The 72089-nt window shown below is 33.9% G+C and overlaps 1 protein-coding gene across 1 annotated transcript; it reads left to right on the forward strand.

Moving 5' to 3' along the window:
- Window positions 1-19260: 19260 nt before the first annotated feature.
- Window positions 19261-51385, forward strand: LOC127874047 (uncharacterized). Its single transcript, XM_052418159.1, has 3 exons — window positions 19261-19582; window positions 44955-45823; window positions 49665-51385. Exons 2-3 carry the CDS (start codon window positions 45662-45664, stop codon window positions 50607-50609), a joined length of 1107 nt encoding a protein of 368 aa, XP_052274119.1. The 5' UTR covers window positions 19261-19582; window positions 44955-45661; the 3' UTR covers window positions 50610-51385.
- Window positions 51386-72089: the final 20704 nt, after the last annotated feature.

Genomic DNA, 72089 nt, shown 5'->3' on the forward strand with positions numbered 1-72089 from the left:
AAAAGAATTAAAAAATGGATTTTCTTTACCTGCACGCAAGTTTATTTTACTAATCAGGGTCTTGATTATGAAGATGCATAAATCTACACCTTTTATATGTAAAATACTTTAATTTGAATCGGGCAAAGTGTGTGTCCCTAAAAAGCATAAAGAGCCAACTGTTTGTTAACTTAAATGACATAATGGTTTACATGTCAAAGTATAGAAATAAAATCGATTCATTAAAGGCCGTTATATTATTTTTTCCGCGAATCAGATAACGCGTTTGTGATTAATACTCTGGTTGCTATTAAGGCTTAACATTTTTGCATATGTCTGCAAACAGAGTTGCGGTTGTGAATAAAATAAGGAAATAATACATCATTATTAATATTTTTTTGTTCATTTGTAAGAAATAACAGTTTATCTTTGCTTAAAGTGCTTTTTGAGATGATAACTTAGGTCAAAACAAAATTCATTTCGTATGCAATAAGTTGACGAACACAGTGTTATTTTCACTCAGTTATTTTGTTATAAAACAATTGTTAGAAAATTGTTTTATTACATTAAACTCAATTGGCAAACAGAGAACATAATCGACATAACGATGGCACCCATTTAAAATGCCGAACTTACAAAAGCACAACTTTCCAGGAGGGCTATTTTTTTTCATTTTCATAAATTATGCAAAATGCCGAAGTTGAAAAATTATTCGGCTTCGCATTTTACAATAATATTCAGCTTCACATTTTCGAGTGTTCAGCTCTGCATTTTTGCATATTATTATTTCCACAATCACAGTTCGGCATTTTATCATATGGCCGGCTTGGCATGTTCTGATTGGTAAGGCGGTTCGCCGTTTTCTTGGTTCGCCGTTTTCTTGGCATGTGCGCACTGATTTACCGCCCTACACAGTGCAACAATCACGAAATGTCAAAAAAAGTAGGTTGGTCATTTTGAATGAGGACCATCGATAAGTGTAACCGAAACAAAGACCCGAAAGTGGAGATAAACGATTCTTATGGCGACAAGCAACCGTCTCGTTCTTGAAACAACATACAAATATAAAAGGAAAAAATAGATTTAACTGATAAATACAGTTTTAAATATATATAAATATGTACAAACATGAAACTCTTGAAATGTCAATCAACGGCAGCAACATATCTGTCCTGACACCTTTTGGTTTAAGACTAAACGTTGCTTCCGTGTGCTGTATTTTACACAGTAAATTTTCGACCTTAACACATTATATATATTTTTTATGCACACGAATGAATTTCCGGTTGGTATAGGAAAACTAATTTTAACAGCTGGCACTGTCATCGAATGCCTGGTTTCGTTTGACACTTTGCTGAGAAAACGACGTTATTGTGTCTGTTCTGTCGTGCACTACATGCCTCAACTTTGGACTCACGCCTGTTTCACATGTTTATCATAAACCGTTTTAACAAACCTGTTTTCAATACACACCATGAAAACATAAGTTAATGTAATTATAGTTGATTTACACTAACTCGATAATGACGTCTAATCGTATACAGTTTTGTGTTCACAAAAATGAAAGTCTATTATTTGCATCCACGCGTGTAAGTGTGAATTTCACCAATCAAGGAAACAAACAAAATATCCATGATATATTTCAAATTTGTTTATTTAGCTTTACATGTGTTTGAATTCAATCAAATGCATTGACTGTTAAAACATATCTATGCGTATGTGGTATATTCAGACACAATTTTGTTTATCACTCAGGGTTATATATATTCAACCTTTGTAAGCTCCTTCCGATCAAGTGTGTTCGTAGTAACTTAAAACCGAGACGATTGTGTTTCCGACGCTGCCCGGAGCAAATCTCGAGTTTGCTCGTTAATATTAGGGTCTCGTCGCGGGAAACTCACGTGGAATATTTTGTTACACAAATAAATCAATAAAAACGAGCACTTTGTATATATGTTACCACAGCACATCAAGCGTTGACATGTTTGCCCTTGCTGTAATTGGTATGGGGTAACTTTATTTTAGGAAATATTTTACGAAACATTCGTTGATTTTGAGTATCATGTGGCTTTGATAATGTTTGTAAATCTAACATATCTTTTCCGGGTACACAATGTTTGTTTTGTTACGTATGTCTTACTCTTTCTTCTTTTGGTGATTGACACTAGTAATGGAAATTATGTTTGTGTATCGCTTTCACACACACTTGAGCTTGATTTGTTGTGTAATACCGTTGGTTTATCCCTGTAAAAGTCAAAGTCGACTTCTGAATTATGTATATAAATATACAAGTGTAGTGGATATGGTGTCCGCCCAGCGATCGGGTGGACATGGGTGCGATCCCCATTGTGGGAGCGTTCTTTAGATTTCCTCCATTGGCACTGAGTACTGGTTTTAGTCCAAGGAAACGAACTCAAGAGCGTTTAAAATAAGCCTTAGGATTTCTATGCAATCGAGCTAAAATAAATAGGTTTAAACTAGACAAAGTAAATAATATGCTTCTTGTTGACGTGTATTGTCATTTTGTATGAAGCTATGAAATAAGATATTTACATTTATTCAATAAAGATTTTGTGGTAAATTAGCGGGGTTTGCCCGCTGGCGGCTTTATAGATGCGCAAACAAAATTTCGCATATTAATATATACTTCACAAAAACATTTACCTTAAAAATTGTCTTCACTTAATAAGATTTATAGTCGCAGTTGTGAATTTAAGACAGTTACAGTTTCCGCAGTAAATGGACTAAAAAATTTGGAAACTCTCGAAGGTAAGATAAAAAAAAACAACTTTTGATTTCTTTTTTATATGCAACATTTTAAGGTCCTCTTAATCAATAGATAATTATAATACACGTCTTTATTTGGAGATCAAATGAAGAAATTAATATACATATTGACACTACTGAACATTTTTTCCTACATTAATTATAATTGTAAGTAAAAGATACAACTTGTTATGAAATCTTTTGCTTACGGATTGATCTCAAAAGTTCGTAATATTAAATGTGCAATTTTTATTGACACATATTTAACTTAAGTAAGGGCCATTGAAAAGTTTATTATATCGTTTATAAAAGGTAAATGCTCTTATTGCAAAATCTTTAATTTTTCCAATTTACTTACCCTATGTAAGTTCACGCTAAAATTCACTAAGCTGCTCGATTAGTATTACGCTGATCACAAGGTATCGGGTACCTGGGTTGATACTGAGCATGCTTTATTAGCCTTCTTGCATACATGTGAACACATATATCTGTTGGTTCGTAGAAAAGTTCAAATAGTGTTGTTAAAAAAGCAAATGATGGATAAACGTTACACTAAGCAGCCACTGCAAATGTTTCTGCGATTGAAAAGCCAGTAAATGAAGATCTGTAATCTAAATGTGTTTTAAAGTGGTTAATAATTGTCTCTTTAGAACTATGTCTGTTTAGTTAGCAGTCATTATATTAAATATTTCTTGACAATTCGTACAATGTTTTACGTCTTGTAAAGTCTGTGACAGGTGTCCTTAGCTTTAAATTTGTATTCGATCGAACACGTGTTAAGGAGGCTTTTCAGGCTTGTTGTTAAACCTATTTAAGATGGTCTTTTGAGTTATATGCGAGTCCGTTTACATGAAAACAATGTGATTTTTGAGAAAGATAAATTCAAATTCCAGGCATACACGTTAAGACTAAATGGCTTGTAAAACAACGCGTCCTAATATTTAATTCTTAATCAGAATGTTTGTTTTTCAACTATGTTATTGACCATTTTTGTAATAGTTAAATCTCATTTAACAAACAATGTATTCCTTTCCGCGACCAAAAAACTAGGTACACGTTCTACACGAAACATTTAAATAATACAATGCAAAAATTAAACGATGGTATCATATTGTCATTTTCGGTTGAAATAAGTTTTAAATCCGTGGTGTTTCCTTTCACACCGTGACATCGTTTTTCTGACATTTATTACCGAGTCATATGCATTTAAGACCATCTTACGAATACTATTTCGGAGATCAGTAGTACCATCAACCGAACTTTTTCGCGAATGGCGGGAATATGTTACATCGGATATGATCTTAATTTGCACGTATATACGATACAGATGAAATGATGAACTTGTGAATGATTGAAACCCCACTGCCGACATCTGGGGTTTTCGATATCGTTTTTGAAAGGCTTTTACGTATAGCAACATCGTTTTGAAATGAAATCTCTTTATGGTATCTATAAATGAAAAATATATCAACTTTTTATTCAAAGCGTTAAGATCTTTCGATTTGGCCTGTCATTCAGTAGATATTCTAACATGTAAATGAATTATAAAATACACTTATTTAAATCGGATGGCATATGAAAGAGTAAAGGCAGCGATGTCCCCGAAAGGTTACAGTTATCATATTTAAAACGCATTAGCCTTTAAACAGTTCAGTTTAGAAAATTGTAGGGGGTATTAAAGAGACTATTCGCCGCAATTTTATATATTCAGATACACTCCTTTAATTGATTTCCATATAAAATACTTTCAATTGTAGATCATTATTGAAATGCACATACTTTCCGATACCAACTAAACTGGTAAATATTATATTTAACTAAGAAAAATATATTATATTCTAAACAAGAATTGCATTCGCTTCGTCGTAGCCATTGTTTGTGCATAAAACAAAATATTCAAAAGGTACAACATATTTGGACACCTGCAAAAATGCCATTAGTTGATTTGTAAGTATGACATTGGTAGTATTTTCATTAAATATCACAAATTAATATCGGAATAAATATATGTCTTTATTGCATTTTACCATGTAAAAATCTACATATATAATGTTGTATTATTCGGTCAACTTGAGTATAACCCAATTAAAGATACACTATTAGTTCGACACGCTTACTTGTATCTGAACATTGTGTTGACTATACACATTTTTAGAGCAACTGTCAAAAGTTATGTTACAGTCTGTGAAATAAACTATCAACACATTTACAAAATTGAAACAACGTGTGACACTAAATTTGCTGTGTCAAGACCTTATACATTGTATTTCGTCATCAACTGAATTCTAATTCTTCTCACTTATTTCATATTGTTATTTGACAACTTTCCCATGCCAAGATTTTGCGTGTTGATTAACTTTTGAATGTTCATTATCCTAACATTTTGTTAAGCGTTTAATTTGTGTTAACATAATGATGATTTTGTTAGATATTGCTTCGTTGTCCATGCTAAAAATGTCACTGTCATATCGAATATTGTTAAAATGTGGAACAACGTTACGTGATTGTGAATATACGTATACACATTATTATAATTATGTATCATTGAAAGATGTTTACGGTTGAATAAAAGTTGAACGGATATTAATAAAAATCGCTATATTGATCTGCTTAATCAAATCACACACAATTTTGCTTCCAAAGGGGCCGAATTTAAATTCCAGGGAAAGCAATAATTTGTATTAATCTTTTTTTCTTATTTTTTACGATTATTTAAGACTATTCCATGGTGAAAACATTTAGTGACTTTAAAATCAAAAAACAAAATTATATTTCAACTAGTCCATTTAATAAATGCTGTTTTAGAGATCATATCACCCATCAGCCGATCTTCGCATATGGCGCGAATGAGCAAGCATCCTTTTTTACTTGTACGTGTGATGAAATGAAATGATAATTTGAAACGTATTATTGACACATTACCCCATACATCTGTTGATTTTCATATATATTTTTAAAAGCGCAAATGTATACAAGCATTTTTTGAAATTCAATCTCTTAGCGGTATTTAAATACCTCAAATACATCAAATATATTACTTTTTTATCACGAGGTGTTAGGCATCCTTTGCGTGACCTGCTTTAAGGTGATACGCATATACCCGAAGAAGGCAATGACGACTCCATTTAGTTTGTGCTATAATATACTTCGGATTAACTTTGTTAATTTCGAATGCACTAACCGTTTAAAGGAACAGTTAAGAAATATGTAATGGTGAAGGAACGAAAAATACACCGCTGTGGAAAAATCTGCGATCTTGAAGTTGATTGTTATACTATTAAAGAAATGATTGAATTGCATTTATTACATTCACAATATACAATGTATTAAGATTACCCCCCGTTCACACATAGACGCCGCTTCTACTACGATCTAAGTGTGGCCGAAAACGTGGCCGATCGTGACAAATCGCAGGAGAAACGTAGTAGAGTATTCATAATCGCAGTATGATCGCGGTAGAGTCTTCATGATCGGAGAGCTCTACGCTCTCGCCACGCTTATTTTGAACATGCTCAAAATGAGCGTAACAGGATCGTGGCCAACAAGAATCGGTGTAGAGTCGTAAAAAGAGCGTAGTAGAAGCGCCGTAATCGTACAGGCAGCGCGGAAGCATCGTGGAGAGATCTTCATGATCGTAGTAAAAGCGCAGTAAAAGCTCTGAGTAGCGTCGTAGTATGATCTTGAATGTCGCGGCAGTAAACGCAGTTAGCGTTTGACGTAGGGGCATCGTAGAACGGTCGAAATGAAGGCCATAATTTTCCAAAGTGCTCGATTAAGACTCCGTCGGTCTCGAACCTTTTTTTTTCGTGTGAACGGGGGGTTAACGAGTGAACAATGTCGGCAAAAGTTGTGTACTTTCAAAGTTATGAACTGTATTTAAATATGGTTAAACGCATTAATCTTTTGCAAATACCTGTTGTTGTTTAATACTAGCATTGCATGCGATAATGTAATAATCGAAATTAACAAAACCTGATAAACAAACTTTACAGTTACCACTTCAGTATTCAATTCATCGGTGAGTACGACACTTTAATTATGGTATTAACCCTTAAAGCGCTGGAGCTGAATTTTAAAGGCCTTTGCAAACAGTTTGGATCCAGATGAGACGCCACAGAACGTGGCGTCTCATCTGGATCCAAACTGTTTGCTATTCTGATAGTATTCTTTGAAAAAAAATCAAAGAAAATGCTAATTTTAGAAATTCAGCAGAAGACATTTTAGCAGACGACAAATTTCCCAGCATGCAAAGGGTTAGAATCATCTTAAGCTTACATGTGTTTTTTTACCATATTGTTCAAATAATTAAAACCATTATAAAGTTATCAGATGTTCGTCATCATGGCTAGACATTTCATCTGCTGCTTTAAATTGTAAGTGTTCACAATTTCAAGTGTTTAATTTGAATAGATGAGTGACAATGACTATGCAGTTTCATTTTATCGTCGCAATCTCTAACTGCGGAATGTATACAAGAAATCAACCAACCGTAAACAATTGTTAATTGGTATGATACGTCGTATTGCTTTGACGGATTGAAACCGGTATACGATTGAGGGAGAATGTTATTTTTTAAACAGTAGTAAGCTAATAAATCAAGGTCGAATCAACATCAAGTATGCGTTTAATTGCACTCTTGACACCACCTCCATTGCCCGCCCCGATCTTCAATGTGATCGATAACTCTTGACGATTACATCGTCTGACGCTTATTAACCCATTATTGCCTAGTGGACTCTCCCATCCTTCAAAACTGGATCAATTTATTTCCAAAATTAGGGATGTCTAGTATACTTATTTATATATTAAGAATATTTCTTACAGAAATTCCTTTAAGCAAACAGCGCAGACCCTGATGAGACGTCTCATCTGGGTCTACGCTGTTTCCCAAGGCCTTTTTTCTAGACGCTAGACATAAATGGGTTAAGTTTATTGTTGTATATATTTGTTATTTCCTTTCGATTTTTTAATTCACATTTGATAACGTATCCAATGTAAGAGCTAAACTAATGTTAAACGTCGCTTGGCTATGTGTCTGTGTATATAACACAACCACCATGTTGTATAAATGATGCTCAAGTTGCATTAAGTTGCCTAATATGGTGATTTGAGAGCAATATGACCAAATGTTAATGTTCAGTTTAACATATCATTAGTAACTCAATAGTATGCAAGCTGCGTATAAAAAGCCCCAAGGAATGAAGTAAAGGTGTTGTCCATCTAAACGTCATGATTCCATCTCACATAGCACGGCATCGGATGTTAAATGCAAGATTGCAGAGAAATACCCCGAATTTTTACAATCTACGATGAGTGCTTACAAAATATATGCTTTCACATTTAACTCACATGTATCACTTGTTTGCCGAGATGCTTAGACGTGACATGCTCTTTATGTTTATTGTGTCAATGTATATCCAAAAAGCATAAATTTGGTCAACAACGACAGAGTTTTGCTGAACATCTGTTTTAAATTCAAAGCACGATTAACTTGTTAAATCAATTTATTATTGATATCAAAGGGAATTTCAAGCATTTGTTGCGTGTATTGATGCACTGTTTTAGTCCGGTATTTGGGACCCTTAAACGTAGATTTTTCTGAACTTAAGTACTCATTTGATGTCTCAAGTGTTTAATTGAATGCTTATGTTTAGGTAAACGGTTTAATTTCCATTCTCTTTGCGTTGTATCCCAACACATAAACATGGTGTTTCATATATTTTAGCCATATATAGATCAACAAGTAATCAGTTTTTCGTTGCAATTTGTAACAAAGTTCTAAGCGAGGTTTAACTTTTGTCCGAAAATCACGATTAAAAAATTCCTACTGATATCGTCGGCCAGGGATTTTTAAAAGGTCATCTCTACGTAAAAAAAATGTGAATTGTAACAAGTAGAAACATTGTTGGTATTTTCATAAGCATGCAAATGACACCTTTGGGAAGTCCCGGCTTAAGTGATACGGGCGGTTGATATGCAGTGTAAGGTATTTTAAACCAAAAAAGCTAATTCCCTCATGTCAACAATTATATCTGTTTACACGCATTTTGGTTTTATTGGCAGCAAAGAAACTCCCCAATTTAGTCCCATTTTGGTGAAAATATGACTGAAATAATACTGTTATGTCATTTATGCACAAGGTGAAATTTTAAAAGATATTCAAAATATATTTTTCATATGCTTGCACTCTGTGAAAATTCGAAATAATGTTCTTTTTTACTAATTGTATCTGTTGTATTGTCTTAAAATACATATATAATGATAACTTTAAGAATTTTCAAGTTTATATCAGTGACACATTACATAAGAAGTTGATCGTTTTGTATGCGTTGCTTGCTGAATAGTAATCAAAACAAAAAACAAACTTTTGTTATTATTAAACGACGTAACTGCTGGTAATGAATCTAGTGACTATCATATAGCTTTTATTTCAATGTAATTGCAATACTAAATAGAACAAAGAAAGGTGCTAAACGAATTTCGAGCATTCTTTCGGTGTGTTTGTATTTATTTGTGTCCATCCATATTTAAGTTCAAAGGTCTTAATAATAACCTTGTTCACCAAATAATTACGCTGCTAAATTCATTTGTAAAGCACGCATTTTTCGTCCGGATGGTCGTGAATGAAACATCAAACGCTGAGTATAGTCTGGTTACTCTGTTACAGCATGAACAGGACAGAAAGCAAAATCATTCATCCGACTTTTCTCCAGAACTTGTATTTTTAATTGGTCGTCGGCGTATGTATCGAATCCCAAAACCTTTAAAATTATTAATAGTTTTTGATGAAGAGCGCAAACGTCTAAAGTTGTGTACATAAATATTATCGTTTGATTTTATTTAACTAATGGAGCATATTCTTGTTGTTTTCACTGGAACGGAATTTTGAAGAACTTTGCAAACAGTCTGGATCCAGAACGTGGCGTCTCATCAGGACCCAAACTGTTTGCTATTCTGATAGTATTCTTTGAAAAAAATCGAAGAAAATGCTAATTTGAAAAATTCAGCAGACGACATTTTAGCAGACGACAAATTTCCCAGCATGCAAAGGGTTAAGACCTTCACAATATGGCAGTAGACTCAGTTGTTCGAAGCTAGTCATAATTGGACCAAACATTAAACATATTTCCCTTATACGTATCGAAAATAATCCTTGTTTGGTTCTTATAGGAACAAATGCTCACATGTATCAGTCATTTCAATTCCTATATCATAATATATAGATATATATAAATAAACATATATATATATATATATATATATATATATATATAAATATAATAATATATATATATATATATATATATATATATATATATATATATATATATATATATATATATATTATGTATCGTGCAGTTCAAGATATTACATTAGATTGTAGGGGTAGTTGTTATGTACAATAGTTGTAGTTTTTGCACCTGTTTTACTACCACGTACTTTGAGAAAAAACAATTTCGAATGAAAATGTTCCAATCAAGTTTGACGGTGCATGATAGACAAGTTAATAATGGAATGCAATTGCAATATTTACGGTATCAATGATCTGCTTCCCGTTGTGTGTGAACTATAAAAGGGTCTAAATGATTAGCGTTTTTTGGTTAGCCTGGAAACGAAGTTCTGCTTGTGTGAACAACGACTTACAAGATATCGTTGAATGGAGAAGGAATAAGTTATAGCTTTTCAAGCGAGTTGTAAAGAATTGTAAGGCAATCGAAATCATTCATTTAAAATTGCCAACTGATTCTGTTGATCATTGCAAAAAATGCGATTGTGTGGCATTCAATTGTATCGGTGCACGCACATCAGTTTCCCTGCAAAATGGATTTGAAATTAAATATATTTATCCTGTCACATGCCTTTAAATCAGCCTGATAACCAGGTTACCTAATAACCCAAAAGATATTAGGCTAGTAGACCACGTGACCTCGAATATCCGTCAGTCGCTCTCTGCGCATGCCTTTACTATGTACTTTTAATAAAATATACTTTTTTTCTATTAATAAAATACCAAGTACATGTAAAGTACCGTTTGTTTAAGTAGTATTATTTAGACAGCATAATTTCGTCTTTATGTTTTGCATTTATAACGAGTAACTCGATTTCTGTGTCGATTAACACGATGGAAGCTAGCCTTAGCGCTTTGCATGACGTGACGTCACAATGTTTTTGTTCGCGCGTGGTGTTTCCCAAAATACTCGAAAACTAGATCTTTTAGAAACATTTCAACAAATCTTGTAAATGTGACATGATATATAGAATAATAAGTTGGTGACGTGGATGGAGAATGGTTATCATGGCACGTCCGATAAGTTCCTCCGACTTGCCAGATAACCATTCTCCATTCCCGTCACCAGCCTATTATTCTCTATATCTGTGATTCGATGTCAATTCCATAAATTCCAGAATGTTATCAGCTGCTTGTACAGTTTTGGCGACTCATATGAATTTGAAAACCAATCAAACGCCATCATGTCCATATCAATAGCTGCATTAAAGTGATATTATGGGCATGTTTCACTGTTGAATTGAGCCGAAAAGAATAAACAGGTCAAAAGAGTTAGTAAAAATGTGGTTACTGACCAATTATCTGCAACTCATCTTGCTACTATTTTGTTTATATTTTTTTATATTCGAATTCTTATGTGACCCTCCCAGTCCTGTAAGCCGAAATGATCAGTAAAAATCAATTGTGTCTTTGTGTCGTATGTACGAATCTGCACTAAAACTAAATTTAGGCACACATCGTACATGCATGATCAGTTGTCAAACGAAAGAACGGTTTATATTCAAATGCATTATTTTTCTCTTTCCGGGATATTGTTTTAGTATGTTGATGCTGCATTAACAAACATAAGTGTATATGAAGTGAAAACACCAAAAATAAACAACGGTTGCGATAGACACCTATAAACTGTTAGATGCCCATACTATCACTTTAATATCGTCACTTGTATTTAAATCGCATAAAGCGTCTCATTGAATCCTTTGAATAATAGAAAATGAGATACCTTATACATTAATCGAACATATTAAAAGTTTGTAAAAATAAATTATAATATATACAATAAAACGTAAATATAAATGTTTTAAAAATAAATATAGATTAAAACGGATTTTATGAATAACTCACGTTATATATGGCTTTTTAGTAGTTTTGACTACTAATGTTAAGTTTTGCTTTTAATGATTAGTTTAATATGATTCCCATAAACAATACTCGAATCTGGTTGTTGTTTTGCAATGCAAACGCTAGCATCTTGCACTCACCTCTCCTCCGAAAATTATTAAGAATAATTCACAATTACCTTCACTTTTAAATGTGATTGTGCACTTAAGACAAATATGTATTCATTTCTTTGACTGATTCAATTCACAATACCAGCATACATATTGTTCGCTTTCTTAAGATTCAAAGTACAAGTTACAATTGCCTTACCTTTCAATAATAAACAATGTGATGAACATTGAATTAAAATTATTATACTATTTGTCTGTTAATTTCAATATATAAAATAGTATAAGGTTTTATTAAGAAAAATCGACATTTACAAATTCTAACCTATTTCAAATATGTATGGTTATTTCATCTCTAAATGTAACAAATAATTAAATAAACCACATTTTCAGGAACGAGTTGTTTGATATAATTAACAGTCGCAGTTTGCTGTCTCTAGACAACACGTTTTAAAAGGGTTATTTAAAGTTAATATATGCCCAATAAATTAACATAACATCATACTATTGGCCCGATGTTAAAAATTATTGCTGAATATGTCACGAAATCGTTTCTCACTTAGAATAGAAAAAAGAGAAGACTGTTGCCGTTGATTTTTTTATAATACACACAATTGCTAAACAAAGGAACGATTCAACATTTTTTTCTTGTCACACAACACTTGTTATTCGGTACTATGTGAAAACACGGTTTCTGTTTTGCTTATTAACATGAGGTGCAAAGAAAAACAACCTAAATATATGAGGTTATGTATTGTTATTAAATACAATTGAACTAACATCTTTTTCACTATGCTAATATATATGACAAGAGAATATGACACTAAATTGTATAAGTACATAGGATTTAGTTGAGTTCCGAATACATTATTTTGACAATAAGGTGAACCTGTTTTTTTTTGCCTTCCATTTCTGCTTGTTAACGGTAAATCGTCCAGGAATATTAGTTTATTGATCAGATGAGATCATGTACAATAATTTAATTCCAAACACACGCTTTGACAGGGCTCAACATTAACCTAAAATCCAACTTGCTCTGCGGGGCAAGTACTGTAAACATAATATTTTGTAATAAAGATCAAAATGATACACCACAACACTTTTTTATTTTTGCACATTATACAAAATGATAACCGCACTTAAAGTCTAATTAATGTCTAAATTTAATGCTCTTTGTTCTTTTTTTGCACTTGCCAGTGCATAATGGGGAATTTGTTCATATTCAATAATTTATTAGACGATCTTTCAAAAATAAAAAAGGAAGAAAAACAAATTTTTTTGGGGGGGTAGGGGGGTAGGAGGGGTGAGAGGGGGTATAATGTGGGGTGTGGTAATTTATTAGATGATGTTTAAAAAAAAATTGGTCGGGGGAGGTTGGTTGGTTGGGGGTGAAGGGGGTATAATGTGGGACGTGGGGTAATTGTTTAGATGTTTAAAAAAAATTGGAGGGGGATGGAGGCTTGGGGGGTTGAGGGGGAGATTTCCTGGGTCGGGGCGTGGGGTATTGTCTAGGTGGAATCCATTGTGGTATTCAGGTAAGTGTTGTTTTGTCAAAGTAATAATAAAATGTGAACATAAATAAAGAAGTTATGGCAATTTAAGCAAAATGTTCAATTATCTTAGTGTAAAAGGGGCCATAATTATGCCAAAATGCTTGATACATTTTGTCTGCTCGTGTTTACAGGTTGGGGCCATGTTGGTTAACAAGTATGCAACATATAAAAGCAATATGTCAACAGGATATAGGAAATATTTGGGGTAGTACGCAAACTTTATTATAGATTTATCAATAATATGCATACTAAGAATAGAGGGGCAATAATTAAGACACAATGCTTGATAGATTTGTCTGCTCTTGTTTATAGGTTGGGGTCATGTTGGTAAACAAGTATGCAAAATATAAAAGCAATATGTCAAGGGACAATGAAAATAAATGGGGTAGTACGAAAACTTTAACATTTGCACGTTAACGCTAACGTAGAAGCTAACGCCGACGCCGGGGTGAGTAGGATAGCTCCACTATATATGTTTTATATATAATAGCTAAACATATTTTGCCCGGACCCATTTTTTACTTGCCAGGGGCAATAGGACAACTGTTAATGTTGAGCCCTGACGCTCGGCAAACTATTCTTGGTTGACAAACATCTTTAGTCTAAACCGTTTTACAACTTACCATTAATCGTTCTTGCATAAACTGACATATCGGATGGTTGATTATGTATGCACTTCCTAAAGAATGCAGACCAAAACATTTAGTTTTAATTGTTAGTATTGTGAGTATGTAATGCCAGATTAAACTATGTACAATAATCAATTACACACCAACGCCGGATCAAATAAACTTGATTGACAAACATGCACTGTTAAAAAATTGAAAATCGTTTTAACTTACTACTCACCATCCATTATCGTTCTTGTTTTAACCGATTAATCTGATCGAGAGTAATGCACGCACTTAATAAAACATGCAGTGAAATTGCATGTTGTTTGAATTATGTGTAATGTGATAAGTTTATTCCTGGCGCACAAAACTTAAATTACTAACCCAGGCTTAGTTAATTATACGTGGTTGACAAACATTAACTGGTCAATATTTTAAACCGTTCATTTACACTTTCCACTATCGGCGATGTTTCAACCAATAAATATGATGTTTGATAATGAACACACTTAATCAATCGTCCTGACCTATAGCATTGTATTTTAATGGTGTGCAAGTAATAAATATACTTTTTAAACAAGTCAGGATGCATCTTCGCATGGTGTTTGTACCCGATAAAAAAATGCTTAAGGAGGATAGTATGGATAAGACAGCATTGTTAATTGTTATTATAATCATTGGTTTCCAATATGGTATTATTGCGATGCAGCTTTGCATTCTATTCTACAAATGGCTTTAAAAGATACACATTATTAAACATTACTCTGCTTTAAATGTCTGACCAAAGCAAATAAAATGATGACATGCCTTTGATATACGCCGTGGTGTAAATGACCTCTGAGAACGGGGTGAATGCCTCACGTAAAGTGTTTAATTTTACACTTGTCACTAGATAAGAAATTAACCAAAATCAACTCTGACAGTACAGGCGTTTAGTGATATACCTTTTTCGAAAGGTTTGATGACTACAAGTACTGTATGAGCAAACATTCCCATTTGGTGGACATTCATAAAGTCTTATCTAAAGGGTCAAGTTGTTTCATCAAACTTGGTCTTGCTGACACAGTTTACGTTCTTAAGGTCATGTTTTGGCTTTGCTCTACAAACACGTTTGATTCGAGAGCGTCGTTTTGATTATATTTAAAGTATGTAATGCGTCATTTATTATTTATCCCGAATATGACCTCATCAAATTCGTTAGTATGACCCATAGATGTTGTACTTCCAGTTTTGCTGTTCCGTTCAATTTTCAATTTATCAAAACCCAAACATTTCATGAAAGAGGTATTCCAATAAGAGATAAAAACAGACGACCAAACAATAGTCATAAGAAATAACAAATAAAACAAAAACATAATACAGTCAAAACGTGTACGAGGACAATTAGAAGTGGCCTTAATGGATTGGAACATTGTGTAGGCGACGTAAAGGCTGTACTGGTTTTCACATGCATTAACCAATGAATTTATTAAGAGATACTAATACGTTCGATTATATTGAATGCATTCAATTGACAACGAAGGGCACTATTATGTTATCACAAACTATATGAGATCGTAACACGGTGTTATATTAAAGTGCTTATTGTTAAAGCGCGCAATACAAAGCGCTCGCTTTTAAGCAAAAAAAAGGCAACTTTACTGCAACATTAATACTGTAAAATATCAGTAAGCAAATCAATGATTTTGTTTAATGTTTAATTTCAGGATGGATAATACGGATGTGCGGTCCATTTCGGTGCAGGAATTTGCCTCAATTAGAATATTTCCCTGTTGAGTAATACAATCACTTGAAACCGTCCATCGATACATTTTAATCGCTAAAAAAACCTTCCTTATTTCACGAGCCATTTGCTATTTTACAGCAATAAATATGTAGAGTGTTACATGAAAGACACACAAAAATTCCCAGAAAGTGGGACTCATGACGTTATCACATGCAGGCGACAATTCATTGGATGATATCATGACGTAATCACATGCAGGCGACAATTCATTGGATGATATCAGGATGGGTTTTGCATCTTATAAATATTCACGACAGGGAGTGCATTCTTTATCATTCAGGAACGCACGAGTGTTCTCTCACTTCATGTGATGATTTCGTTAGGATAAATCGAAAACAGACTTAACTGCAATCGAGTGAAAGGTAAACATTTCAAATCACAAAAAGCTCATTTGTACCAATAATTGCATTTAACAACTTTGAGTAATTTATTGAAATAAATACGCTGTATCCATATAATTATAACGGAAGTAAATCAATCAATGAATCGCTCTTAAAATGCAATTAATTAATAAAACAACACTTGAAATTTAATTGTAATAAATATACAGAGGATATACTTCGCGTTCAGACGAACAAATGTATGATAAATAAATGAATGAGTTCGACAATTTTATGAACGTCGATTTAAATTTAACAAACAAATTTCCACAATCACAATTACTTAACGGGAGCAAACAACATGTGGGTATTGAGAAAGCACATATTAACATTTTGGTAAATATAAAACAGAAAATAAATATATCGCTATTGTTAAGATAATGAAAAGACTTTTTATTGACAAACCCGATGTGGTTGCCCTGGCCTTTTGCCAAGTGCCTATCACTTAGACAATCATATACAGATGAAGATATAAAAATCAAGCGATCTTATACTCCATTGCTTGTTTGTGATGCGGTGAATTTTCTGGAAACTAATTCAAATTCATATTTCTGTATATTATAACGAATCGGAATTATTCCTGTGTAAATGATTCGTTTTATGTGTGCAAACATTTTCATCGACGCGTATGTTTAACTCATTAACCAACTGTTGATTGTTCTATATGTTTCACGTGTCTTGTCAAATCAATTGAAAAGTAGAATATTACACAAAATGGTAAATTACTTCGCATTCAGCTTGCAATCCACCACAATTAATTGCAGCTTTATGCTCATTCGACTTGCGATTGACCATAACTGACCAACACCGATTTATATAAACCCGATTTTCGAAACACGAGAACTTACGAAAATAGGTTCGTTTGTTTGCATTCAATCCAAAAATATGATCATACTGAACAATCTTCATCAAATTGTCTTTTAAATAAGGATAAGATCCTAATCTGCGCTTTATTTTTATTTTTCATCCATGATTATTTATATAAATAAATAAATAAATAATATAAATTACCATTATGCAAGTACATGCGACCCCTATTAAGCAATTTGATGTTTGAAATGAAAGTTATGTCAAGAATTCAGAGCCTTTTACCAAACGGCCTAGTAAAAACACGTTGCAAATTTATTCCAGTCACGTTTACTGGCATAAAAGGATGCTTTGAAATGGGAATTTAAATTTGGATCAAGTTTATGCGAAATGATTGCATCTATTCAGGGCGGATTGATAACTTGTAAATAAACTGCCGTGTTGGTACATAAGCCGAAATTTTCTACATACAAATGTGAACGATTGATTATCAAATTTTGATATATGTGAGAAACGATTTATATACCCGATAATTGGCATGTCGATGGTTAGACCGTGCTGAAAATGTGAAGAATGTTTCGGTGCAGTCTAGTTAATCTTTAGTTTATAAACGTAATATAACTGTTTATTCAACGTTTAACTGTATACGTTTATACTTTATTAAAGTGTGTCATTTCGTCAAGTCCGAGAAGACACACGTGGTTTGCAGTTTTGTTGTGTTCCATAAAGTAGATAATCTAAATTAATCTTCATTTTATTGCATAGGTTATAGTTTGTTGAAACAAACTTAAAAAGAGTCCTCGTGTTTGAAATGTTTTTATAAAGAAACGTATTATGACGTTACGTTCAATTATCGAAAGTTTCCAACATACGACGTTTATCACTCGTTTTTTCTTTTTTTTCATCTAGTTGTTAGAGTATTTCATTTGTTTTAAATAACCTTTTTTAACTAGCACTTAAACATATCATGTTTGTGTCGACCATTATCATGGCACATTCACATGTCTACAGAAAATACTTTAATAATGTTAAACTTTACAACGTTATTGTTCAATATGTGTGGATATCAATCTGCGCAATGTCAACTGTAACCAAATAAATGTCGCCACGCACGTGCAATATAGTGCTCAGCCTGAATAAGATGGTTTGCTTTGGTTTAAAACAAACATGAACACTGACCCTATCATGCATAAGCAAATTTATTTTTCATCTGAACATATATCTGTGTTTTATTTACGAATTAAATATTTGCCTAAGGACGATAATAGTTCATATTTGCAACCCTGAAAGTGATGCGAATTCTTAATAAGTCAATCATTTTATTCTTATTATGTCCGTGACATATATTGTTGAACGTAATTATCGAATCAATCATTTAGTGTTCTCCGGAAGCAACGGCAGCCGGCGATTTCACCGTTTACTAACAATCTTGCCGCCGACACCTTTTCCCCCAAAATATAAATTCAAAACATGGCAAAAAACGCCCGTTTTAGTTCTTAGTCCCTTTTTACTTTGATAATATAACTGGGTACTCAATTTTAATGGAAAACTCTATTAAGAATGCTATTTTCTTGTTAAAATAACAATTCATATACTTGAGTTGTATCATTAAAAATAAGCGTTATAAGTTGTAAATAACTACTAACTTAACAACTAAAAAGGAGAATAGTTTTGCATTTTCCAGCTTATTTGTCGTCATTTGAGTTTATAATTTCTATCATTTGACGTCAAGCGGACACTCCAAACACATTCATGTTTAAGTGTAAGCAGTAATACTTGTGTTAAATATGTATTTGTAAACAAAAGCGAACTTCCTTTCATTGAAAGGAAGCGTAAACAACTTAACAGTAATTTATGTCAAGTATGTATCATTAGTTACACTCGAAATGTGTTCATTATTTGTATTTGTCCGTCTAGAACATTGCGGATATTCGCACGAAAACACTTCACAAAATGAAGACATATCTTATTCATGAATACTTGCGTAAGTTGCCTTTAAGCTATTTAAATGTATTAAATGTGGTTTGTATCAAAGTATAACTGACCGAATGCACACGGTTGTATAGTTTATCAACTAAGATAAAATATATGAGTATAACACATTAAGTGAATAAGCACTATTAAAGTTAAACTAAAATTAAACTCCTACCGTACAATTTCTGTTTACATCGAGCCCTACCAAATACACTCTGTCATCTACGGTATTTTACAGTTTCAATTTGGTAGTCGTGCATATCGGAGTAACGTTGTGTACGTTTAAAGTTTTTTCTTTCAATTTCAGTGGAATTAAAATTAAAACAGAACGGTCACGAACAAGGTCAAAATAATTAAATTAATTCTTCTTCAAAAGTTTGGTGCACTTCGATCTTAATGTTTTTGTGAACGGATAAGATAGTTTGCAGTTTAAAAAGAGTTCATATGTTTGGATTTATTACTTGTTAGATATCGGATTATACCAAACTGGTGAGTGTATACTACAATTAATTTGCGCATTTAATTTTTTTAAATAAATTTATGAGGATACGATAGTCAAAAATATAGGAATGTGTGTTATAATATATAGAGCTATAAAAAGTATGGCGAAGTTCTTTCGATTTAGTACGCTGAACGAAAATGTGTTTTACTTAAGTTCTTGTTTTTTATCATTCTTGTATTATATAGCTGTCAAAGCATTATTTTCAAGATTGAAAATATACGACATAAAAGCATTTACAACTATAAGCAAATAATGGCTCACGTTATGTTATAGCTTCAAGCAAAATGCTTACAGAACTACATGTTAAGGGGCAATTTGGAAACAATTAAACAATTACAATTCTTATAGTAGCAATTTACAAATGTGATTTTCATTAAACATAACTGTTATAAACATAACGTGCAATGAACGTACGATGGTTTAACTTTGACTAGTCGATCCCTTTAACGTATGTTTCATAAAATATAAAAACATTTATATGTGCAAAACATCGTGTCTGCATAGTTTTATTATGAGTTTTTGCTTAAATGAAAAGAAGTTAATAACACACAATTTTAATGCTTAATACCTGAATCCGTTAATACTACATAACAAGCTTATTAAGGAATATGACATTTACATCCTTTAGATGAACAAACGTTATTTACTTAACGTAAATACGTTTGATATCGCGGAACCTTTATTTCTAAATAAACAATTTAAGATGAAATACATTTTAAGCGTTTAAACCGAACCCAAACGTGTGTTTAAATTTGGCAGATGACAAGTGGGATATAGGAGAACATTTCGTTTGTGTATCGCTGTTTTAAACTCTTCTTAATGTCCTCTGTCAGAAAACTGCACTAATTCTACAAAGCCAACAGGTGATTATAGGTGCATATTTAAATTGCAAATTACAACATCAGTGTCTTATGAAGCGTTTTTATTGAGAATTTTAGATTTCGTATTTCAGTTTAAGGTTGTTAATCGTGTTAATAGAGTTGTGCTTTGCGGTCAACAATCGCTTAAACGGCAAATTTGACTCTGACTGCGTTTTAGCCACTTTTATATCGGACCCACAAACATTGAATATTGGGTATCGATAGCACTTATTTAAGTGCGCTCGCTCATATTCGAACTGTCAGTTGCTGCATTTGTCAAACGGTATTTATGAACATGGTGTAAGCCTTTCATGCTATGGTTAAAAGTGAAGCTGAAAAATTAAAGTGCAATACTTAAAAAGTTATTTGAACATGATGATTATCATTTTAAGCATATGTTATACACAACATATTTCCCCAGTGATAGCAATACTAGAAGAAAATACTATAATATTACATTATCCTATACAGTTGTTACTTAAATAATTATTTTATTTGATTAGATCGATAATATAAAACCAAATTAACGTGTGGTGTTTCGAAAACCATCAATAATATCTTTAAAATTATGGAACTGCCTTTTCTTATACGGGTTTTTTATACAGTATATTTTGATGTCGTTAATTCAAATTTATAGTTAAACAAAACCGACTTGAAGTAAGTATAGTGAAAAATGTCGGACAGCAAACTTTAAAATATATGTTGTTGTTTTAACTATAAAACTTGTTAAACGGTGTAACAGAAATTTATATTGCACGGTTTCTGTGTTAATTGGAATCATTTTAGAAGAAGTTAACCCATTTATGCCTAGCGTCTAGAAAAAAGGGCTTGGCAAACAGCGTAGACCCAGATGAGACGCCGCAGGAAATTCTGTTAGAAATATTTAAAATATAGAAATAAATATACTAGACATCCCTAATTTTGGAAATAAATTGATCCAATTTAGAAGGATGGGAGAGTCCACTAGGCATAAATGGGTTTTAAAAAAAACAACTCCGGCGAATGAAACGCGTTCAACGCGTTCCCTGATATCGCATAACTTCTTATGCTCCCCAAAAATTAGACTTTAGTGCGTGACAATCGTTTCAACAAGAGGCGAACTTAAGAGTCGCGCAAGTATTTGTAAAAGAATGTTAATTGAACGAAATATTTATGTCCATTATGCATAAATTTAACAGCCCTTCAGGCCGCACGCACAATGGTTGTTTTATTGAGCGAAGATAGCACGATTCGCTGATTTTGAGATTTTTGCGGTGGCAAGTTGTTTGCGATTTCAATATCACAGCAAACCGGTGTAAATCTTGTTACTAAAACACACACTGCGTCTCAGTTTATAATGATGGTCTGGGATGTGGGAATTAAGATTTAAACTGTAACACTCAACATAAAGGATAAGGTACAATCACAAAATTCACGAACACTCTAATTCGTAAAATGTCGTTTTACAAAACAAATTGTGAGGTGGCAATCGTGCTTAGCATAATTGATAATTTATTGATCTTCCCATCAACTAATTCCATAGTTTTACAGGTCGCCGTGGTGTAATGGATATGGTGTCCGCCTAGCGACCAGGAGGTCACGGGTTCGATCCCCACCGTGGGAGCGTTCATTATATCTCCCCCAAAGACACCAAGTACTGGTTCTAGGCCCAGGAAACGGACCCGAGCTTTAAGCCTTAAGCTTTCGATGCAATCGAGCTAAAATAAATAGGTTAAAACTAACTATTCCATACGTGCGTAATGTATGATTATTCAACATCATTGAAGAATGTAAGAAACTCTGTTGATGTTATATACAAATTATATATTCATAATTCAAGAACCGATATGTGAACAAACACAATTCTAATTAAAATTGGTAAAAGAAAACTATATGAGACATAATAATATATTAATTCAAGCAATACTGGTATAATGAAGCACATTCGAAATTGGAACATTATAAGTTTTAACATATTACCTGAAGATCATGTTGCAAGTATGCATATCTGTTCAGCCTGACTGCGTCTTAAAGCATACTAGGTTGAAACTAAGCGCGCGACTCGAGAGATGTGATCACATTCAATGAAGCAAGGTGAAAAGGCTAAATTTCATTTTCCCTTAAGACTGTGCTCAACTGGCGATTAGAATATTGCGTGTCCTTCAACATGATGGCAAGTTCTTATTTCAAACAGAGTACGCTTCGTTCACATCGGAGAATCCATTGTGGTGCGGTATTCTCTTTTCGCTGTATTATGTTGCCTTAAATCTTCCAAATTCATATATACAAGTACGTATGCTTCGCCCAAAGTGTTTTACTTTGTGATGGTAACACCGAGTTATTGCAAAAGCTGCGTTTTTGTTTGCATACCACTTACAGATAAAAATACAATGTTACGCATATTTTAAAACTGGCTTAATGTTACGTTTATCACCAATTTATGTTATACATATCCGCGTTATAAAAAATATGGACATTCTAATCAGTTACTTGTTCATTGATGCGATTTCCAAAGACGTTCTTGTTAAATGCATTCAAAATAAAAACACGCTTTAGTCGAACGTGTTCAATAATAAAAAAGACAAAAGGTTAAACTAATGCTTTAAGAATATTTACTAAATTAGTTTGGAGTTAATACAATTTGAGTTTAAAGATGTATGACTTCTTGACTGCATACCTGCATTATTGTATGCATTCGTTACATAAAATACTTCGTATAACGGCTCATGTTGTAACGGAAATAATGGGGTTGGCAGAAACCATATGCGTCGTGTGTCTGCGCGAATAGTTATGGGTTGCCGTTTTTGTTGGTGTCATTTTCACTGAAATTAGAATTTAATTTTAATATGAAAACGGTCTGTAAATCTACACGACTCTGCTCGTGGAATGTACCTCGAAAGATAAAAAAAAATAAATCCCACAAAACGGTCGAAATTAAAAAATGGAACGTATAATTGAATGCTGCAATACTTCAGACAGTCACAATCAATTTTATTTCTGTTACGTGCAAAATTACTTGCGAAGAAGTGTTGATGCATGGACATTTTAAGCTATTACAGCAGTTTCAATTTCAATGTTTCACTTACTTAAACTAAGGTCGTTCCATAAAATGTTTGCATCGCAGGAAATTTTTATTTGAGCCCCGTTCTAGGAAAAACTACGTTTTAGGCATGTGCGTATAGTGTCTTGCAAAATTAGCCTGTGCCAACTGCTAAGGCTATTGTGGGACGACGCTTTACGTACATGTATAAAGCCTGGTTGTACCCGTGGGGGGCTCATTAAAAATCCAAAGACCAGGCGACAGTGATTATTTATTCTAATACACGAAAGCGTAATTAAAATACAAGCGATTCACAACATATTCTTAAATTCGTAGGAAGTCCTAAATAAAAAAGAAAAGTTACTGACCTCCCCGTAAAAAGTATCCTTTCCAATTCAAATTCATGTCGATAACATCATGTTTACATATTTGACGCTTAAGAATCACTAATCAAATTTAGAGTGGCATTCAACTGTCAAAATCTATTTATAGTAATCATAATTGAAACGTGTGTCTTTATGACACTCAATCCTAATGTAAGAGTTCTCGTGTGTTGAGGGCTTTTATTTATGACACTCTAAATGATGTCGTTAAGGGTTTGTTGTACAATGTAAATACGAGTCAATTCTTGTATTTAAAACCATATTTTGACAATCCACGCGACGAGTCCGAATACTAATACTAACAAGGCAATAAAATAGCGTTCAATAAATACAACAATACCACCTTAACGATGTAATGGTCTTCAAACACAATGCTTTCAGTAATGTACACATGCAAATCCGCTGCTGAAATGAATATCAAGAGAAATTAAGCGTTTGCATCTAAAAACTGTTTTAAAAAAGGAACCGTCCAAAATGTAGAGCTAGTTTTTCACAATGTTTCTGGTTGTTTAAGTACACATCAATTTTTTCCCCTCTTACGTAGTTTTTATTGTAACTTTTGAATTAACACATATTCCATTAAATAGGACTATTTAATTTTGAACTTAATTGAAGGCGGAAATGGTTGTAACAATTATATGGATAAGATGGTTAACAACTATATTTATACATGAAAGGCTAGCTGTCGAAAAGTTTGAGATGGTATCTTGCCTTCCGTTAAAAATCAATGACAGCTCATTTGTAGGATAAATTATGTGTCGCGCGAGCAATAAAACTTGTACAAAATTTGAGGTTCACGCAAGGGCATGAAATTAACTGGCGAAACGTTGATTTATGATCATATTCAAAACGTGTCAATACTGATATGCAACGATATCTTTTAAGTTATTATTATCATGGTTTTAATAAGGAAAAGTAGGTCAAGAGCGAACCAAGAAGAAGCAACGGTTCGCAGATTAAGATTTTCGGTGAAATGAGATACATTTTGTGTCACCGGAGCGTATACGACTTTAAAGGGATCTTTTCACGGTTTGGTAAATTGACAAAATTGAAAAAAGTTGTTTCAGATTCGCAAATTTTCGTTTTAGTTATGATATTTGTGAGAAAACAGTATTACTGAACATTTACCATAGTCCAATATAGCAATTATATGTATCTTTTGGCGATTTGAAAACCTAAAAATTATAAAGCGTTGCAACGCGAAACGATTGAATGATTTGGAGAGTTCTGTTGTTGTCGTTTAAATTTACGAAACTACGAAGATTGCTTATACAAGGTATAAAATACTTTGTGTGTGTACACTCGGCGGAATAGCCGAGAGGGCTAATGCGTTTTTACTTTAGACTAACTCCAGGACTCCGGGGGTCACTGATTCGAGCCCTGATACCGGCTACTTTTTTCCTTGTTTTAATTTTATTCTTGATTTTTTACTGGAGCTTTTAAGATCCAATGTTTACATTTATCAATATAAAGCATTTAATGACAAACTTCAAAATATGCCAAAATCTGTGAAAAGGCCCCTTTAAAGCATTAATATTTAAACAGCGCTATGAATGTCAACACTTTTCTGAGATAGATGGTTTATGGTTTGAAAAAAAATGCAAGTTAACATTATTTTGCCACCTTTTTGCTGCTGAATGTTTGCTTTATAGAAGGACATGTGCTGAAACAAACGGCAGCAAAGTAGATATTATAAAAGTACAGAGCTTCTTAATTACTCTAATAAAGTTTACATATGCCCTTAAATGATACACATTAGTTTAAAACCAGACCCTGTAATAAAAAAACAGACGATGCTATCAGCTTTAAAAGCAACGCAAAATTTACTTTGATTTTACCGTATGTGCAACAAAACAAATTGTACAATCAAAAAGGCCTAAAGTGTTTCGTTCAACTATAAAGCTAGTAATTTATCTTCAAAAATGGCAAGGAAATCAAGATTTAGTTAATTTTATGATTTTTTGCAATAAGTAAAGAACTTGTCTTCGATAACTTTATAAAGCCAGCCATCCCCTATTGAAAGTATTAAATTACAATATAATAGCTTGATAAATAAATGAACAAATTGGACAAGTAAAACCGCAATTTAATAACTTAAAAAAATACATTATAAATGTATGCCTTGAATTATGCAACTTAACCCATTTATGCCTAGTGGACTCTCCCATCCTTCTAAATTGAATCAATTTATTTCCAAAATTAAGGATGTCTAGTATATTTATTCTATATTAAGAATATTTCTTACAGAAATTCCTTTAAGCAAACAGCGCAGAACCTGATGAGCCTCAAATGGGTCTACGATGTTTGCCAAGGCCTTTTTTCTAGACGCTAGGCATAAATGGGTTAAGAAATTTAATGTCACGTCATATTAAGATATAGATGGGCACATATTTGTTCCGGAAAAAGATATTTGCGTTTCCGCGGTGCCACGTTTACTATAAAACTTTGGCAGACTTTAACCCTGCGTTTAAATATAAAAATTCCTATTATTATTTTTCAATCGGCATCTTTATGTGTAAATATTACGGATACATTTAGGTAAAGGTTCGTCTATAAATATTCGTCGGAAAGTGTGAGTTTTCGAGTGCAGTTAAACATAATTGATATTTGAATAATTTAAAGTAACAGTGCGTTAAGTAGGCCGTCACATATCTGGCATTAGGAATTCACATGAAATGTAAAGAAATTCCTATCACTTATTTACATCTAATACCCAAATTCAAAAATGCAATGCTCAGCCGAGAAGTGGTGATAGTGGATGGAAATATTTATTACAAAGTAAATATGTGCTGATAACAGCGTATGAATTGATTGAGCCGGGGCCTAGTTTAAGTAACCGTCGTATAAAAAAGGATTGTAGTTGTATCGCAATTCGCTCGTGTGAAGTTATTATCTCAAGAGGTGGATAGAAAGCATCTAATTTATTACCACGCCTTTTTGATTCGTGTGTCGTTCGTACGTGTTTGGACTCTTATATATATTTATTCAGGCAATAGTTCTTTCTGTGATATCTGATGCTTTTGTTGCTGAATTGTTGTTGTTTTATTGGTTTTATTAATCCACTGGTTTTGATGCAATCAATCTAAAATAGTTATTTTTTCGGTTATGACGTCATACTACAGCGAAACCTATTTGTCATCAAATATGGAGCACATTTTCTAAAACGTGTTTATAAAATCAAGAACGTTTCGTAAGCCTAAATGAATAATTATTATGTATTACATTATTGGTACTTCAAATTTGTTTACAATGGGCAAATGTGTAAACAGAAAAATACATAAAACTAATGTACTTCTATTATAATGAATTTGGAGCGATTCATTACAATTAACTTCTTCATATGAAAATTTCCATATGTTTTTATAAAGCCCTGAATAGAATTGATAAATACAGTTAACAGGCATACTAGATAACGCTTTTTCAGATAAAGTTCGCATACATATTTAATTGCCGATTATATTTTTGCCCGATAATGTCATAAATAAATAAGTATTAATGTCTTTAAATAATCGAGTGTACTTTAATACTTGAGAATTTAAAAAAAGGAAACAAGATGTACTATATCAATTGATATAATAAATATTGTTTGTGCATATTATTTACAATATAAGGAATGCAGACGACGGGGTTTCATAAAATGACAGGCAGCAGAATTATATGTGTACAATTTATTACCATACATGCACCAAAATCGCGAACTCGTGTCCCAAAACAGTAATTGAATCTTGATATAAAGGCTGTCGTACTGCGAACTGTAAGTTCATAGTGACATTAATAGACTATATATGCACAAGAAATAATTCCATAAAAATGACAACTATTTCGCAATATTATGTTCTTCCCTCTCTTCAAAGTTTGCAATGTTCCCAATGCAGTGTTATAAGACCGTTGTAATCATTGAAATGTAACAGCTCTTTTTTTCGAGAAAACCTTCATGGTATTAACGTGATTTACCATTTTCATAGCGATTTGTTAATTTAATATCGTGTGTTTATGTTTCCAATAAAAAAACAGTGGTTCAAACTTCATTTGCCTTAGTATACCGATATGTTATAGATCAAACTCATATAACCTACTTCTTGTAACAATCGTTCAACGCGTTATACATATTGAAACAAATGTTTTATATCAACTCTATTATATAATTGCGATCCAAAATTGAGGTTTAACTATAAATTGGCTTATTCCATTTCATAGTTTGAATAATCTGCATAGCAATGATTACGGCTCATTTGACAATGTGGTACATATCGCGAAATGTCCGTCTCGTCGAAAGCATGACATTGCACAACACTAGGTACTACATACACTAGTTGAGTGTTTGTGTCTTTTGATGGACGCGATGTTTGCTCGTTCGGAGGTACAGTATTCAATTAAACATGTGCTTTGGCCTGCCTATAGTGCGCTTAATCAATGCATTACAAAATAGATCTAAATCATCGTGACAAACAATGTATCTGCACGATTAAATTTAAATAGTTTGCACATCAATTTAATGTATTGTGTATGCCTACATCGCACATGAATGACGTTTCCAAGAAAACAGAATATAAACGCGGACGATAAAATTACGTTTTATATGGAAAATACTCTCCTGAGTTAACCCATTTATGCCTAGCGTCTAGAAAAAAGGCCTATGCAAACAGCGTAGACCCAGATGAGACGCCGCATGATGTGGCGTCTCATCAGGGCCTGTGCTGTTTGCTTAAAGGAATGTTTTAAAGAAATATTCTAAGTATAGAAATAAATATACTAGACATCCTTCATTTTAGATATAAATTGATCCAATTTTGAAGGATGGGAGAGTCCATAAATGGGTTAAGGTGATGCAGGTGCCGAAAATGAAAAAAAAGGTTGTGCGGCTTTTTTCAAGATTGGCGAATGAAAGCTTTAGTTGAAAGTAACCATGCACAGAACAGACAGGTCTGCTAAGATGTATCGCTTTTAAATAATCCGTTCTTTAGCATAGGCGTATAATTACATAAGGTTTGTTATTATATAGTGTTTATTTCAATATAAATATAAAATATAAATATTCTTTAACATTTTCATATGATTTTTATTTAACGAAGTAGAAAACACAATAATAGAAAAGTTGAACATATTTTAAAACTGATGAAATATATTTTATTTAAACTATGTTGAATGGGTGATTAACACTTTCCGTTACCATATATTTCTTACTTTATACACAATATTTTAAGAGCAAGTGAAACATAAATTCTAGCACTCAGTTTTCATATCCCCATTCTCTGATTAGTCTGACGTTAAAGATGACACACGTTGAACAGACCTGAATGCACACATTTTTGACAGCACCTTCACAAAAACAATAGTCTTTTCGTTTCTAAAGTTGTTATTTTTTAATTTAAATTAACAACTATAAATGAAATACGTTCTCATTGTTTTGTGTTTATTTTAAATTGTCAGAAATTAATTATGTTGTCTAATAATGTAGTCAATAGAAAGATGTTTTGTCTATGCAAATTGCTTATTCCCGCTCGACATCAGAATGCTAGATTTTTAATAAAAGACTTTGATTAAAACGTGTACCACGTTTTTTTAATTATGATACTATTTCTAACAGGAATATAAATTATCAAAATTAGGGCAAGTCATTTTGATGGACAGTATACTTAAAAGATGGTTGAACAGTTTTTTGTCATTTACAAAATAGTTATACAAAGCATAATTTCAACGTAAGTACAAATAAGAATATTTAAATATCATATTGATCGCGTAAAGATTTTATACATACATACATGAATTTGTAGATAACGTGGTTAGTATTTGAGCACCAGCAAGAAAATTTACATGAAGAAAACATAACCTCCCGATCGCTAGGCGTTAAGGATAAGTTGTCCGCCTAGCGATCGGGAGGTCAGAGGTTCTATCCCCACTCGGGAAGCGTTCTCTAGATCTCCCCCTTAGACAACAAGTACTGGTAATAGGCCCAGAAAACGGACTCGAGAGCGTTTCTATAAGCGTGAGGCTTTCGATGCAATCGGGCTAAAATAAATAGGTTTAAACTAAAACATGATAATGTGTTAACACAAATTTGTCTTTGCTTATAGTATTTTACGAACACAAGTCTCTTCCAACCTTAGAAACCTGTATTTACTATTTATAAATCATGCTTTTTGTGCGGGACTGCGACAATATGCATTGTAAAAATATGGATGAAAACAAAGATAAAAAGTAATACAGTGGCATTATAATTAAATTCTTAATAGTCCATTTAATTAGCAGTATATATGTGTGCCATGAATGAACTTTTTAACGAAACACATGTATGTAAATGAGTTTCTTTGAAGATTATCACATCGATGACTGTATAGAAATGATGCCCAGTGACTGGACATAATGACATATGATCTTGTTAAAGTCGTATGTTTTAACTCTAAGCTATAATCGACAAAGAGATTGCTAAGTCATTTGTACGGCTTTCTTTCATTACTCTACGGGTTCTTACCGTTTTGCATTTAATGAATTGCTTAAAAAAAGAAGCTGATTTCTTGTTATTTCGTCGCTCATACACGTTTGTAATTCCGTCCGTCTCTTTGACAACGCACATAATCATACGAAACAGAAATTGACGTCAGTTTAAAAAGATTGTGATAAGAGAAACGGGAACATGGACGGCAAAACGTGCGAAAACTTTTTTACTTCGTTTTGTGGTTCGCTTACGAAAAGGATTTTAATAGATTCTGAAAACTCCAGGAATACAATTGTACAAATATTTGCTCATTTAAAAAAAGGACAGGAATTATGTTTATAAAAGTATTAGATGCCTAAACGTATTGACATCTTCAAAAAAATCAACAGTTTCATTAAACAGTATTTCATATTGTTTTCTGGTTGAAGCAAGATAATAAAGTATTGAATAACACATAATACGTTATTCGCAAATAAACATTTTTGTTTTCACCAATATGCAGGATACTGCATCAATACAAAATATAATAGTGAAAAGTAAAGATGTCTGAATTGTATAATGCAACTTTCACAACTGCTCGAACATGTGTAGATGTATGGAATGAAAACGGATTTTGCAACAAAAATAACTTTTCTTAACGAAGCAAATCATGACGAGTGAGTTAAATTAGGATTTCAGATACAATCTCTTGTCAATGATTAATAAATACACGCCCAGTTTGAATATTTATTGGTTATTTTCGTCATCTTTCATCTCGAAACCCGAATCTCTTTACAAAGATGACTCAGAAGCAACTACTAGAAATGTGCAAAATTATTTCAAGTCCACAGATACAACCAAAATATGCAGTGGATTAAGATCCCATCGACATAAAGACCCACAGACCATGTTCCCGAGCTTAAAACAAACAAGCGTACGAGCAGATTAGTTATATAATCGTTTATGAATGTACACCTTTGGACGAAACGTTGAACCGGAGTTTGAAGTTATCAATTCCCAACTACCCCGCATAAATATGTCACTTAAAGGTTTTGCTGCACTCGAAACGCAAATCCTCCCTGCAGATAAAACATATTCTCATTGTGTACGTTTGGTTGCCTAGACTGGCAACTGTCTTTAGTACGTTTGTTGGCAAGGCATAAAATACTTTTAAGAAAGCGAAAACAGACACCACAATATCATCGGCGACATGACTAAATATATTATTCGCTTTTTATTAGTTTGATTGTTCATTATTTTTAAAAGTTAACTGATACACTGTCAGAAACATGTTTCAAAATTTTCTAAAAAGTTCTTCAAAGCTAGTTGCCCAATCGCACCTCCAACGTTTGAAATCGACTGACCCGGGGCAAAAATTTAGGTGCCCCTTCCGAACTGGCAACCGCTTAATTATATCCGTGTTCAGGTACGTAGGATCGAGCTGTAACATAGATAGTGATTGATGATATGTGTATCATAGCTTTAGATTTAATTGAATATGTAAATAATATGTATTTGTGTTTTACATAAAAACTATTAAATAAGACCCGTTTTAGCTTAAAAGCATATTCGGTTCGAGTAATTTTGACTTTTAAAACGATATGATTATAGTTATCTCAACCGGTGAACGTGCTAGATTTCGTATGACTTATCTTAATAAGAAAGTGTAACCAATGTAAACAATGATTTTTTAATGAAAATCAGCATTCATATTGATTATAAAAATTGATTAAACGTTAAATGAAAAGTTATTATCCAAATGAAAACGCACTATACTACTTTCGCTGCGTTCCTTTCAGTTTCGATTCAAAGCTTCTGATTGTTTGGTTGTAAATAAGGTCATCAGAATATCACATACTGTTGATCGTTTTCGAACATCAAATGCGTCTTTTTAGATACAAATAATACAGCATGCACATAAAGTTTTGTGGTTTTCTTTGTACAATAATTCCGTGTCAATCTATTCTGTTTCTGTTTTGGAACAATAACTTGACGTTTTTCAGTAAATACTTAAACTACAATTAACCCTTTCAGCTGCGGGAACCGAATTTTGAAGGCCTTTGCAAACAGTTTGGATGCAGATGAGACGCCACAGAACGTGGCGTCTCATCAGGATCCAAACTGTTTGCTATTCTGATAAAATTGTTTGAAAAAAAAATCGAAGAAAATGCTAATTTTAGAAATTCAGCAGACGACATTTTAGCAGACGACAAATTTCCCAGCATGCAAAGGGTTAATGCTATTTTACAATGTGCAAAACCGTAACAATAACATATTTCATTGTTTGATATCTTTGCATGTGCATAATTGCATTTATTGTTCTTTTTTTAACATTTTGTCTTAGTAAAACCGAAACTTCAATACGGTTTCAATGTTCTTCTTTTACTAAAGTGCCACAGTTCATAATCATAGTGCATGTATAAAAACAAGTATTATCATATTTGATAAAATAGAGTATACATTAAAAAACATACATTGCATACCATAGTGTAGAATTTAAACATTTTAACATTTTGCAATAACATTCCATGTCGTTGGCAAAATTTAAATATTTAGATATTTATGCGTATCCATTATGTATCTTTTTACCACGTTTCGCGCTCTGTTGATTTTATATGGGACAGATAATACCCGGCCTCAACATATTTTCAAGATTTTAATAACGATGGCTTATTTCATATGTATCTTCCATTTCATTGCTAATAAAATCAACGATTTATGGCCATCATGGATATCTATGTGGCGAAACCTCGCTGATAATTACCTCGGCTCGTTTTTGGAAGTTTGTTGTCAAATGTAATATTTCGTCGAAGAAAGTCATTTATCTTCATGCTATTCGCCAAATTCAGTTGATACTGCTTGACAGCGCCAATTAAGTGTTTATCTCGTGATAATTTACCATAATTTGCAGATGATTTATTGTAGAAAGTACACAGAGTAGCTGTCGGCTTTTACACATGACGTTATGGCTTTTGGGTTTCGAAAGACCTTCTGCACAAAAGCCTGGCCTTCGGGCGTCAAAAAATGCAGCATGAATTCGCAACGTCACCGCTATCGTTTATCCCAAAGAAAATAGATTATTGAAACCAAAGACATGTGACGAGTAAAAACTGTATTGTCGTAAGAAAACATTGTCGTAAAATTGACAAAAAGTGTCCGGAAGATCAATGCGTTTGTGATAGATGAGTGCTGCAACGGAATGTCGAAAATACGCAATTAATTGCGCGAAAATCTCTTTGAAAAGCATTACAGTACAATTTAAAGGATGACACTGTATTTGGAGAGGTTGTCATTAGCTAGTGAATCTATGAACGAGGATGTCTTATGTAAACACTGATCGTTGGTGTATTGATTATAAAGCAAATTTTGTCAAGAGCCACTTATTATAAGCACGAAGGAGAATAAAGGGGTATTTACACTGTAGTATTTGCTTGTAAATGCGGATTCCTTTCCGAAGTTCTGAGGGTTTTCAAGTACAAACTGTCTATCTCTCAAAGCATATAAATACAAAGGTAAAACAGCTATCGTCATGTCTCATGAAACGAAATATGGAAAACTAGCGGTGACTGTTTTCGCCGAACATGCTTAAATTAACGTGTTTCATTTCAAATCAATCGACGGCCCTGCTGTTTTGACGCGTAGTTCAATCTCTTCAATCTCTTATAACGCACTCACGTGACCGAGTATGAGTCCGAGGGCGACGAAACTTGGCAGACTTGTGTGCCCCAGTTGGCCACGCCTGGCCAAGTATCTCGTCAGCTATTGATAAATATGTTCCATACATTTTGAACACTTTTGAAAATCAGAGACAAAATCAAGCTTGCCTTTTGAGTACAAAAGTTGAAACACTAAACAAGCTCCAAGTGAGATGATTGGTGTTATCGATGCATCTTTAAGAAGAAGTCACGTGTTTGATTACACAACTTTAATTTGATTAATTGAGAAAAACGATATGCTAATATGTTAGCAACCGGAACATTAATACGTTTTGATGTTGTTATGTTCACCGATGTTTTAGATGAACGTTTACATGCATCTTCCGCTTGTGTGTTAACGGAGAAAATTTTTGTTCATATTCAATCAAATAAAATATTTTTTACAATTGAACATACGAAACCTGCATGTATATTTGAGCCGCGTTCTGAGAAAACTGGGCTTAATGCATGTGCGTAAAGTGTCGTCCCAGATTAGCCTGTGAAGTCCGCACAGGCTAATCAGGCACGACCCTTTCCGCCTAAACTTGATTTCGGTAAGGAGGGACATCCTTTTCACCAAAAATACCATAAAAGCGGAAAGTGTCGTCCCTGATTATCCTGTGCAGACTGCACAGGCTTATCTGGTACGACATTTTGCGCACATGCATTAAGCCCAGTTTGCTCAGAACACGACTAATTTTATCCCTGTGCACAGATTTAGGTCAAGAATTAGATAATTGTTTATTTTCTTCGTCTGTTATTATCTATATTATTCTATATGAACGTGACATTTGTTAGTAAAGGGATCATCGTATCGAAAAGAACTAATAATTTGGTCATTGATTGGTATGATAAAATATGATCACACCGGGACGCCATAGTTAGATGATAACTTCTCAACAATGGCGTACAGCTGTGTAGATACAACGCATAACTTTGAAGCTATGCAAGCAAGGTAGCATTTTTGCTTGGGTCGAAGTCCTTACGTATTATATGTCATTAAAATCTAATAAAATGCTTTTTATCTCTTAATTTGGAGTATCTTGGCCCGTAAGAAAATGTCACCGCATTCTATAAAGTCGATGTTGCTATGTTAAAGAAAACGCACGTTTATGTTATAATAGAAACGCATAAAAGACTAATTACCGCGGCTGTAATTAAATTTCAAATGTAAACACAGACGTTCGGTGTCGATTTTCGCGCTATTGAAATCGCGTAAAAGCAAACGTCTTCAGCACCCCGCCCTGGTTCTGAAATAATGACCGACGACAACTCCAGCTGTTAACGCCTTTGCAAACAAAGATCACGTTACTATAAATAAAAAATTACTCAAATATTTCAAATTACACAAAACCGCCAATTAATGTCAACAGGTCGAAGAAATTTTATTATTTTGCAACTTAAACTATGACTGTCTTCCTAATCGTTAAAAATAACCGAAGCGTAATGTGAATCCACAACTGGTTTCTAAAGACGATTTATTTTGCTTTCATGTGTTTCCGGGCGTCTTCGTTCAGTTGTTATTTACAATTTTATTTAGTGCCATCTATTTTTATTGAAGCGTTATTATTTCTATTCACGTGGTCAATCTGGAACACAAGTTCTTCATAATTGGAATGTCAAACATTTCGGTATTAATTGAAAGTACTTCATTTACTTGTGGATGATGTACTTGTTACTCATTCTTTAGGGGCGTCATATATCGTTGCCACCTTCGCAATTATTGATTGATCAGTAATTAGTCACGTCGATTGTAGATCATTCCTTACAATAATCAGTTTACAGACGCCCTACCAATCGATCACATGCATCGTTCAGTCTAAAGTATCCTGTTCTGTAATAAACTAATAATTATACAACTTCATGTTTATTTTACTTCACGTTTATTCAAACACGATTTACCAAAACGTAACATATTTAAAAAAAATGGTATTGATTCAATATGCATAAGCTTACAAGATATGTATTACCAGTAATCATTTACATGGTTATTGTTGTCTTAGATGAATTGTTGTGTTTACGAAGAGTAGAATTAACTTTTCTACCAATTCACATTTATGTTATATTGATAGTGTCGTATCCATTCAAAATTTAATACATGTTACTCTACCCCCGATGTTCAATGATGTTTCACTACAACTAATTTAATAAGGTCTCTACACCGCCCAATATTATTGAATCACAAAAGCTTATATACTTTTATTTTATGCTTTCCGGTAGTTTATAGAGAAATATCAGTGAATTAAAACATATTATTTCACTGTTTCAAACAGTGAAAATTAACAGTGAAAATTATCGATAATTTTCACTGTTTAATGTGAAATGACGTCATTTTTTACGAAAAGACGTCATTATCCCAGCGAAATTCTTAAGTTAAACTCTTGAACAAAGTATATAAACTAAAAAATAAGCATAAAATAAAAAGAAAATTTCTTGGATTCGGTGGAATATCGATTTTAATTCACTCGTGATCAACAACAAAATATTTTCACGAGTGGCTGCGCCACTCGTGAAAATATTATTTTACATGATCACTCGTGAATTAAAATCGATTATCCACCGAAACCAACAAATATCCTCTATATAACCATCTGAAGTTCAATACCATTAAATGTATGCCTAGCGTCTAATAAAAAGGCATTGGCAAACAGCATCATTCGGCGTCTCATCAGGGTCTGCGCTGTTTGCTTTCTGCTTTTCTGTAAGAAGTTTTCTAAATATAGAAGTAAATATACTAGACATCCCTAATTTTGGAAATAAATTGATCCAATTTAGAAGGATTGGAGAGTCCACAAGGCATAAATGGGTTAAGTACCATGCGTTTTTATTAAAGATGTTTTTCACGTAGTTTTAACTTTTGTGATATGCTTTTTTCTGCAAACACTGCTATTATATCGTTTAATAGTTTATTAACGACCATACCCCCTCCCCATCAATTGTGTGCTGTTCTGAGAAAACGGGGCACAATGCAAGTGCGTCCCAGATTAGCCTGTGCAGTCCACGCAGGATAATCAGGGACGACACTTTCCGCTTAAACTAGATTTTCGGTACAAAGGGACTTCCCTTAAACGAAATATACCATTGAAGCGGAAAGTGTCATCCCTGATTAGCCTGTGCAGACTGCACAGGCTAATCTGGGACGAAACTTTACGCACATTCATTAAGCCCAGTTTTCTCAGAACGCGGCTCAAATTGTTTCACGATCGAAACAAGTCGACGTATATGTCAACTAACCACAGCAATTTACTACGTCTTTACCACCGCATTATGTCACATTCCTATCTATAAATGTTCAATAATCTACACCAAAATGGCATATTTTAAGCAACAAAACAGTCTCAAAAAGGCGACATAAACATTCACCACTCATCTAATGTATTTTTAAAATTCCCACATCAAAGGCACAATGCCGTGGGATCATTACTTACAATCTTATTTTATAACACTACGAATAAAACTTCCCTTCGATCACGAGAATGTTAATCAAATAAAGAAGTAATAAAATAAAAAATAAACTTGGGATATTACAATTGCAAGAATATTGGTTCAATTGCGATGATGGTGGCAGTTTGATGAACGTTTGTCGGTTAAAACATTTAATGTAGTCGAGTAGGACAGGTATGCACAAAAAGTGAATTGTCTTCGTACCTGAGTTATTAACTGTTCGTGTAACAAACATAAGAAATAAAAAGTCATATTGCAAATGTGTTGGATGAATTGTACAAATTAATGTGTATGAAGCAATTTATGTTCTGTGTTGCTTTCATCGGAACAAAAACAAAGGGTCTCGCTCAAGATAAAAGCAAGTCCATGTTTCACACAGCCTACACCTTTTAGATCAGATGCCTGATCCGAGAGCCTAGTAAGCCTTCTAAATGTAGAAGGATTGAACACAGCAACTGTTTCTGTAGATCATAATCACTCACACACAATGAGAAACAATACGTTTATCACATAGCCGCCGGTGGTTGATTCGTTACGTTTGTACTCCCACGCCTCATAGCTTATTACATTCAACAGAATATTCAATCCGTCCCCGCAAAAGCGAAACCAAAGAAAAAAACAACAATGCGATCTGAATTTCCACTTAGCAGCGATACCCTGGAGTACAATATACTAAGGCATGAGTACTCCATGAATCGGGCATGCATATTTAATAAGGATTGATTAGAGGCGTTACACTTACGGTTCTCATTTAACATCTCGAAAATCAGTCCGATAAAGGGTATAACTCGATTCAACCCTCCTACTCGTAATAAATTTTATTGTCCATGAGGGAGTTGGCCGTTTCTAAATATGCGTTTCGCACAGCAAACATGAATTGCAAGTTCATTTTGTGGGCCTTGTTTAACATTGGGCGTTTTAGCCAAAATTTCATGCTCAAATTAATCATTTTGTTGAACAATAATCGCATTGTGGCCTAGCAAAGTCGGTTCTAAAAATAATAATTATGTTATGCCGCAATGTCTTTATTCATTTTTCACAAGGTGTTTATTTCATAATGCGCCAGATAAAGAACTGAAATTTTCACATAGATCGAATTGTGCACTGAACAAAACACAGCGTGGAATTCCTCTTCAGATAATTATTGGGACATCATTGTCACTCGCACGTGTTGCACTTTCCTTGCTTAATATCTCTCATATTCGTTATGTGCAGGTATCATGCTTGAAAATATTCTACATGGGGTAGTGTCAATTGCCACACAGGCTCGTAGCTGGAATCGGTCATGTAGCTTTATCTTCCGTATCAGAACTTGAAAGCCTCTAAGCCGCTCAGGGTCGTTGGCCTCCTCTGCAAGACACTCAATATTGCAGATTAAACATTCAATACAATACGCGTGCCGTAAAATTGAAATGATACCGTTATCATTGTCATTGTTGAATTTAAAACTTCATCATCATCATCATCATCATCATCATCATCATCATCATCATCATCATCATCATCACCATCATCATCATCATCATCATCATCATCATCATCAGCATCATCATCATCATCATCATCATCATCATCATCATCATCATCATCATCATCATCAACATCATCATCATCATCATCATGAGCATGAGCATCATCATCATCATCATCATCATCATCATCATCATCATCATCATCATCATCATCATCATCATCATCATCATCATCATCATCATCATCATCATCATCATCATCATCATCATCATCATCATCATCATCATCATCATCATCATCATCATCATCATCATCATCATCATCATCATCATCATCATCATCATCACCACCATCATCATCATCATCACCATCATCTTCATCATCATCTTCATCATCATCTTCATCATCATCTTCATCATCATCTTCATCATCTCCATAATCACTCAACATTATCATCATCAAAATGTCATTTCCATTGTTATCATTATCAATATTGTCTCCATCTTTTTCTTTATCCTCTCCACCTACCAATAAAATTCATATTAATCATAAGCATCAATGCGCCGTCAGCATCAACGTCAGTTTCAACACCATCATCAAAAACATCGTCATCATTATAATCTCAAACAGCACCTGGCGAAGCATCTCTATTTACTCGTTAAACTCTTTGAACTTATCGCAATATTCTAATATCTGTATACAGATGTCTTTCGGCACGCTTATGATTGTAATTATTTTTTTTATATTAAATGCAAAATATTTAAATACAAAACAACAAAGTTTATGTGTAGTGTTACAAAGTTGGGCAGGGTCTTTATGGAATATGAAACATAATTATGGAAAAATATTAAACACAATACATATTTTTCCAACTGTCATTATCATTTTCATAGTTTTAATAAGCACAGGCGTGTTACATGTTAGTGTGTTTCCAGTGAGGGGTAAGAACAGCATACAACTATAGATCTTATACAAACATCAATTGTTCTGAATAATTTCTAATAGGTAAAAAACGGTTGTGCTTGACAATCAGTTATGATGTTATTTCGTCCCATGACGATTTAAGGGTTTAGGATGAAAGAAGATTAGACTCCTTGGAGAAATAACTTCACATTTGACTCCAATATCGACAATTGCCCCCCCAGCAAAACCGCATCGGTGTATCATAGCTAGACGATAATAAATGCTTAGTGGGGACATAATTGAGTGGTGGATTATATCACCATGATAGGCTCTCCAGATAGGGATAGCGCTTGATCCGATTCGTTTTAATCGTGAGTAACGCGTATGAAACATTTGGGTGTTGTACAGTGGTTTAAATCGCAACGCGTGGGTCTTCATTGAGCAGATCATCATCATCATCATCATCATCATCATCATCATCATCATCATCATCATCATCATCATCAGCAGCAGCAGCAGCAGCATCATCATCATCATCATCATCATCATCATCATCATCATCAGCATCAACAACAACAACGGCAACAACCGCAGCAACTGCAATAGCATCATAGTCAGCAGCAGCAATATCAGTGTCAAGCACGATTACCTTCACCACTAACACAGTAATCAATCTTCATCCCCGTTACAATAGTCAACGTCGTTGTCAAAACTCGTATTGTCTTTACAGGTGCATAACAAATCGAGAACACAAAATTGCCAAATCATTTGGCTGCAGAGATACAAAGCAAATACCAATAACTTGTGGCGTCGGTAACTCCATAAATCTCGAGCTTAAACGCCAAACAATTATTTAATCAATTCGAGAGATTGACTGACCGATATGAGCAATATGCAGATCGGGTACAATGTAGTACACTAATGTGCAGACGCTATCGACAGAATCTCCCATGTCAGATAATACGGCATACCTCCCTTTAACACATATCATATCGAAGCGAGGCAAAGTGGTATTGTAAGTGTGCGTCTTGACTTCGCAACCACCTGCACACAAATTCCAAAAACAATATGGGGGGTAGCGGAGCATATTGCTTGTCATCGTAAGGGAAACGTTAAGACATTTTTGTTTAAAATTTCTTTTCTTCAACGGTGATAACATCTTGTTAACACGTGTCCCGCAGTTCAAAGGGAAGAGGACGCGGTAGCGCGCAAACATATTGTTGTATTTACGTTGAAGTCGATATGATAAGCAGAAAAGTACGAAGGGTATTTTAGATTAAAACCTGGCAATCTATTTACAGCTGACAATAATTATAATCAACCGACTTTCGTGTGAAATTCCCACCACCACAAAACAACAACGTCAGCTACTACTACTGCTACTGCTACTGCTACTGCTGTTGCTGCTGCTGCTGCTACTACTACTACTACTACTACTACTACTACTACTACTACTACTACTACTACTACTACTACTACTACTACTACTACTACTACTACTACTTCTACTACTACTACTACTGCTACTGCTACTACTACTACTACTTTCTACTACTACTACTACTACTACTACTACTACTACTCCTACTCCTACTACTACTACTACTACTACTACTACTACTACTACTACTACTACTACTACTACTGCTACTTCTACTAATACTGTTACTAACATGACTTCTACTACTACTACTACTACTAACTACTCCTACTACTACTACTACTACTACTACTACTACTACTACTCCTACTACTTCTACTACTACTACTACTCCTACTACTACTACTACTACTACTACTACTTCTACTAATACTGTTACTAATATGACTACTACTACAATAACTGTTGCTGCTGCTGTTGCTGCTGCTGCATCTGCTACCGCTTTTACTAATTTTACTTTGACTCCTTTACTGCAAGAACTGTACACACAAAAAACGTTTTATAATCGTGACAAAAATAGATGTTATTTAAATTATTACTGCTAAATGCGATAAGCTTAAGTATATATTTACAAAACGATTTATTGAACGAAATCTGTCAAAAGCAATTCCACAGATTTAAATTGAGATATTATGCCTATAATTAACTAATTATCCAAAAGCGCTTTCAATAAATGACACTGCATTTCTTTACCCGATACGGGTATAGCAAGAATAACAGTTTTACATCTATTTCTTTTCGTTAATTGGTTAAAATGCCTGTAAAATAGGTTTTGAATGTGCTATGTAAAACTTAACTGATTGTGGAGTATAATTAACTGTAACTAAATAGGGCATAAATTAAAATAGTTAGTTTGAATGGAATGGAATTTAGCCTCAAGAGAATTCCGACACGCTGAACGCAATTGAGAAAACAAATAAGTAAAAAAAAAAATCATTTTTTACTAACTTTACGTTACACAGTTATCTTTCTTTAACACCACACTGTACCGGCATGTGTATGCGTAGTTATCGTACTACAGAACAACGTTTATCATTACTCCGTTTCTTTACTAGAACAACTCCTTGGTACCTTAAAGGGACCTTGTCACAAATTAGGCATGTATTGAAATTTGTTATTAAATGCTTTCAATCGATAATTGTTAACATTTGAACTGAATAGCCTCAGTAGAAGACAAGAAAAAAATAATGGAAATACAAATATATAAAGCCGCTACTCGTCTCGAACCACTTACCCTTGGAGTAAAAGCTTTCCTACTAAAACGGGATGATCTTAAAAAAGCTATTTTTCTCAAAACGACTCTTTTCTTTATTATATCCTGCTATAACTAAGTTTTTCGTCATAAGTTTATCCTGCTTGAAACGACACTTTGCGTTACCACTATATTAAGCCAAGTTGTCTAAATCTATAGCCATTCGCTAGAAACGACGTTAGTCTTTATTTAGTTATATGACTCTAACACAAAGTGTTCCTGATGCCACTTTTCTTCCTTCAACATAAAATTTCACCATTACACAGTTATCTTTTCTGAAAACGAATATCACATGAAGCAGTTACACAAGCATTTTAATCCTTTCTCAATGTCAAGGTCAAGTTGGTCTGAAAAGTTCTTTACGATTCAACATTATCGAATATGATCGGGTGTATACGATTCAACATTATCGAATATGATCGGGTGTTTACGATTCAACATTATCGAATATGATCGGGTGTTTACGATTCAACATTACCGAATATGATCGGGTGTTTACGATTCAACATTACCGAATATGATCGGGTGTTTACGACTCGTTTTATAACATCAGTCTCAGTATCAGTCTCGCCCGAGTTCATTTAATATTATATTCTTGATTAGTCAGAAAATCAAACTGTTTTTTTTAATGTTTAATATGGTTCACAGTTCGCTACTCAACTGCAATGTTTGTTTTTTTCAAAAAACAACTAAACATTCTTCGAAAATAAATGTTTCTTTTACAATCTCGTTGGACACAGACATTTTGTTCGCCATAACATTCGACGAACGTGTTTCGTTTGACTATTTGTGTGCTATATAAATTCTTAAATAATATGTTCTAGATTTCCTACAATATGTTACAATCAAATTGCGCATTTCATGTTCATGTATACAGCTTTAAAAAACGCTGTGTCTTGTTATACCTTTATGAGATTTGTATAAACTTTTCCCTTTATTAGACTTAAATTGCATTGAAGGCAAAGTCTGTTCAGGGTAAAGTGAATACATCTCTGAAATCGCTTTTCTGTACGAATCGACACGTATACATTTATTAATAGCCTGATTAACTAGAAATAGAAAAAAATACTAATTATTGTATATTTATTAGTGGCCAACACATACAAGCTCGTATTAAGTAAATAATAGGGTGATCGTTAAATTTCTATATTAAAACGTTTGCGAATTATAGAAATGGATTTCTAAAATGGACCATTCACTAGCCTAGCAATGAACCTGCTCAAGCAATTTAATTGCCGACCTGATCACACAAAATGATGTACACTTACCATACCTCTGACGATAAGTAACAATCGTGTGACTGCAATAAGTCCTTTTCGGTCTTGAAGACAATCATTGCCGAACCGCGATATCACCTATCGTGAGCCATACTATGCTTTCAGCATTACTTGCAAATAAGTCTGATAGTGTTGTATATATCTGAAAGGATGATTTTATTTCAATAATATGTGACATTGCTTTGCTTCCGTACACTTGCAAACCATAGTTCATAGTACCGAATTCTGATAGCGTATTTTGAGAAAAATTCCAGACCAGTAGATGACTCAGTGCTACTACGAAACTAATACAAACTCTGGTTACTGAAATATGATTCATATGAATTCTCTGCTTCATTGTAATACATGACACACACAGGGTCCCGTTCGCTTTCTTGCAAAATGCTCTTTCCGTGTACCGAATTCCTTACATTCCCTCGACGCTGATTACAGCTATAGTATTTCATGGACATTCGGGTAAACGTTTTGCGTTTGGCTTATCAGCAACTGCAGGCGACCTTAAATTTCTGAATGAAACTTATTTCTTTATTTCCCAATGTCAAGCGTGATTTTGAAATTTATTTTTATACACTTGACCTTTTTATCTCCGGTATTTCGGTGGTGCAATTTGATTTATCAACATAGGAATGAGTACGATACATCAGAATTTGCTTGTGCACTTGTTATATTTGGAGTCAGGTGAAAGCATCATATTTCAATATTAAGCGAAATTGCATTTGAGCTATGCTCAAAATGTCTGTACCGGTAACGCTGTTTGAACGTTTAATAAAAAAAGATGGCATTGTTAAGACAAACACTTACCCTAAAGTAGCCTACTGAATGTTTAAATCGTTGTTTTACAGGGTTGTATATATAGTAAGTAGTGTTTCTGGACTTAGCTGTTAAATTATTTTTAGGTGAACACTTATGCAATTTGTATAAAAATATTTGAACTATAATTGTACAGTGAAATAGTGTGAATAATAAGTGATATGTTAGCTGAAATAATAACTCTTTCTACTGGCATATTCATGTATGTTAAACATAAATACATATCTAACTTACTGGCAATATATAATACAATTTGATTATACAATTACTACATATTAGTTATAACAAATTGTTAAAGAAATATTTGTCAAGACTATTTATTTAAACCACAGTATGTTAAAACAAATGTGCATTATTCTTCTATATGTTTATCCTTCTATTTTTCAGAAACAAGATTCGAGCGTGGGATAGGTGGGCGGCAAACGACTAAGAAAAGTTCTGATTCGTCCAACTTTCAACGTCATCGATATTAATAGGAAGTGCAATTGGACGTCATTTATTGGACAATAATTTTTCGGAAAAAGTGGTTATCGGAAATATTTCTGCGAGGATAAAAGCAAAACTGTGAAGCGGATAATTTTTGCGGGATATATCGAAGAAAGCCTTTATGGATTATTGATTGGAGATTTATGTATATAAAATGATTGTCGAGAGATAGTGTATTACCACTTCGGTGAACGCTTCTACCAGCGCACATCTCTGTAAACCAGAAGTTATTTGTTTTGGATAAGCCTAAGCCATGTTCATACCAATATTATTTCAAGACGCAAGGCGAAACTGGTAAAGCAAACGTTTGGTTACACCGTTTTTTTTCTGTGTTTTTTTTTACACTTCAGTCAATAATAAATTCCTTTCTAACTATTATTCAATGTAAGGATGTGAATGTTGTAAACATTGAATAATATCGTGACACAAACACTGATATCAACGGATAATATTAATATCCTGTTCACGCTTAGTAATTATCTAACCGTACGTATGAGTTTTGGTTATTAAGAATTCGCGAAGGGACACTGGAGTAACAAAAAAACGCAATCACGGATTCTGTGAGGCAACAATGCGTTGCGCGCGCATAACTCTGGATACTTTTGGTAATGGAGACGATCACTACGCCGCCACTGAGCGTCACGGGACTCGAACCTGATCTGGAGTGCTATTTCCGGGGGTCCTTGTTCGCACATCACCACGTGATTTTGCACGTGACGCCTTCCGAGCACGTGTCTCGTGAAATGCGAGCGTTATCCATTCAACAATCTGTAAGTACATTTATAAACGAATAAAAGCAGCATTATTTATAAGCCTAAACGTGCCCTAAAGGATATTATATAGATTTATTTTCAAAGGGTCCAGAACAAACAGTATATAAACTGTGTACATACAACTTATTAAATTGCTATTAAATATTTATTTACCAAAAAAATATTCGTTTGCTTATTGTAAATATTTTCCCCAATATCATAGTTACACCTCAAACATTACAATATGAGTCTTTTTCTGAGAAAACTGGGCATAATGCCTGTGCGTAAAGTGTCGTCCCAGATTAGCCTGTGCAGTCCGCACAGGCTAATCAGGGACGACACTTTCCGCCAAAATTGGACTTTTGCTAAGAAGAGATTTCATTTTAACGAGATATGTCATAAAAGCGGAAAGTGTGGACTGCACAGACTAATCTGGGACGACACTTTACACACATTCATTTAACCCCCTTTTCACAGAACACGTCCAATATATTCGTTGTGAATGCCAAATGACTAAGCGACTACATAGTTTTCTTACAAATTAAACAGTATTTGTTTTCGTTTATGTATCATGGCAACTTTTATATATGAACATAATGTCAATACACGAGTATAAGTGTCCTTATTTTGTAAATTACACTTGCAGACGATTGCAATAAAATGTTGAATTCGTGGTTCTTTCGTATACAATTAGCGTAGCTCAGCAAATAAAACTGCCGTTCGTATTCACCGAAATATTTTACAAAGTATAACCAATTTTCAAAAACATTTTTGTCGAAGGAGAAAATGTCTCAAATACACAGAAGAACCAAATTTCAAAGGCATTTTTGTCGGAAAAGCAAACTACCCAAATTATGTGAAGATAACTCGTCTTAAGATATCACTGTCTCTTCTAAGTGTGACGAGTATAAGTAAAATGCCTATATCGAAATCGAACTGTTGACCCGAATACAAGAAACCTTTGATGTCTAGGGTCTTACCGTACGAGAGCAATATTTCTTTAAAGTTGCATTAAGCAGTTAGTGCAGTTGATTTGACATATCAAAGGAATTTGTCAGGGAGGGGGGAGTGCGTTTTTTTCCTGTAAACTAGCGCAAGCATCTCTGGCTTTCTGATGAAAGTTTATAAGGACGTATTTTCCAATCACCGTAATTTTCTAATAACCGTATGAATTTACATATGAACTGTTATTAACATTGAATTGCGTATGAAGGTTTTGATTCTTTTCTTACATAATTCCATGGCATCCCGTTTTATAAATATAGTTTTATTTCTTTATTTAAAATCAGACGTTGTTGTGTCTGCTATATATCCCTTTTGTAGATTCGTTAAGAAACGCAGTATGTCGATATGAGTTTGCCTGTACGCGTTTATTAAAGATAATATCTGAGTAGCACAGCCTATTTCATATGATATGTTCTAATAATTAATTTTAATTGCTAATTTTAGATAATAATCTTGATATTGACAAAAATTGAACACAATGGTAGTCATAACATTTGTTCTTACATTTTAATAAACGTTCTTTTTAAATTACTTTAAGAAGGCGTTTTCAAAATCTTAGTTGTTATCGATTATTGTGTGTTTTATTATTCTTTACCGACTTATCAAGGATAAAACATTTCATTTACCCGTTCATTTTAGCCGCATCTTTTGAATATGAAAACAATGTTAGTTAACCTTGAAAAAATCCTATAGGCGAATCGATGATCGTTAAATAAATCAAACAAGTTATGCGTTTCTTATTTATTATTCATTATTCAAAATAAAATCATTATTTAGAAAAGTTTTTTTGTTGTAATTGCCTGGAGTGTCGTACAGATAATGAGCGGTTAAAATATTTACATATTTAAACTTAAAGGGGCCTTTTCACATATTTTTGCATATATTGAAGTTTGTCATTAAATGCTTTATATTGATAATTGTAAACATTGGATCTATAAAGCTCCAGTAAAAAACAAGAATACAATTTAAAAAAAAAGAAAGTAACCATCAACTGGGCTCGTACCGCTGACTCCTGGAGTAAAAGTCTATCGCATAGACCACTCGGCCATCCGTGCTCATACAATTATTGATGTATTTTATACGTTATATAAGCAATTCTCGTAGTATCACAAAATATAACGACAACAGAACTATCTAAATTAATCAATCGTTTCGCATGCAACGCTTTATAATTTTCAGGTTTTTAAATCGTCAAGAGATAGATATAATTGATATTTTAGAGCATGGTTAATGTTCAGTATTACTGTTCGCACAAATATCATAGCTACAACGAAACTTTGCGAACCTGGATGTTTTTTTTAATCTTGTCAATTAACCAAAACGTGAAAATGCCCTTTTAAAGCTAGTATTGCATGTTTATGTTACGTCTTCGTTGATAAACGTTGATAACAAATAAATAAACGTTTGATACAAATTGTTTGCGTCACTGTAGAACACATTATACAAAGTAGCAAATACTTTAAAATGCATGAAAGCATATAAGAAAGTGTGACTTAACATCTGAAATTTTTATTTATCTCATGTGTTTACTTTTTTAATTGTCATCATTAGTAAGTCATTACAATTATCATTTTGAACTTGGCAAATATGTTATAAAACCTAATGAAACATCTTTCGTTATTGCCGTTATAAGTATTACTACTTGTACGTTTTTCGGGCGGCGTATTGCTTGTTTATATAAGTCTCTAATGTGCGACCTTGTATCCTTTTGGTTCAACGACCTGTGCTTTTAAACGTGTCATTTTATTGGACCAACATTTGTTAAATCGACAAGAAAAAGATATAAAGGTTCAAGCTATATCGATATATCGGTCATTTGCGAATGCGAATATTTATCAATAGCAGCTTAAGGAGCTAAATGTTTTTAATATTATTTTGTCTAATTACAATGTTCAGTTTTAAGTTTGATGAATTGTAATCACGTGATCGAGCCATTAACGTAAGGCATTCGGCTCTTTAAAACCCGCAATGTTCTGCTGCAAAACGATCTTAAAATTGGATTCAGCAACGGTTTGATTAGTTTATTACATGTATCTATGTAAAATGAAAGTTTCATATAAAGTTATATTATGTAATGACTGATTACTGATATATTGGTAAGAAAGCGACAAAAAATGACAAGTATCGACACCTCGTTCACCTTTAAAAATCGATTCTTCACCCCTCAAACATTTGTAATCTCGTGTAATGCCCTCTGATATTCCCTAAATTCGTTCTGGAACGTGTCAAGCTCATTTCCTTCATTAGCTGTCCGTACACCCCCGCTTACTAATCTTTCATTTCTTGGCCCACGCTATTTTGACAATTGCGGTATTTTCGTCATCAATTTAACGCGTTCATTTTGTAAGCAGTGCGTTATCCAGACATTTGTTCCAATAGATTTAAGCTAATTAAAATAAAAATACAGTCTAAATATGTATGCGGTTTAGATTTATAACTTCTGATACAGGAAATGATTCATAGTCGATTGACTGTTCATTAACGCATTACGATAAAAAGAATATATGTATTAATTAGAGGGATTTCATCTATCACGAATTAGTCATTCCATCCTAAAAACAGTATTATTAATTAAAAACAACAACAACAACACTGAATCTGAAACAAACTAAACTAAAATGCAATACAAATAATAAAAGTTATTCTAAACTTTAAATAGTATTATTAATACAAATTATTAAATATTTAATTAATAAAGTTGATTTAAAAAACCACGTCGTTTTGAAAGGTCACGAGCTTATCAGTTTGTTATAAAGAGATTTCTGAGTTACATCATTACTTAAATTTACATGATTTACTTCAAATGTAATTATCCGGTTTGTTAAGGTAAAATGTTTCCTGTTTATATTTTCAGGTCAGACAAATCAGGAAATTCATCATATCCATATTGTATCTCGTGTTAATCACCAGTCCCGTGTCCGCTTTCCCTAGCCAGAAAATGGACAAACCTAAAACTATTATAATACAAGACCTTAACAACATCACTGTTCGAACAACCGGCTGCAAACCGTTGACGCTCGAGCAAAAAAAAACGCTAATGGGGTCGGCGTTTGATGATTCGATGATGCGAATCGACGACGTCGCTGATAGCGATATTATTCAAAATGACGCTGCGAAAAGTGCTAATTCTGTGATAAAAAGGAAAAACGAGGGCCGCGATTCTAATGAAGAATTTTTAGAAAATCTGCAAGACGAATCACAAATTGACGGTATTGACGGCAGCAAAAAGGGCAGTGGTGATACCATAAGTGTTCAAAAATTCATGCGACGGAAACGCACGGTCATTTATATTAGTGATATTGAGGATAGTGATGTTAACGAAGACAAAGATGAGGTAGAACTTGAAAATACAAACACTCTATCTGACACGAGATTCTTATACCAAAACATGCTCTTTGAAACCACTTCGAAGCGGCGGACTCGAGAACGACGGGCTGCATCGGGAAACGACGCATTCCATCCAGCGTGGGAATGCGAAAAGAAATCTGGATGGAAAACGATGCAAGAGGGCATTTTTCCCAAAAAAGTATGGGACAGTGTTTGTACACAAAAGTCGTGCTTTTTTGGTCTATATAGGTGTAAGCCAGTAAAGTATACAATTCACCTTTTAAAAAGGGACTCCGCTGACGCATGTAATCCGCTTCCGATGGTTGGGGATTCAACTGCATATGAGGAGAAATGGGAAATGATGGAATATTCGGCAACGGTGGCCTGCGAATGTGGCCTAAAGGGATCAAAGGGCTCTTCTGGGGGAAAGAACAGAAAAGACAGACAGAGGAAGAAAGGGCGCAATGAGTGATTCATCGCCCAACGTATTTAATCCAAGTGCTGCATCGGTTCGTAGAACAAATTAAATGCCGTGTTAGTAAAAACACGTATTGGTTTGCACTTACTGTTTTGGTCAGTGAATTGGTGTTGATGTATGTCTAAACTTGAATGATAACGAATACCAGTACATTTTAAGAACAAGTGTTAAATATAACTTGCAACAACGGCCTCGAGGTGGAAACGATTATCATAAGCTAACGTTTAAATGCATCGTAACTTGCCGTTTCGATTTATTTTGTTTATAAACCAGATGGCCAAGTCAATGCCAACACGGGTCTAGCGAGGTATACTATAAGCGAATCACTTTACACCCTGGCAGAGCTTTGATTATGAAAAAGATGAACTGCTAATCAATGCGTATTGTCTTATTTATTCACACGAACTTGACAAATATTGTGTTTCATATATTGTTGTAATGACTTACTGACCTATATTTATGAACTGTGACACATTCCCGAGATAGGAAAAAGAACACATTCCACATGGCATTGTCATGGTTATTGTTTATCGTGACAGTGTTCACATTGTACACCCCTAGCTGGCCAGTAGGACTCCGACTTTACATGTATGTTCTATCATTTAACGTGTATTTCATGCGAAATATGATATTTATGTTATGAGTTAATGTTCCGATGATGTCAAACTATAGTCTTTGCAGAAAGTGTTGAGATTGTCTGATGTTATGACAATAAGATTACTTATTTATTGTATTATATTAAGTATAATGCATATAAAATAAATGAAAATTAATTACTGACTGGTTGTTATTTTAGAAATATGTGTCTTGTTCTGAGAAAACTGGGCTGGATTCATGTGCGTAAAGTGTCGTCCCCAGATTAGCCTGTGCAGTCCGCACAGGCTTATCAGGGACGAAACTTTCCGCTTTAATGGTATTTATAGTTTCAAGGAAGTCCCTCCTTTCCGAAAATCAAGTTTTTGCGGAAAGTGTCGTCCCTGACTAGCCTGTGTGGACTGCACAGGCTAATCTGGGACGAAACTTTACGCACATGCATTAAGCCCAGTTTTATCAGAACAAGACACATATGATTGGGTGAAATGGGAACATGAAACATGGGAACATGAAACATGGGAACATGGGAACATGAAACATGGGAACATGAAACAGAAAACAAGAAATATCATTTGATATAATTTGCACATAGAATAAGATACATAAGTCGATAAATAGAAATACAACACATAAACTTTAGTCGATATCATGGGAAAGGCACATAAAAAACATCAGTTGATGGGTTATGCACAAGAAACATCTGTCGATATAATGAGCACATATCACAATATACATCATTGAGTATTATGGAAACAAAAAACAATAAACCTTATAAGATATTATAGGAACAGAACACAACAACAACAACAATAACAAAAGGTTTATTGTGATATGCAGGCCGCCGGCCCCTGACTCAGTTATAGAACATAATTATATATATATACACAATCATGTGTGCACATAACATCATCAAGCATGAAATGGTATAGGTTTAACATATTGAAAAAGGTAGTAAAGGATAAGTAGCTACCCTACAACGTAAGTAACTCCTTACGTCTTACAAATGCAAGGTAAATATTCGATGCTAGATCCTTAATATAAGTTTCATTTCGACTTTACATTAATATATGCAATTTAATTACATTGGGATTTCAAAGAAATTTTCTCGGAATAAATCGTGCCCTTAAATCCTTATACATTGGACAGATAAAAACAAAATGATATTCCGTTTCAACTTGTTTTGAGTTACAAACTTTACAAATTCTTTCATGTATTGGAATATTAGAATACCGGCCCTTTTCTATTTCAAGTTCATGGTAACCTGATCTAAATTGTGAATAACAATGCCTGTATTTTCTTATACATAGAATGTCAAGGTACCTTTCATGACTGTACGATGACTTTATATGTTTATACTCACTCAGTTTTGGTGAATGGTTAATAGTTTCTCTCCATGATTGGATGTATTGGTCTCTGAGCCGTATCGTCAATTCGTTTAAGAAAGTTCTTAAGTGTGGTACATGACCGTTGTTCCAAACGTATCCAAATCCATTTTCATGCAATACACGATTAATTTCTGTTGCCCAATTCACAGCTAGATGGACCTTAGTATCAACCAAATAATCGTAACATTTTCGTACATATCTGGAGTCAGGCATTTTTAGTATTTTAAGCCAGAATTTTAAACACCTTATCTGCGCGTTAATAAATAACGGGTAACGACCACAATCGCCAAGTGTGACATAACTTGGTGTTTTTTCATTTAAGCATGCATATCTTTTACAAGCATAACGTTGTATTTGTTCTATACAATCTCTGGTTTTGAAACCCCACAATTCACACCCGTATAGTAAAATTGGCACAACTTTTGAGTCAAACAGTTTAAAGAAAATTGAATTCGGCAGTTGGCCATAATTGGACATAGATGATAGAATACTGTTTATTGCCCGTTTACCTTTAATACAATTTGCTTCAGCCATATGCGTGAGCGACAAGGACGAAGAAAACGATACACCGACATAAGTGAATGTCTGTTCCACGGGCAACAAATTACCGTTATAGTACCATTTCTCATTTGTTGCTAGGCGACCGCCGTTCTTGAAACTACAACTTTAGTTTTACTGATATTTACAGTTAAATAAAAACACAAGAAACATAAATCGACATAATCGGCACAGAACACAGAACACCAAAAACATCATTTCATATAATTGGGAAGAGACAACAAGAAACATCGTTGGATATAATGGACACAGAGTACAAGACACATAAGTAGATATAAGAGGCACATAACACAAGAAATATAATTGGGTATAATAGTGACAGACCACCAGAAACATAATTCGACATAGTGGGCACAGAACACAAGAAACATTATTTGATATAATGGGCACAGGAACCCAATAAACAGTAGTCGTTATAATGGACTATGCACACAAGAAACATCAATCGATGCAATAGGTACAGACTACCAGCAATATCCGCCGATATACTGTGCACAGAACACAGGAAACATACGTCGATATATAGGGACACATACCACCAGAAATGTCATTCGATATTAAGAGCGTATTACGCAAGAGACACCATTGAATATAATGGACACAGATCACATAAAACATTATTCGACGCAATGGTCTATATAAACAGATTACATCCGTCATTATAATGGGTATATAACACAATATACATCCATCATTATAATCGGTAAAAAAGACCAGAACATCCGTCAAAATAATAGGTATATAAAACCAAAAACATCATTCAGTATGATGGGTACATAATACAAGAAACATCATTTGATATAGTCCGTTTTATACGTCAAGAAACATAATTGGATATAATGGTCACAGAACACAAAATCCACCATTGAGTATAATGGACAGAGAACACTCGCAACATCAGTCGATATAATGGGAACAGAACGCCAAAGACATCATTAAATATACTGGGCACATAACACAAGAAATCTTATTCGAAATAATGAGCATTGAACACAAGAAACCTTATTTATTTTTATACCTAATGATAACATATGAAATTTATGCAGTGAAATAACAGCAGTTAAAATAAACAAATCGTTTGGAACCCCCTTTTCTATTTTTAGATTATCACAATTAATTATATAATATATTTTTTATGATCATGAGTGAATTAAAATCGACATTACACCGAATTCAACACATTTTCTTTATATTTTATGCTTTTTCACCGATAATTTACATTTATAACTGGAGAATTTCGCTGGTATTATGACGTCATTTCGTCACACTTATGACGTCATTTTGTGTTTTGAACTGTATAGAGGCACGCCACGGGAGAAGGGGGTAACTTTTCAGCGAAAGGAAAACAGCTGTAAATTATTTTCTTGAAAAAGGGGAATAAAAGAAACAGAAAATGTGTTCATGTCAGTGTAAGATCGTGTGTTATTTCACGAGTGATCATAGAAAAATATATTTTATATAATCACTCGTGAAATAACACACGATCTTACACTGACTTAAACAAATATCCTCTCTTTGATATTATGGGAACATAACACATAAAACATCATTCGTCATCATGGGAACAGAATATAATATGTACACTTAAGTCAATACATTGGAATGCATACAATACAATAAGTTGATATACTGGGAAATGCACACAAGAAGCATCAGTCGATATTATAGCAACCACACAAAAAGCCACAATTCATATAACGGCCTATCAATACAAGAGTCATCTAAAATGTGCATCTTTTACGAACGCTATTTGATCAAGAACATGGGAATATGCGCATAAACATAGAACAGAGCGTCTTGTTGAAATGGTTTTAGTCGGTGTGAGCTAGCATCAGAAGCTTACGAGTCGTCTAAGAGTCGGTCTGGTCAAAATTGAAAAGAATATTGTTCGGTCGCAAAAAATCGTGTGTCAGTTAGATTCTGTCGAGAAGAGGTCAAGGTCAAGTCTTGATATCGCTTTTTTATGTAGCTTCTGATCAACATACATCTTGCTAAACGGGTTATATTTCTTTAATCTGATCGGCAGTGGGAACTTATTATTAGACTTATTAGATTAAATATCTTGAAGACTGTACACGTGATAACACTATTTGGTACTAAACAAGTTAAGTGCAGTTATATAGTCGGTAAATGATTATAGGTAATAACACAGCTATGGTTGGTCATGGGCTCGTATTGGCATGGCTTTGGTAGTATTGGCCCGATACATTCAGTAAGAAAGCAATGCTTCCGATGGAGTGTGTTTTACCTGACCAAGGTACACTACAGCCGTTTTATAATGTATTGATTACCTACCTTTTACACATAACAACTCAATACAAGTATTAAACATGTTTTTGTTTTAAAAGAAGGCCAAATATAACGTTATCGGACTCGACGTAAACTAGTCAAAACGCTGATTTGTTTCATACCATCAGTAAACGTATAGTGTAATTCATAAGCCTGGGTTAATATATGTATATATTGTGCTATCATTTTTTTTTTAAATTTGCAATCTAATACCAAAACAAACCAAAATTGTAAGCATACGATCCACCCAGACTGGACTTTGCCAAAATATCACAAAGCCCTTACGTTTAATCATGCAGCCAAGAGAGCACATGCATTTCACCTCTGAACAATATGGGTACACATGTGTGTAATACCAACATCAAAACTCAGATACAGGGAGACAAATTAAACACGGTTTTACTGAAGAAAATACAGACCCGCCCTAAACCTACCTGAGTAGAAAGGAAATACCAGTATCCCATTGAATATGACTGAAGTTACAGCCATTTTTGATTTCTCAACGGCATTCGACACCGTTCAATCGACAAACCATTGAATTAGCTTGACCGTTATTGGATTGCTGGGCCACTGAATACATGGCTCAAAAACTTTCTTATAAACCACCAAAGTCCCCTTGTTGCAAAGAAGGTATCATGTGACATTGAAATTAGAAAGCGCATGGTACCGTTTAGCACCAATTTGGCGATCTAGACAGGGACAAGTCCACATCTTTCTTTGTTGACGCGGGAGTAAGTTGACTTAGTATATATAATCGTTCATCATACGTTTATGCTCTGATAGGTTCAAGAAAATCCTTATACCTAGGTGTTATTATCTTCTGTAACTTAAATGTAAATACCAGCATCACCAAACTACTAATGAAGCTGAATTGCGCACAAGAAACATGAAGAAAATACTTAAACACTGCCAACTCGTTTACAAGAAACATCGCACTTAGATCTAGTTTGATCCTTCTTAGTTGAAGGCTCTGTAGTTTGCGACCTATATATTGCAAAACATGTCATTAAAATTGAGAGGCACACCAAACAGTTTTTTAACAGGAAATGACCGCTTACGTCATAAAGGCTGCTTCACGCCCATTATAAATTAACTGGAACTTCACATCCTAATGGATAGACGCAAGACGAATCGACTCAACATCCTGTACAAAGTAGTTGCAGGGAAAGGTTTAGTCTAAATCTGTATTTACATATTTACACCAGCATGTATGAAACGTAATGTTAAACCTTAAACTTATAGTAGCAATCAATCCTCATACATTCTAGACAACCAAGTGACTAACAATTATACACAGTGCTTTAACATATTTGCGTGTAGAGCTGAGCAATATACAAAAGTGTTTATTTTTACACTTGGTTTTACATCTTTATTCGTCAAATTTCAGTTTTTGTGGCATCAAACCCTTGCATTTGTCTTTTATTCTTTTCTTTAACGTTAATTGTATTTGCTATTTCTTCTATTTTGTTACAGGACATTGTAAACCTATTTAATCCTGCTTATTCATGATTTCATCTTGAGGGAGGTATTGATGTATGTTCTAGTCCAATTTTATCAGCAGTGAAGTCAAATTGTGCATGTTTAATCTAAGGAATATTCCTCATTTTGTTCAGTGGTTGGAAATGTAGTTTTCTTGGTATACGTTGGTCGTCCACAAATATGCATAATTAACTTGGAAATATGGATACTTCTGCAGATATCTCTGCTTTGGTTGCCCACGATTCTAGTCTTCCGTCATTAAATGAATGATTTGTTATATGCTTTGTAATACTCCATCGAGGTATTGTTTGTAAACAACTTTTAAGACGTCCATATGGTCCATATTGTTAACAATTTTCTTCCTCGCTCTTTCATGCTTGTTGTCATTGGTGTATATTTCTTCAACACATCTGTAGAAACAGTTACCATCCATTTTTATGCACGTTTCTTGAAAAGTATTTTTTACTGATGAAGATAAAAATGCATACTTACAGTTTAACAAATTGCAGAATATTAAATTCATTTTCTCTGTAAGTTCAGCCAGATTCCGTTTTGAAAACAGTTCGTGATCTTCATTGTTTAAACTTTCCACACGAATATCACTTCTTAGTTCGTTAACCACCAAAGTAATTTCCATTAGTTTCACAGCTGCAAATTATACGAAATATATAATAATACTAATAATTATTATTATACTTTTATATAACGTTGTTTATGACGTTATCGTGGACAACGTCATTTGAAGTTTAAAAACATTTACTTTATTATTTGAAAAGTGTTGTCAAAAACGTAAAAAATGTAGTTCAACGATTGTGTCCGTTGTTTTGATGCAGGCCAAACGTTAAATATAATCATTTACATAAACAATGATTATATTAAATTGTACTGTAAGTGTCATAATTCCATGTATAAATTAAAAACTAAATCCGGATATATGCGGTCTTTCTTGCATTGGAATTTAATCATTGCAATTTTATGTTGCTGATAAATGTTAAATGTCAAATTCTTTCAAGTCAAAAAGCGCACTTGCATTATTTAAAAGTGAGGACGCTCCTCATCCACTGTTTGCAGAGACCTTTAGAAGAATCAAAACAACCAATAAGAATGCCCAGACCCTCTCAAACGTTAAAACGGTTCATTTTATTGTGCTACAAATATATCAGCAACAAGAGATGTGTTTGTCAAAAACACAATGCCCACTTCTGCGCCGCTTTGAAGCCATATATTTGACCTTTGGCCTTCAAGGACGACCTTGACCTTTCATCACCCAAAATGTGCAGCTCCATGAGATACACATGCATGCCAAACATCAAGTTGCTATCTGAAGCGACATAGAAGTTATGAGCATTTTTTGAAACCTAAATGCGAAACCTAAATGCAAAGTGTAACGGAAAGACAGACAGACGGACGGACGGTCCGATCACTATATGCCCTTCATCGGGGGCATGAAAACCTGTCCGTCGGACAAAGTTACAAATATTATATCCTACAAAATATACGGAAATCTTTCTGTCCCTTCGTAATCAGATAGCAAAAGTCACAAGGTCAACACTGAAAGTGATTAAAGCATGACAGCGGCCGTGTATTGGATACCAGCCGACACGACATCTTTGCTTGCACCATCAAAATCGCAAGACCGAAATAATAATCGGGGCGACGGACTATTAAGGTATACATTTGATGGCCCGTGTCCAGGTATGGTGACGGACAGTTAGTTAATGCCTCTAAGTGCCTCTAAGTAATCAATTAAGATGTAGACAATGATTAAATATGACCAACACAAAGTAATAACATGTGAATCAATACAGGTATCAATAGAACACAACGATGTTGCTTTGTCCGATTGGTTAGCGCCACCTTTTTTAAGTGATTTTTTCGACTGTTTGACCACACATATTAACGTCTTTCTTTATATTGCGCATTACAGACTAAATAATATATACCGTTTTAAAATTAAATCTTCGTTCAACATGTACATATATTTCGTACAATATTCATTTAGCAATACAAAAAAATCATAAACGAAAATTGCAAATTGCTTGTTTTCCACGATAATACTAAAATGATACGCCACAAAATAACATATGTTTACAGTACCAAGTTTTTTTTCCAAAGAATTCGCGTGAAATGTGCTATTATCTATAAATAGTTGCAGATGTGTGGTAACGTGTCATTTAATGAATATCCAATTGTCTGTTACACGGATTATGTATACTTGCTGGAATGAGGTGGAGTTGCTTAAATTCTGATGCTTTTTATCTTGCGGGATTATCCCATGAATGTGTTCTATGGTGTACCTGTGGTGTCAATAGAATGTGTTCTATGGTGTACCTGTGGAGTCAAGTGTTCTATGGTGTACCTGTGGAGTCAAGTGTTCTATGGTGTACCTGTGGAGTCAATAGAATGTGTTCTATGGTGTACCTGTGGAGTCAATACACCTTTCGCAATTCGGTTTGATTTGCAAATTAAACGTTTTTCAGTAACAATGTGATACTTTAGTTACAACGAAAGGAGACAAAATATATCATATTTACCATGACCTTTATATTTTTGGCAAGTGACTATTTGTTCAACAATTTATGCCGTGGCAAAATCACACGACCAAAGTCAAATGAACACAACTAATATACGTTATCGATTGTCAGGAGGTTTGTGATAGTGACTTAATTTTGTTAATTCTATTGTGATTTTGTTTTTATATTTTAACATCGATTCAAAAACAACGTATATGTGAAATAAATTTAACTTTCTATTCTAAAATATTTAACTAGAAATCACAGGGCACAGTATATTTCGTATATTTTTCGAATTGCAAATAAGATTTCAAAAAAATGTTTTTGTTTTTTTATTAACATTGTTTCATTTAATATCTAACATTTGTAAAATTCAATACATTCAACGTACACATAACGTATACATTGACATGCATTGTTTCAACGCATTTGAATGAGCAATCGGCTTCATCGTTAACAGTGTGACTAACGGTGACACATTTTTTTTCATTCCATGATTTATATGTTTCCGATTGTGACTCGCTGTTTTGTACTCGAAACGATTCGAACAATACGATGATACTTGCATGAATAAGTATCAGATACCTATCTCCAATCATTTAGTCTATTTGACTACCGTTGTACGGTGTCTAACAGGACATTAACAGGTTAACAATACATCCAATTAACCCGTATTTTGTGTGTAACCACTAATCAGATAGCCCAGATATTTCAACATCTGGTGGTCTCGGGTACGTTTAATTTATACCCTTTGGAAACCCGAACTAAAATGAGATATATTTGATGCAGGTAAGCAAGAAGAATACCGACGTTTATTACTCCTAGATAGCAAGAGGACTCAACACATTGCTTAACGGTTTGTTCGTAATTATAGGGTCCAAATTTCAAGATACTACAATTTACTGTTCTTCGCGCAACTGACAAGTGTTAATTACGATATGATTTCAGATAGGGTATATGTGCAACGTAAACAGAAACTATGGAATTTAAACTTGCATGAACTTGTGCTACGTCCTATGTATACAAACGTTCAACGTACGTGTGTATGTATCTTTAGCGAAAATCCACCAATTACGCCGACATATATATTGTTGATATAAAGATTCAACTATGATTAATTATAAATGCGAGCCATTGGTTCTTATTCAAACACACAATATTTAAGTTTAACAGACAAACAAATGAGCAGTCTCCTTCCCGGTCAATTATGTCGGAGTAAGAACATGATATCGATACTATTTCATCAACCTATCTGAAATAAGTTTTTGTTATGGAAGGCTCTAGTTTTTAACTGTTTTTGTGACTATAGTAACCACAATTCGGAATGACGAACAACCCTAAATAATGTTCATATTTACCATATGAAACGTTGTCCACACACCGAGTTTCATCAACCTAGCCCTAATATTTCTTACGTTATCACAGGAGCAATATTTGAGTTTTCATGTAATTTCTATAGAAACCACACACGTTTAAGATAAGTATAAATTAACGTGCATTTTAACAATTGGCTCACTATCCAAAATCTGGTTTTTACCAACCTCGCTTAAGTACGTTTTGTGAAATAATTAAATCAATATTGTTCGCGTACACAGCCAGAAAGACGAACAAGACTAAAATATCGTGAATGATCCCGATTAGACAGTATATCCACATACTAATTCTCCTCAACCAAGCGAGCTTGCATACTGGTTGACGTTTCGCAGGATCCAGCTATTAGGTTTCCATTCTATCTGAACCAAAGCAACCACGTCTTTCTCTTATACGAAAACTTGAAATAACGCGCACATTCCCCTAATACCCTCTATATCATTACTAAGTTTCATCATCATTGCTGCCGCCGGATCGTGCTGTATGACTTACCGCCTTCAAAAAGGGCTGGGTTTATCAGTTCAACCGGTGGGGAGGTGAAATAATTGTTGTTATGTCAATACTACTTATAGCGCACGAGAAGCAGAGCTGGTTGGGACAACAGTTATAATAAGCGGTATAGATATTAACCCAGTTGGAAGAATGTAATTCACAATGCTCCAGAACACGGCGGATTCCTGTGCATGGTGTAATGGCTTAAGTACCTATACGACCCAGAGGTTTAATCTAGCGGGAGTGTTAACTCTTGGCAGGGCTTCCAAAGCTCGATCAGTTGAAGGGTAGAGGACAGACGAGTATCCTCGACCTCTTCATGTGGCTAAGAGGTATGAGAAGGATCGCACAGAAAGACAATACCAAACGCGGAAGACGCTAAAAAGCCTTGGCAAGCGAGTCTCCTACAAATTAACCACTGCCGAAGACGGATGCACTTGGCTAAACTGCGCAAAGAGACGTGCAACACTTTCCACTAAAATAATCGACATTAATTGATCTTTGCGTGATTTATGCCTCGAAGAAGTACACCACAGCTACCGGAGGTCGTAAAATCCCGCTGCGAGGAGCCGTGCTACGAAGGCGGAAATACGAAAGCATAAGGCACATGTATTAATTTAGATTAAAATATGTTCATCACAAACTAGTCAAAAACCGATAAGACTCCCAGTTATTCGAAGCGTCAATGATCATGTTAACAGATATTATAATGCATTGGTTGTGAAGATCTCGTATTGTCAAAATTATTTGATAAATGCGGAAACGTGGGACGCAAATTATATGCAGTTATTGCTAGATATTTACATCTTATGACGATTTTAATTATAACGAAGTACAAACGTGATTATATTCGATTTATCATGCGGTTCCCTACCTGAACCCACGCAAAGAATGTTACAAACATAGCTTAAAATGGTATTTTGGCTCGAAAACAGACCGTTCGTACGGTTGTTTTTGAAGCGGCTGATAACCTGTTTAAAAGTGTCAATTCATATGTGCAATGCAATTTTGTATTGACGATACAATAATTGCTAATTTTTATAGTTGTTATTAACATCCTCTAGACATTCGTATCGTCAATTATTTAAGAAAGGTACCCATGGACGAATGTAGACTGTTTACAGAATAATGATATTCGATAATGAAGCTAGCACCATTTTGTTTCCCACAGCGTTTAGGTAACGGGAAAACGAATTAAAGATATACCAAAACAATTGTTATCACAATGTTTAGATAAGGGGTGAAGAATTCATGTTATTCTATTTTGTCTGTTAAAACTCCGATGGCGTAATCAACATAATGTTCAAAGGTGACTTCTACCACACCCTTATAGCTTCCCATGTACCATATATATGTGTTAATTGGGGATACATAATTTGTTTTGACGCCTATACGAGAGATTACACGAGAGATTTGCTAAAAGTTCTCCAAAGGTATCGCATGCCATTCCATTTCTGTTTCGTCAGTCATGCATTTCCCGTCAGACATTGACATTAAATGTATCTTAATCGGGAAGGAAGCAAATTCACAGAGGTGAGTTTGCATCGAAGGAAACAAGACACGACGGTCACGTTTAAAGAGTATGGAAGTGGCGTGGTACATGGTAAGACACGTGGTTTTATAATTCGTAACCAGCTACGATGTACATCTTCCTTACTTCATGACAAATCTTCGTCTATGCAAAGACAATGCCAGTACGCTCAAGTGATAAGTTCTTTAGAAGCTTTAACAAAAGTATACGTGTCTTGTTCTGAGAAAACAGGGCTTAATTCATGTGCGTAAAGTGTCGTTCCAGATTAGCCTGTGCAGTCCGCACAGGCTTATCAGGGACGACACTTTCCGCTTTAATAGTATTTTTAGTTTCAAGGAAGTCCCTCCTTACCGAAATTCAAGTTTAGGCGGAAAGTGTCGTCCCTGATATGCCTGTGCGGACTCCACAGGCTAATCTGGGACGACACTTTACGCACATGCATTATGACCAGCTTTCACAGAACAAGACACATATGTTTCAAGACATACCAATCTTCACTATTCTCCAATTGAAACATGTATCATATCCGGATGGTTTTATTTCATGTTTAAATGTGTCGTGTTCTGATGAAACTGGGCATAATACATGTGCGTTAAGTGTCGTCCCAGATTAGCCTGTGCAGTCCGCATAGGCTAATCAGGGACGACACTTTCTGCCTAAACTTGATTTTCGGTAAGGAGGGACTTCCTTCAAACTAAAAATACCAATACAGCGGAAAGTGACGTCCCTGATTAGCCTGTGCATACTGCACAGGCTAATCTGGGACGAAACTTTACGGACATGAATTAAGCCCAGTTTTCTCACAACAAGACACAAATGTTCGCATTTACGTGTTGGTTCCGAGCATACTTTTATATTCCTGTTGACATAATGTTTCATGTGAAAACATTTGGAAACTTTTAAAACGCAACACTTTTCAAACTTGAATATCTCCGTTATGAGTTAAGATTTGTGTTAAAAATCTTACATGTGATAAGTTCACTACATTATGAGCAAGCAAATCATTCATCTGTGACAATAGGGCGCTCAAGCACGTGTTGTATGTATGGTTTGATCTGTTTGCAAGTCGAAATTATGAAATGCAATATTATTCTAAATTTATTGAAATTGCATCCTTTAAGGTGTGTTCTTACACCAGGAAAACATAACACTAATTAAAACAAAGGTATGGCTCATATGAATATTAAGAAACGCATCCGCGCATTTTGGAAAAATGCAGGCTACCCCATCTACCCCACGTGCTTCTACACTTGATCGTCGCGGATGCATGATTCCATCGTTAGATTGCATATCATGTAGTCGAATGATCACATCTACAATTTTAAATGAAACTCTTTACTTATAAGAGAGATAATCAAGTTTGAAGTGTTGCATTAGTAAGGTCTCAAATACACTTGCATGTAACCTGCAATTCGCTAAAATACCCAGTTTCGCTCGTAAATTTTAATACGAGCCTTACATTTTTTAAATTATGTTCATGCTTTCCTGGTGTAAGAGCCGACCTTAATATATGATATTGAAATAAATTTACAATAATATTTCGCTATCATTTCCACATACACAAAGCTGAAACCATACATGTGCTAAAGCGTCCGATCTTCATGCATGAATGAATTAATCGTGAGCTTAAATGATTACTTGTACAATTTTAAATACAAATCTTAACTAATATATGAGGTATTAAAGTCTGAAAAGTTTTGCGTTAGAAAAGTCTTCACGTGTATGTTTAGTTCCATTGACTCGGAGGAAGATTGCAGACCTACAGAAGAGCATAACTGGAACATTATACACGTCTAGTGTTATTATGGTTGAGCAATGTTTACTACTAAATTCTCTAGTTATTCTTCTCATTATTGTATATTTTATAATAAAAAGTAGGCATTATTATATATTGCCCCGCCACGAAGAAGAGAGGCTCGGAGATTTAGGTTTCTGTCCGTCTGTCTGTATGTCTGAATAATTGCGGTAGACGATGTAATTATTTACTGTTCAACACGTTTTTTTTTCAAATATACTCGCTCGTTTCCGTATAATATAAGTTTGTTCCTGTGGTCATTGTGAATATCCAATTAAAAACTCGTTTCAAGTATGACCCAAAATTTATTTTTATAACAAGATTGTTACAACTGCTACATATGACAACAAGATATAAACAATAACAACAGCTACTCGCCTCTTGTCGATTGTAGTTGGTCGTAAACTATCTTTACAATTATGGAAGTTGAACATAAAAAAAAAAGCCAACAGAATACAAATACATGTGACGGGATTCTATAATTTTTTGCAATCTTATTATAAAATATTAGTCAAAGCATTCATGAATATATATAACGAACAGTTTGACTCTTTCATTGAAACGATCAGAATGGGAATGTAAGCTGTACAGAAGCGTATATATTTTTGAATTCGAAAAATAAAGCTTTGCATTTACTTTAATTTTGCACGGTAGGATTCAATCGGTGAAAAACATGTACTTTAAAATGGTTGCCAATTCTCAAGGGACGGCAATGCAGATCCTGTTTGTGCATGTACACATAAACCTCTGGGGTGTTATTTACAATGATATATTAGTTTTGCAGTTTTCTTTTTCATCCGCAATGCGTTAGTCCTTGTATTTAGCAATGGTGATAGCCCTTGTATATGCATTAACAGTTGGACAATTTCCGCCTTGAAATAAAACCAATCAATCAAATGAGTTGAAGTCCACAATCTGCCACCAGGAAGCGCTGATGATGGATCATTATTTTGCTTTTTCGTTGATTTATTAAACTTAACTGGTAAACTTAACTGGTATTTGTAGTTTAGTCAAAATGATCAAAGAGATGTGCATTAAATGTGCATTATATAAAAAGACGCATGTGAATTGTTACCAGAAAAATCTTTCGTGCATAATTAGTTTGATCTATGCCAAACTGGAGATTATGGACACAACTGGATCACATCAATGATTCAGACATAATGTAACACACACATGGAGTTTTACCTTACATTTATTGAATTTACCGAAAGATTATTGTTGACTCCATTCAATGCGTCAATTAATTATTATAAATTGGATGTCCAAAACAAACGAAGAAGAACAACAGTTCATCCAAGTTACAATAAAGTTAAAAAATTTATGATTTCATTAATAGACATCTACTGTACATACAGTATGTTTTAGTTCAATTTTAATTGTATTTATCGTTGGGTGATCTATATCATTGCATCACAGCTAAATATGCTTATAACCGTCTCTATTAATGCTTTAAAAGCATCATGTTTCATTAACAAAATCACGAAAAGCGTAACATATTATATTTTATACCTTCTCGTATATGAGCGTAGAGGTATAAGAATGATCACCCAGACAGTGCATGACTTTCAACTCCAATGATGGACAACAAAAGGTCTTTGCGTGATCTTCCAGTTGAGTCCTTGCCCCTCCCGGCTTGGTAGAAAGACGGACCCCTCGAAAGGGTTCCACATAAGTACCGTCCCGCTCCGACGAGTCATGCTATCTGGTATTAGGAGACCAATATAAACGGGAAGCTGTATGGGTTTATCTAGGGCCTGCAGCGTATGGCTACCTTTTCGCAAAGAGAAAACGTGTCTTTCTGAGTGATCAACATTAAGACGAGGAACAATATATTTAAAGTGAGGCAATACTTATTGATATTGTTATCTTATATGAAAAATACAGTTTTGTTTTTAATAAACGCGGTATTTTGTTCAAAACAATAAACTACTCTAATAATGATGTCTACTATTATGTTATTTTTTGTGTTGTTCTCTTTGAAAATGTTAAAATCTGATAACATGTATACCAGGTTATTTATACGGTGTATTCGGTTTAACTACAAAACTATACAAAATGTGATAAAACCTGTGTTTTCGGTATAATGTGTATACTGCAGTAAACCTGGAAAACTATACATTGCTTCGCGTTCCATGCTTTTTGGTCAATGCTTTTAGTAAACTAACAATTTCAAAGACTTTTGCATTAAGAGTGGTAACGTTTTCATCAGTCAGCGTATTTACACTATCTTAATGTATGCATGGGAACGGTTTCATTTTTTTTTTGGCGATTTCTTTCAAAACACATTCAGTTTGGCGGTAAAATCAATATAATTTGTCAAATAAAAATACGACATGTTATTCTGTAAAAACGGTGCCGTAAGAAAGGAACAGATTGATGTCTTGTTGGTGCGTTGTGATTAGAAATGTATAATTTAAGTATTGTTCTACGATAAGTATTGCTAAGAGGGCATTTGTAATGCAAGACACCAAGATTCACCAACAGCATAAGTTATGCCATGATAAACATTCGAACAAAATGTCATAAAGATTAAATTATAAACGTGGCCTTTAGAGTAGTTTAAAGCTTTTGCTATGATTTTTATTTGTTGTTGTAAGTTTTTGACAACGTCATCCAGATTCGATTTCAGGATATAAAATATTAATTTGAACATTACAAAAATGTTTCATAAAGAACGGGTAATACATGTGTTATGTTACAGTGGAAAGATGATCTTCTAAAATTCGATTTGGTTACATTATTTTCGGACGAGCAACATGTGAAGATTGAAGATGAACATTCTGACCAAGTTTTGTCAGAATTGAGTCATACATGTGGCCTGTATAATGGTATCGGTATTTTTATAAGTATTTAGTTTTTGAACTCGTGCGACCCAGATTCAAACTCCGCCTTGATGTTTTCTATATAATCATTCAAATAATGTTTAATCATGATTGAGTATGGGCTTTTAAGTGGTTACAATGTGCTTCCATAATGTGCCCTGTTGGCATAGGTTCTGGACCTAAGTGACAAAGATTTAAACTCCTGCAAAATATTTTCAAGATGAGCATTTTGATCATAATTCATCAAGATTGGATGCAGAAAGTTGCCTTTGTAGTGGTCACGAGATAAAGTTGGACTAAATATCTCACCCTGAGCACTTCAAGCTCATGTGAGCTAAAAAAACAAATTATTTATATACTAATGGGACTTAATTGATTCGGCTACTTGTCCTATTGTGTATCGTAAGCAACTTGGTACGTGGCACGAAATTTAATGCCACGATAGTCTTGTTCCACAACATGAGGCTAAAAATATGGAACGAATATGGTAACATGTTAAATGCTTTTTTACGACACAATAAATAAGGTACCCTTATAATATAGAGTATCGTACCCGAATATAGTGTTTCCTTACAATGTCTGTTCCTCCTTTTTTTCGCTTTAGCAAACATAAATGATTCCATTGGAAATAAGCGCGTGAACTTTTATGCGATATCCTTGACCGAAAGGTAAAATAAATCCATTCGTTTACGTGCGTGAACTAAATTCCTGCTAGTTCTTTCATAAACCCGTCTTAATCGGACACCAAATGCATACCATGTAACTGTTTACGATTAAGCTTATGATAACATATTAAGGATCTTGGGTACAAATTATATGACAACAACATCACTCGGTTTAAATCTAAGAAAGTATACATCGGTCTATGGTGGCGCATAAGATAACACGTTGTTTGCTATGAAGCGTAGATGTTGATGTCAAAACCACTTTATCTTTATTTGACAAGATCGATTTCAAAGAAAATCACTCTGTTATTCATCTTGATAATTCCTGTCAGCGTAAAATTAACGTAACACGTCAAAACTACTGGAGCTTTTCCTGAAAACTACGGATAATACGTCGATGTATTAAGAACGTTTTACAATCATAAAATAGGACATAGACGCTGTTAACATAATCATGAAAGCATGCTTGAACTATTACATGCATTGTTATTAACATGACCCTTGCGTTGGCCGATGTTGTTTTTTTTTTATGTCCCCCACCACTATAGTATTGACATACAATTTACTGCAATATTGAAGATAGCAACTTGATATTTGGCATGCATGTGTATCTCATGGAGCTTCACATTTTGAGTGGTGAAAGGTCAAGGTCATCCTCCAAGGTCAAAGGTAAAATATATAGCTTCAAAGCGGCGCAGAAGGGGACATAGTGTTTCTGACAAACACATTTCTTGTTTTTGCGGTGCTTTTGGATCACTTTTAATTTGATTGCATAAAAAATGAAGAGCAACACGAACGTGTGTACCAAATTGATTCTAGAGCTTATACATATGTCAACCTATGATACCCAATATATGTTCAATACATAAAATGAACTAGTATTCGATTTTCGTTTTGATTCCATCTTTAATTATCTAGTTAAACTACTACGACATCTGACAACGCTCTTGCCATATTCATGAAGCAATTGTTACCACATTTATTCACCTTTTTACAACGAACAGATGTTGAGTGTATGTGATGCTGATGTGACATATTCAACATACTTAATTATTATACGATATATAATAAAACACGGTTTTATTGGTTCAAGCAGAAGTCGGCGACAACCACCAATGTTTGATATATTATTGAAAATCTTGTTTTCCATGCGTAAAATGCATGATCTGACATTGTACCGAAAGGTAAAGTTCTGTTAAGTTCGGTTCATATTTTATACGAGGGCAAGCGTGATAATATGTGTATGCCAAAATAAATCGTTACAATCTAGGATAACCAGCCATTTAGGCGTTTATTTTTGTGCTACTGTAATATTATTTCAACCTTTGTAACTGTTGGAATATTAAGTGTGTGTAATTGCAGTTTTAATTAGTCGTTTATTGTAAATGTGTTCGTATAAATATAATAAAGTGACTACCAATTACTTAAAAAGAGAAATATTAATTCATAGATTATTTAAACGTATTTGCATTTTGCTTTACTTCATACCTCATAAATAAGAAACACGTATAAACGTATGGGTCATTACATATGATTTGATTTATTCAGCAGTTAAATGCAATATTGACATTCGCTACCACATAGGTAAACATTAAATGCTTTCGGTGAATATCACATTATTTTAAATGGCCCAATAACTGTTTATAATTATAAGATCGTAATATTTCAACATAATTTGAGTATATTAAATTGTTAAACGTGGTGAACACGTTATATTGATCGAAACCTTGAGATATATATTTTAATTGCATTTCGGCCTATGGAGCGTTTTATCTTCAACGGTTTAGCATCTTTGGAAGGCGACCATGCCCGACGATGAACAAGTATTTCGTTACTTGATATGTTAAACACAAACGCGCGATTCATAACAACGTAATGTTCATGCGAAAAGCATTTAAATTACCATCAAAATAATATTTTATTCGCTTTAGGTGTGTGCGATGTTTTTCACTAACAACACAAGTCAATTATCTGATTACAAGGTCAAAGTAAGGTAACAATGGCGACCAGACATTTTTACCATATAACCGTTTGTAAACGCAATACTGCGTCGTTTATAGGTATCGACATAAAAAAGTTTAGGGTATCAGTAGATTTATCCATATAACAAATTAGTCTTATTATTGGCGTCGCTCTGGAGAGCGGCGACTAGTATGTAATGATTTTTTTTCGCTTATGGGAGGAGAAGTTATTTTACGGATCAATGTTTATATTTTTGTTTTAAGAATAAATTGCATAGTGGAGATTTTTTGTTCCCTAGAGTCAAGCACTCCACGGATTTTTTTAAGAACCACATATAGAGCGCGAATCGCGACACGTAATACTATCCAGGTGGTATGGGCCCTTTAGCATTATCCGACCATTACGTCCATAGTTATCTTCCTTAGAAGTTGAGAAATTTTGAAATCGTTGTTCGAAGTCCAAAATTTTCATTCGATTGTTCCCAAACTCGCAGCACAGGTGTTTTTTTTATCAATGAGGACCCAACCCAAACTCTATATGAGCAATATCGGACCATAAGTCCAGAATTTGGTCTCTTTGAATTTAAAAATAAAAGTGAAAAACTGCTTGGTTAGGTGATTATGTCAACATTTGTCATCAGATTCTTTCCAAACGTACAGTGTCTTCATATCAATGAGCATTTTTACCTCATTTAAAATGAGAAACATCGGGACAATAAGTCCATATTTTTTTCTATTAAATTTGACAAATTAAACAATTTCCACTTGTTTAAAAGATTTCACAACTTTATTCTGAATCTTTCCAAACTTGTTAAGTGTTTTTATATCAGTTTTACTCGAACCCTATTGAAAATAATGAATATCGAAGCAATAAATCTATTATGATCTTTTACTGAATTCAAAGAATTGTGAAATGCAGCTCCTTTATGCAATTTACAGTTTTCATTCATTCTTTTTTTCAAACTTTTACAGTGTTTTCATATCAATGAGTACTCAACCCCTATCGTAAATGAGCACCGTAAGAATAAGTTCAGAATCATCCCCCCCTTTAAGTTGAGAAAAATATGAAATTACGCTTACAAGATGAAGCAGATTTTTTAAACCTACACAGTTCTGTTCCATTAATGAAAACTGCACACGGATGCCAGTAAAAAAGGGAAACCAATGTAAATAAAATGAACTATGAAATATTTGAGGGTTACAACACAAAATCATAGATAATGGTTATTTGGGGGTTATAACACAACATCATAAATAATGGATATACCAGTATATTTTTCTATTTTGTTTAAAATAATCGGCCAATATATTAATATTTACAGTAGAAAAAAAATCGCTCCATCTAACTTCATTGAGTGCCTTTTACACTGAAATTCCCGACGCCATTTGATGCTTTACATCAATACTTATCTTGTAGTTTACTCTAATAAATTGCACTAAAGTCGTTTGTTTGGAAGATACAATAGTATTATGACCAAGAAAGTAGGAAATATAAAGGAATTATTATAATTAATACATGTGCAGCACTCTCTACAAACGAACAATATTTATTCGTTAGCAAAAAACTGAGCTTTTTATTTTTTGAGTAGTCTGGACGCGTACATATGTTGATTTCCTTTTTTAACGATTTCAGTAACAAGGTTTATATTCACAATATATGATAATATATGCATTAATATAATTTCAGTAAATTGTATGTCAACATATGTAAACGATAATTTACGAAGCAGTTAAAACTTAAATATGCATTGTTTTTCGATTTATTACTGTAACATGTGTACAGTAATACAATGCGACCATTACATAGTCGGTCAACAGATGTGCTTCCGACGTGTTTGGGTACATTGTTTGGCAAATTATTCCATAATGTATTTTATTTGGGCTACTTTCCAGACACTTGATAGGAGGATTCCGAAGTATCAAGTATGTTGAACAATTGAACGCATGTGAATGTAAATGGTTCAACAATTGTGTGTGAATTTACAAACTGGGCAAACCTGTGTTAGTTTTATTGAG

Source organism: Dreissena polymorpha, chromosome 3, assembly GCF_020536995.1.
Source record: "Dreissena polymorpha isolate Duluth1 chromosome 3, UMN_Dpol_1.0, whole genome shotgun sequence".
Taxonomy (NCBI): domain Eukaryota; kingdom Metazoa; phylum Mollusca; class Bivalvia; order Myida; family Dreissenidae; genus Dreissena; species Dreissena polymorpha.

Coding starts and splice junctions, on each gene's coding strand:
- LOC127874047 (XM_052418159.1), top strand. CDS start 45,662: ATGGAGACGATCACTACGCCGCCACTGAGCGTCACGGGACTCGAACCT. Junction 45,824..49,664: donor CGTTATCCATTCAACAATCT/GTAAGTACATTT, acceptor TTATATTTTCAG/GTCAGACAAATCAGGAAATT.